Genomic DNA, 72089 nt, shown 5'->3' on the forward strand with positions numbered 1-72089 from the left:
AAGATCAGTAAAATATGCTGTGTACGTGGGAAGGTATGAGAGTCACCTTGGCTGGAGAAGCAGCAGCTCTCCCATTGGCTGGCTCTAAACTCTGAGGATATAGGTAACCTAAGTTACAGCATTCAGATTTACATTACCTTCCTCCTTAGAGACCACAGACAAGGGCTCTGCCTAGCTACAAACTGCTCTGGCTAGGCCACCAATGGCCTCCCAAGCTAAACAAAGCTCAGGTTTTATTCTTTATCTTAACTAATCTACCAGCCGCATTTGACATGGTTCACAAAGCCGCCTTGAAAGACTTCTTTACCTGGCCTCCACGTCTGCATACTCTCCTGACTTTTTTTTTTTTTTCGAGACAGGGTTTCTCTGTAGCTTTGGTGCCTCTCCCGGAACTAGCTCTTGTAGACCAGGCTGGCCTCGAACTCCCAGAGATCCGCCTGCCTCTGCCTCCCAAGTGCTGGGATTAAAGGCGTGCGCCACCACCGTCCGGCTCATGACTTTTATTCTATTTTTCCTACCCTAGTTCCCATTCCTCCTCCTTAAATACATGTGTGCGTGCATTTTATGTATGTATGTATGCATGCATGTATGCATAAAATCTAGCCCTTGCCTGGTGGTAAAGGTGCAGCAATGTGATCCTGGATCATGGTGCTGCAAGTGGCATGTGGTGCTCATGGGACCCATTCTGCTGGTGGTGCATAAACTGACAATATGAATGGAGAGCAACAGAGAATGGGACATGGAACTGTGGGAATCAGCAACTATGCACGGGAAGCTTTGGGGAATTCTGATTGCTGAGGTCTACCTGAAGATAGGCCAATTTAAAGCAAGATGAACTGCAATGCTTTAAAGAGTGTGAAGGCCGCAGTGAACTCTACAATCCTGTAGGAGAGGCAACTGAAGTCAATGAGGCACTCTGCAGAAAACCCGAGCTCATCAACAAACAAATCCTCTTATGCAGATGGCTGGGTGATCATGACACTGAGCAACCCTTCAGAACTGAATGAACTAATGAGTGACGAAATGTATGATAAATATGTGAAACTCATTAAGGAATGAACATGGCACACACACAGAGAGAGAGAGAGAGAGAGAGAGAGAGAGAGAGAGAGAGAGAGAGAGAGAGAGAGAGAGAACAAATAAAACAGTGTGACATCACTGGCCTCAGCACAGTTGTCTTAAATTAGTGCTGTATAAAAGACTTGAAATAGTTTGTAGCAAAAACTATGGAAAAGAAACTATTCTCAACAGTGCTATTAAAGAATCCAACTTCCTAATGTGTGCAGATAAACACAACGTTCACTGCATCTTTTTATAATGCCCTAGCCTATGTATTTAGACTAGGGGATAAAATCTGGGGTTTAGAATTCATGAGATTATCTATATTAAATAATAGTTATGAAGCTGGGTGTAGTGGTGCACCAACCTTTAATTTTAACACTCAGCAGGCAGATCTCTGTGAGTTCGAGACCAACCTAGTCTACATAGCAAGTACCAGGCCAGTCAAGATACATGGTGAGCCCCTACCTCTCTAGGCTAGGATTTGGACTGCTGTGACAAAACACCATGACCATAAACAACTTTCGTAGGACAGGGTTTATTTCACTTATATTTCCATATCACAGTCTATCACCAAAGAAGTCAGGGCAGGAACTGATGCAGAGGCCATGGAGGGGAGCTGCTTATGGGCTTGCTCCTCATGGTTTGCTCAGCCTGCTTTCTTATAGCACCCAGGACCACCAGTCCAGAGGTGGCACTACCCCAAAATAAGCTGAGCCCTCCCACATCAATTATCAGTCATGAAAATTCCCCACAGGCCAATCTGGGAGGTGGGGAATTTTGTCAGTTGATGTTCCCTCTTCCCAACTGATGCTAGCTCGTGTCAAGTGAACATAAAACAGCCAGCATACTACCGGGGTGAAAGGGTGGTTATAAAAATTCCATACTTCAGGACTTTGGTGAATTGGAAAGCCCTGGGAGCACAGAAAGTGTATGTTACACAGCGTCAGACGAAGGGCAGTCTGCCTTAACTTTACCATGTGCTGCACTGGCTGCTGCTGCTTTTACAAAGGGAAGCAGCGGCTCTGCAGCACAGCGGAAACAAATGAAACATTCATCCTCTTCAAAAGAAAATATCGTCTATACAACGGCTGTTCTCCCGCTTGTTTAGGACTGGCTTCTGAACTCCAAACTCCTGGGCAGAACTAAGTTTCTGAGAGTTAACATGCCCTAAAGTGAAACCCTAATATTCTCCCTCTGAAACCCCTCCTTGCAATTCCCCTGCATCCGGTGACTATGAACCTCCTGCAACTCCAAGAGCCCAGGGATCATCTGCCTCTCTGGCCTCCACTCTCATACACATGGCATTCCCTCACACAAACATACACACTACAGAAATAAAAGTGAGAAAAGTAAGCTGAGTGTGGTAACACCAGCCACGAATCCTAGCTCTCGGAGACAGAAGCTAGACTGGTCTACAGAGAGTCTCAGGTCATCGTAATAATTCTTAAAGGGCAGAGAAAGAGAGAGCATAGCATCAGAGCAGGCGCAGAAAAATAAACTACAGCAACAAGATCCAGTGTTGGAATAAATGTCAGAGGGTAGCATGAAGTAAGTGTGGCACTATTATCAGGAGGGGGATGAATGCAGGAAAATTGACACGTTGTATGGAAAAGAAACTGGATCACAACCGGTGACATACAAAAGAGCAGAGAATGGGGATCCTGAGGATCTATAAATTTAAAAGAAAACTATGAAATCAGTAAAGCGTAACAATGGAGTAATAATATTCGAGAAAAACTTCAGAAATGAAACTATAACCACAAACTAAACGCAGGGGAGAATCTATTCTGTTGAAATTGGAAGTGTCTGTTCAGCGAAGTGCATCACAGGAAAGGTTACTAACGAATGGCATATTGGGAAGAGATACGTTTGCAACACTTATAGGACTGGTGTCTAGGAAACACCAGTCATGTTCACAGATCGACCACACACATCTGTGCTAGGATCTGGATACAGAGTAGATCTACCAAGGTTTAGTGCTGAAACTTAATCCCCATTGTAAGACAATGGAAACTAATCCATGCTATTTAGAGGTGAGGCCCCTGGGAAATGATTGTGATTGGCTGATTGGCTGATGTCCTCAGAATGAAACCCGTTAACTAAACATGGGTAGTTTTATAAAAGCAGGGAGGCCAGAAGATACACAGCGCACACACACACACAGGCACACACATATGCATTTCCTGTCTCTGGCTGGATGATGCATGTGCTGTCTCCACACCTATGCACACATACGTGCACTTCTGTCTCTGGCTAGATGATACATGTGCCTCCTCCACACATATGTACACACGCGTGCACTTCCTATTTTCGGCTGGACGATGCATGTGCTGTCTCCACACATATGCACATACATGTGCATTCCCTGTCTGACTAGTTGATACATGTGCTACCTCAGTACCAGCTAAGAAGGCTGTTATCGCAAAAGGCCCCTCAAAAGTTGGACCTCCAGGACACCCACCGAGCAAAAATAACCCACTTCATAATAAGGGGGGGGAAATCCGTGAAGTTGTGTTACTGGCAACAGACTAAGACAGAAACTACAAAATAAAAATGGATGAACAGATGAATAGGCAAGTTTACAGAAAGGAAAACCAAAAGACGATAAAAAGCTTATCAGAAAATGCTCAATTTCAGGGTTGGGAATACAGCATGTGGCAGAGTACTTGCCCAGCATATTTGAGAGCCTGAGTTCAATCCCAGTACCACAAAGAAAAAAAGTAAAGCTCAAATTCATTGTAAATTGACATTTAATTTTATATTTAATCGTCTGGAAAAAGAGATGGGGTTCTGAGTATCTCTAAGCACAGTGCAGGGACAGGATATGGGAACCCCAAGAACTACCTTACAGGAGCATAGACCTCTCCAGCTTATCCTACAACATAATCTGACAGAGCATCAATAACCATATGAATGCTGCATAATCAGGAAACGTGTCTTTTACATGTCTCACAGACAACTAAAAGGCGTGTTGGAATACTATAGTGTTAGAAAAATTAAGATGCTGTGGATAGCCACAAATGAAGCAGACAGATGAACCACAGCAAATGTACACTTTAAAACACCGCAGGGCGAGAGGCTAGTTTAAGAGCACTTGCTGTTCTTCCAACAACCAGAATTCAGTTCCCAGCATCTATATCAACTTCAACTCCAGGAGATCTAATACTCACTCCTGGCCTCAGCAGGCTTGCATACACACATGGCATATAGGCAAACAAATAAAAATAAATCTTTTGAAGCCGGGCGGTGGTGGCTCACGCCTTTAATCCCAGCACTAGGGAGGCAGAGGCAGGCGGATCTCTGTGAGTTCGAGGCCAGCCTGGTCTACAAGAGCTAGTTCCGGGAGAGGCACCAAAGCTACAGAGAAACCCTGTCTCGAAAAACCAAAAAAAAAAAAAAAAATAAAAAAAAAATAAATCTTTTGGGGGGGGTTCAAGACAAAAGATTCTCTGTGCAGCCCTGGTTGTCCTGGAACTGGCTTTGTAGTTTCAAGGCTGGCCTTGAACTCAAGGATCTGCCTGCCTCTGCTTCCCAGGTGCTGGGATTAAAGGTGTGCCCCACCACCACCCAGCAAAAGTAATCTTTTTAAAGTAAAATAAAGAAATAAAGTAGCTTTCAGAAATTAGAAGCAATAGTCAATTTAGGGGGGGGGAAAAGAAACAACGCATAGCATGATATAAGCTGTGGGAATTAAAAATTTAGGCGCTCCCAACAGTATGCATGTAGTAACACAGACGAAAGGAGGTACCTTGCATGCATTATACTGGGTGTCACTGGGTGAATAAGCAGGAAAATGGGAGTAAGAGTTGGAATAATAGGACAGAATATGAACGAGAATACAGAGCCGCCACAGTGATGAGCACTGGACTCAGCCATCTCTACCTGATGTTCAAAATAAACTTTAAAGGTTCACCTCTTAACAGACAGCACACTACTAAAGCCCAGGGCCTGCCTACTTCTCTTGAGGTTAAGTTCCTTGAGGTTTGGAGATAGACACAGAAATAGCTCACTTTTTTTTTTTTTTTTTTTTTTTTTAAAGACAGGGTCTATCTGTAGTCTGGGATCTCCTGGAATTCAGGTTGGCCTCCATCTCAGAGACCCATCAGCCTCTGCCCCTCCCTCTCGAGCGGTAGGACTAAAGGTGTGAGTCACCAAACCCTGCCTAACTCCCTTACTTAATGCTGAACTCTCACATGGAAAAACTGAAATCACGATACAAGAAAATGTCCAGATTATAAGGCTTTGTACCCCAAATTTTAAGTTCCCCTGGGTAGGACTAAGTCTCTGATTCATCCAGTCCCCCAAAGATTTTGTCCTTCTAGGAAAGTAGAGTTCTGGAGAATTTCTAAATAGAAATTTTGACAAATTAACTTCCCTACATAAATTTTCATTAACATTTGACAATAAGGCATTTCTTTGTAGTGATGCGAGTTTGTCTCTTGACTTGAAGCACCAAAGATCTATCTATTGTTTTGAGTAAAAAACAAAGTAGATTTTCATTCTTTATAATAAAGACAATTTTGATGCAAGATTTTCATTTCAGATCTGCCAACTACCTCCATATAGTCATAGGTTGCTTATAAAATGAAAAGCTAAAACAAACTAGAAATTTTATGCAACAAAATAGCAACAACTCGGTTTCTTTCATATAACATTTGATGGCTACAATCTTGTGAAGAAAGCCCTAAGAAATAAAAGTCATTGAAAAGAATCATAGCCACGCATGGTGGTGTATGTCTTTAGTCTCAGCACTCAGGAAGCAGATCTCAGGCCGATCTCTGAGACTTTGAGACCAGCCTGTATTATAGTGAGTTCTAGGACAACCAAAGGTATACAAGGAGAGACTTCCTCTCAAAAAAAAAAAAATAAGTAAATAAAAAAAGAAAAGTTGGGTGATGGTAGCACACACCCTTAAGCCCAGCACTCAGGAGGCAGAGGTAGGTAGATCTCTGCAAATTCAAGTCCAGCCTGGTCTACAGCCCTAGTTCCAGGGCAACCAAGGTTGCTCAGGAAAAACCCTGTCACAAGAAAAAAAGAAAGGAAGGAAGGAAGAAAGAAAATAAATTTAAAAAGTAGTCTACCTTTTTTGTCCCAGGATAAATATTACAAGGTAAGGAGTATATAGCTGGTACTGAGTACTAAAGTCAGCCACATGAACACACGCATATATCCTGCGACGAACCTGAACCTGCAAGAGTTGCAGGGAATTCTGCATAGAACTTAAGGTGCAGCCATTGAAGGTGGATCAAAATATCATTTTAAAATCAAAGGCAGGGTAGCTCTGGTTGAGAGCATAGCTTCAGAATGACAGGGTCGACCAATAAGAAAAATAGCAAACATCCTGTCAAAGCAAGTCCTTAAAAAAGAGCAATAAAGCGCCAGCTCCAAGATGTGCCTCTTACAGGCGTTGTTGCCCTTAGCCAATAATGCCAACTGAAGAGTAGTACCAACAGGGAAAGGTAGATTCGAACATAGGCATCCCAAAGCAAGAACGCTGCCCCCAAAACACTGCCAATAAACACCCACAAGCATCGCAAGTCACCCGACCCAGTTCAGAGTATCCCTGGGAGCCAAGCAGTCCACCTCAAGACTAGGGCCACTCTCACAGGCAATAAATGTCACCATGCTAGGGGCCCTAAAGACACCCTGATGAGCTCTAACGCTCCTGAGAAAAGGCTCCTGCAGGTGACCTGAAGCACCACACAGAGCAATCAACCATAACAATCTGACAGCAGGAACGGTGCCCAGCCAGGCAGGGCTCGTGACACTTGACCTCTGACCCCTGCCTTCCAAGGCTAAGTTCTAGAGCTGGGCTTTCATCGAGAGGCTTCAGAGCTCCTACCTGTCAAAGCTTCACTTCAGGCGATAACCATGTCTGTTGGAGATGCTATGGGTGCCTCCGCAAAGATGGCAAAGGCGGGGGCTTACGCGAGGAAAACCAGGCGGCCGTGAGTCCGGGTGGGCGAACCCGGGGAACCGCACGCCCAGGCAGCCACCGTCACCCTGCCTGGGTTGCAAGGTGCCGCCGCCGCCGCTGCCGCCGCTGCCGCTGCTGTTGCTGCAGTAAATCAGCTGACACCGGCCTCACTTGCCGTAAATCAGCAGACACCGGCCTCGACTGCTGTGACGTGCGCTGCAACTGTCGCAAAAACGAGGCGGGGTGGAAAGGGTTCACGGTTTCTCAGCACGCCCAGCCTAAGTAGGCGTAGTCTGGTTACTATAGCGACTGGAACCCCTGTAAGTGCGCCTCCGCCATGTTGGTTACTGCGCGTCTAGTCTGAGGTCCCTTCTCACTTTCAAATCCTTTGTAAGGTGACGGAATATCACACGAGAATGGAATGGTCAGTCTAGGAAATCAGGTCTTACCTGGACCAGGACACAGACACGCTCTACCCTGGGAAAACATCCAGGTCTTCTTAACTAAGTGCTGTGATGTCTCTAGCCAGCCCACCAAGCTTACCTCTTATTTCTTGCCCTCATATCTCTAGCATTTTTTTGTCAGTTATTTTTGACATTTTGGACTGAGGTAAGATGAAATCTCAAAGTTTTGATTTGCATTTCCTTAATTGCTGAGGACAATGAACATTTTTTAGCTGTTTCTTCACTGTGTGTTTTTTTTTAGGTTAAGTACAGTACAGAAGCTGGCTGCTATAGCTTATGAGGAAACATCGGGATACTGGTGCTTCTCGTATATTTCTGGAGTGAAGATGTCCAGACTTGGAATAAAGTAAAGAAAAAGTTTGTAATTATCAGAAATAACAATTTTTTTGATAGGAAGACTTTTACCCACACCAAACTTAAGCATGCTTTTGGACAAATTAGTGAGGGAATTATACTGTCTGAAAGAAGTGATTCTGCTCTGCTCAAGAATCTTAAGGTCCCATGATCTAGGTTAAGACCAATTTGCTACTCATTGTGTTCCTTGAGGTCACATCCCCAAAAGCCAAAGTTTACCTCAGACCTATTGATTCTGAAACTTAATAAGAAAATTCTCAAGTGCATACTTTATGCAGTAGCTTTCCAGGACTGCAAAGTTCTCACCTACCTGGAAATCTACAGAGCTTATAAAGATGAAAAAAATACAAAACATGAAAAGAATATGTTTCCTATCTTTTTAACAAAACCAGTCAGTTGCAACAAAAGCATTAATCTCCTTGGCTTCCTTCCATTCATTCATTCGTAATAACCAACATTGGGGAGGAAGACGGACAAACCTAAGTTATTGGTTGAGCTTGTTTTAATTTCCAAGACATCAAAGAGGTTATACTCATAACCGAGAGGAGAGAACAGAAGCAGCACTGAGGTGGAGGAAGTCTGGCCAGTGTTCTTCCCTTCCCGCACTGAGGACTTATCCGTTCTCTCTTCTCCATAGGAGCATTGCACAAAAGCAGACTTCCTCTATTCATGGAGTTCAGTAATTTCTCTGTCTAGTTCTGTGTTGTGGGTAAGAAATTACTCCAGTCACTCTGGAAATCAGTGTTGAGAATTCTCAAAAAGAAAAAAGTAAATCTACCATATGAGCCAGCTGTACCACGCTTTGACACATGCCCAAAGACTTGAAAACCTACTCCAGTGTTATTTTTCTCATTCATGTCCTTTACTTCTCTGTCCACAATTGCAGGGAAATGCAAACCAAAATGGTTCATTCAACCAATGAATTTAAACTGATGAATGAATAATGAAAATGTGGTACATATACAGCTATTTTTAAAAAGTGAAATTTTCAGGTAAATGGATGGAACTATAAAAGGTCGTATTGAGTGAGGGTGGATGTGAGAAGTTTCAGTTGAGGGTACTGCTGACTGTAGAGCCCACAGAAAAGTAACTCTCAACACCCATAATGAAATGAGGAAGGAATGGGAACTGGGCGTGGTATGCATCATGCTAGAAATCTCTGAAAATGTTTCCCTGAGGAGTGGTGAGACTAATCCACATCCATTTGATAGATACAATCTTTTTTAATATTTATTTATTATTTTATTTATCATGTATACAATATTCTGTCTGTGTGTATGCCTGCAGGCCTGAAGAGGGCACCAGACCTCATTACAGGTGGTTGTGAGCCACCATGTGGTTGCTGGGAATTGAACTCAGGACCTTTGGAAGAGCAGGCAATGCTCTTAACCGCTGAGCCAACCCTCCAGTCCCGAGAATACAGTCTTATATTATCCTCATGTGGGGTTTGAGTCTAGTGGATTCTTCTCAAATTTTCTTGGAAATTCTAGAAAATATGAAACCAAAAGGCTTATGTAAATTGATAGAAAAATGATGACATGTTTTTGAAAAGTTCACCCATCAAAGCTTATTCTGCTTAGATAAATGGTGGATTATTTGATACAGAAAGCCTAATTACTTGTTAATATAATCTTTGTTTCAGCTGTCTGGATTACTTTTTATAATTATGCATGTCTTGGTTTGCATATTTATTATTGTATATAATACTTGTAGTTATGAAGACATTCAGAAAATACAGGCAAGAAAGGGGTAAGTTAGAAAAGCTAAGGTTCCATGAATGTTATATTGGTTTCTGTGTAACTCAGAGTGTAGCCCATAGAGAAATACACAGATGCAAGTTATCAGGGTTTTTTTCACCAGTAAAATAAATAGACATAACAACCATTCTGCTTGCCTTTGTGGGTTGTTGTAAGGGGTGCTCACAATAGTTCACCTTCTCTAAGATAGGAACATGCAATGAACTTTTACTTCGGAAACTTCAAGCTCTAACGAATTCACTTTGGATGGTAAGCTGATTCTACTTATAATTCATTGAATTGCATTGATTGTTTGCATGACAGTCTATTAAAACCTCACTACTTTCAAGGGTGTTTCTCAGTCTTCATATTTTTGGTCTCTGGCCCTTGACTTTTATCATGTTCCAATTTCCTCTTTCTTTCTTAATGCCCCTTGTTTTTATGCCATGTATAATTGTCCTTAACTTCCCATTATAACCTTTTCTAGTTATTGATTAGACCATCAACATTCATAATTTCAACTGTGACCTCTATCCTGGAAATTTTCATATATCTTTATCTGCAAAATTCTTTCTAATCTTCCAGACTCCAAATAGTATTTACACATTTAATTTTTTTAATGGAAGGTATAGTTGAAAAATAAAACAAAAAACATCAAAAATGAGTGACTGTGCATGGAAAGATGGATCAATGGATGGGGTGCTTGCCTCCAAGCTTGCTGGTCTGAGTTTAATCCCTGGAACTTGTCCATATGGAGGAAGGAGAGAGTTGACTTCCACTATATGTCCTCTGGACTTTATAGACACGCTGTGGAACATGGGCTTCCATGTATACACACAAAATTAATAAATAAATATGATTTTTAAAAACCCAAGTGGGTCAGACAGTGGTGGCTCTTGCTTTTAATCTCAGTACTCAGGAAGCAAAGGCAGGCAGATCTCTGAGTGGGAGGTCAGCCTGGTCTACAAGAGTGAGCTTCAGGACAGCCAGGGCTATGGAGAAAACCCCTGTCTCAAAACTTTCAAAGGGATTCGCGGTAGCACACTTCTGGTCTCTGTGGGAGTTATAATGGGGAAAAGAAAAGTAGCCCTGTTTTTTAAAACTAAACACCTCTACTTGTAGTAGGAAAGTGAGTCTTTGAGCTCACTAGCTAGCTATAGTATTTGTGCTTACCAGTTGTGTTAGTGCTAAGCAGTTCAGTGGTTCATTGTAGAGGCATAACGGGCCTCTTAAGGAATCATACTGTCCAAGTCCCCCTCTCCGAATAGGTATGTGTTGACACTTTACTGAGCAGGGAGTCTCTAATGTGAATATGAGATGCCCAATTCAGTATTCTCTCATCTAGATACATTGCACTTCTACCAGCTAGCCACGTGTCCAGGCCAGTGTTCTCACAGTGTTCCCAGTACTGTTGACAGCCAGGAGTTAGAACTATTCCTAGTTAGGAAAAGGCAAAGGGCTGGCTGATAACAGCACTTGCCTTTAATCCCAGCACTCAGAGAGGCAGAGTCAGGCAGACCTCTGTGAGTTCAAGGCTACCCTGGACTACAGAGGGAGTTCCAAGATAGCCAAAGATTCACAGAGAAACCCTGTCTCAAAAAAAAAAAAAAAAAAGTCAAAAAAGAAAGAAGAAAAGGCAAGGGAAAAGAAGGACATGAATTAGAAAATGGCATAACATAAGTTGTTTGGAGGTCACAGAACCTGTGGCCGCACAGCAAGAAGGGATCAAGTATCTAGATCTCATTATTTTCTGTCATCCAATGAGCTCTATTGAGAGTATGATGCAGTCTATGAACATCATCTTCCTGCGACAAAGATCAAGACAGAAAAGCATTGAGAGTATCTATGGAGGGACACAAAAAGTGGGCATTAAAAATGCTACTGTTGGCCGGGCGATGGTGGCGCACGCCTTTAATCCCAGTACTCGGGAGGCAGAGGCAGGCGGATCTCTGTGAGTTCGAGACCAGCCTGGTCTACAGAGCTAGTTCCAGGACAGGCTCCAAAGCTACAGAGAAACCCTGTCTCGAAAAACAAAAAAAAAAAAAGAAAAAAAAATGCTACTGTTGGATCTTTTGTAATTCTTTTCATTGTGCTTTTCAGAAATCTGTGTGCCTGTCTTGTTTTAGATGTTTTCTGCATTCTTAGGAAAAACTGGAGGGACAATTGAAGGGTGTATGTGTGTGTGTGTGTGTGTGTGTGTGTGTGTGTCCATAGGGCTTAAGCTCAAATTCAGAGCTTCATTTCTAACCCCGGTGGAAGTATTCTGAACTGAATTCCCCTGACCGCAAAACAGAATTCATTAGTTGAAGCCCTGATTCCTAGTATGGTGTCACTGTTTCTGGCAGTGAGAGTTAAGACTCATTAAAGACCCTTACCTTAAGTGAGGTCATCTTGTCATTGGCAGCATAAACTACAGCTCAGTGAAGAATGAGACTTAAGATTCCTTCTTAAAGCCTCAGGAAGCCTCTACTCAGGTGTACCCCAGCCTTCAAGGAGGACACAAAAATGATGTAAGGATAATTTTATTGATTAAATGAAAAGATACACTTGAAAAGAACCCAATTTGGGTATTAAAAGAGGAACAGAGCCCAGTGTCCAGTAGTGGCTGCATATGCAATTATAGGGCTATGAAGCTACTTAACCTGTAACTAAAGTTAGATCCCAGGGAAGGTATGTGCTGATACATTCCCTTTTCAAATCCAAAGGTGAGTTTTTTGCTTGTTTTGGCACAATACAGGTTGAAGAAGGGAGCACTACTTAGAGAACAAGAATTTAGCAAACGGATCTTCACTCCTAGACATGGCACAGGAGGTTGGGCATAAGGTATAGTTCATTACACAGTTTATTAATCATGCAAGATGCTTGGCATTTCTAAACATTTAAAATGTTTTTATTGAAATAGAATTACATCTCTTACCTGGCACTTTCCTCCCTCTGCCCCTCTCAGTTAACCCCCGTCAAATTTTTCCCTTATACCCTCAGTCTCAAATTGGTAGCCTCATTTTTTTTCTTTGATTATATTTATTATGTACTCATATGTGTGTGAGCGCACAAATACATCATATTTATTTATTTGCAACTTGTTGCGTCCATGTTTGTTTTTTGTGTGGTTATGATTTCAAGACTGATGACTCAGCATCATACAACCAAGGGTCATCTCTGGGAAGAGGCTAAGTCTCCTCCCAGTTAGCAATAGCTGCCTGTAGTTCTTTGCCTAGGAGCTGGACCCTGCAAAATTCAATTTTTTTTCCTTCTACATTAACAGGTCCATTGATTTTGATATTGTTCCTGTGTTGTTTATTCAGCCAATTCTAAGAGACTGTTTTACAGCAGACTTCTGGTGCTCTTGCCCTTAGACTCTTTCTGCCCTCCTCTTTCACAGTGTTCCCTTAGCCAGAGATGCAGGAGCCGTGATGTAAACATATCCACTGGAGTGGCTCCCCATGATCCATTGATCTCTGCATTGTGTTCAGTTGTGGTTTTCTGTTAAGGTATTCATTTTCTGTAAGGTAAAGCATTGATGAGGTGTGGTAGTTGCACATATCTGAGGATGTAAGGATAAGATTTAGAACGTGGGAAGGGATTATGCAGGTCTAGCAAAGTGTTGATAGTAAATTCTTTTCTAAAAATCTATGACCTCACTCGCCCTTGGAAACTGCCTGGGTTTCTAGTACCAGACATGATTTTTCTACTTTAGAGTGGGCTTTGCATACAGGTAGATAACTGTTGGGTACCACCAACATTTGAATGCCATTTTTTATACCTTTATGCCTATATTGCCACGATGGTAATTGTTGTATTTAATAGTTGTGGAAGGTGAGTAGGACTGTTTAATTGCTTCTCTCCCTTAATAGTTTTTATAGTATTTTCTTGAATCATGAAAGCTAGACCATAGGAAAACTTTTCAGGTCAAATCCAGCTTAAGGTCATCCAAGTCATGTGTCCTTGATGTTTGGTTTCTTCAGCAATAGGGCCCCACTCTCAACTCCTGAGAGGCAACCAAGAACTACAATGATAATCCATATTCCTTTTGCAGTCATTTGGACTACCTTGATTAAACCTTCAAAGGTTTCTGGTATCTGATACTGGGGGTTTTGTCGGTATATGGTTCTTGTGGGGAGCATTGCCAGAACAAGTAGCTTAACTTTCTTTAAGATGTGTGCATGTATGTGTGTGTGCATACATTTATATGTATTGTGTATAATTTTAGGCAAATATAAATTAATATGATTCCTTGATACTTTATAAACTATTTTGGTATTATTTGTCCCTTCTTCTGTACTGACTTCCATCTTCCTTCCCATGTGGAGCCCTCTCCTTGCTGTTCCCTTTCCCACATCGTGTTACTGTATCCCGTGATTCTCCTCCCAAGTTCCTTCCTTTATACTTTCCTTGAACTGTGTGTGACTTCTCCATTTTGAGTTAGAAACTGAAGATGAAAATAAACATTTGGCGTTTATCGTTCTGGGACTGGGTTACCTCACTCAGTAGAATTGTTTTTCTAGGTCCATCCATTTATCTGTAAATTTCATGATTTCATTTTTTTTATAAGGAGTAAGCTTCCATTGTGTATATGTACCACATTTTCATCATCCATTCATTTGTTGAAGGAAATTTAGCTTGTTTCCATTTCCTGGAATTCCAGTTCCTACTTTTATGAATAAGACAACTATGGACGTGACTGAGGAAGTGTATGGAGTAGGCTGTTGAGTCTTTCCAGTGTGTACCAAGAAGTGGTATGGCTGGATCATGTTGTCAATTTGTTTTTAGTTTTTTTGTTTTTGTTTTTTTTGAGGATTCTTCATATTAATTTCCAGAGTGGCAGCACAAATTTGCAGTTATACCCACAATGAATGAGGGATCCTCTCTCTTCACAACCTCATTACCATTTGTTATCAGTTTTGATGTTGCTCTTTTTTTTTTAAAATTTATTTCTTAAAGATTTCTGCCTCTTCCCTGCCACTGCCTCCCACCCCCCCCCCCATCAAGTCTCCCTCCCTCGTCAGCCCAAAGAGCAATCAGGGTTTGATGTTGCTCTTTGACATTCTGCCTGGAGTGGGACGGAATCTCAAAATTGTTTAATTTGAGTTTTCCTGACCGCTAAGGATGGTGTACACTTTTTTTTTTTAAATTTTATTATTATTTTTTTTATTTTTCGAGACAGGGTTTCTCCGTAGCTTTTGGTTCCTGTCCTGGAACTAGCACTTGTAGACCAGGCTGGCCTCGAACTCACAGAGATCCACCTGCCTCTGCCTCCCGAGTGCTGGGATTAAAGGCGTGCGCCACCACCGCCCGGCTGGTGTACACTTTTTGAGGCAATTTCTTAGCCATTTATATTTCTTTTATTGAGCACTCTCTGTTTCTCCTATTAAGAACTCCATGTTTAGATCTCTCTAGCCCATTCTATAATTGGGTCATTGATTTCCTTGCATTGTGTTTTGAGCTTTGTGTGTATCTGGATATTGATCTTCTGATTGATGTATAAACCAGAAAATTCTGTAGATTTCTTCATTCGATTGGTTGTTTCTTTTGATGTACAGAAACTTTTTAGTGTTGAGCCCCCAGTTTCTGATTGTTGACCTTAATTCCTTAGCAAATGGTACCCAATTCAGAATGTCCTTTCCTCCACCTTTATCTCAGGGAAGACCTGTCTGTCTTCTTTTAACACTTTTAGTGTTTCAAGTTTTGAATTGAAAGTCTTTGACTAATTTGGGATAATTTTTATGTAGGAAAGTCAATTGTGCATGGGTCTACTTTCATTCTTCTTCAGATGAATATTCCCTTTTCCTATCAGCATTTGTTAAAGATGCGTCTTATCTTCAGTGTATACCTTTTGCCTCCAATGACTGTAGTTATGAGTGCCCATGCTTGAGTCTTGAATTTTGTTTCTTTGGTGTACATGTATATTTTTGTGCCAATATCATATTGTTTTTGATTATATATCTTGACATCTGGAAATCCTCTAGTATTCTTCTTTTTGCTCAGTTTGCTCCATCTGTGGTGTTTTTTGACTTTATATGAATTTTACAATTTTTTCAGATTTCTGTGAAGAATGTTGTGGATATTTTGATTCGGATTGCATTGGGCCTGTAAATTGTAGGGTGGTCATTTTTATGTATTAATTCCTCTGATCCATGAACCCAGAATATCTTCCCACATTTTAGTGTATTTTTCAATATCTTTTCTCAGAGATTTTTAGTTTTTATTGTAGAGGTCTTTCACCTTCTTAGCTATGTTTACATAAAGATATTTTGCTGTCTAAAATGCTATTGAAAATGGGAGTGTGCCCATGATGTCTTCTCCGTGTGTTTGTTGTTGGTGTCATTGCATGGCTTTAACAATCTGGTTTGTGGGGCTGGAGAGATGGCTCAGTGGTTAAGAGCACTGTCTGCTCTTCCAGAGGTCCTGAGTTCAATTCCCAGCAACCACATGGTGGCTCCAAACCATCTGTAATGAGATTTGGCGCCCCCTTCTGGCGTGTGGGTATACATGGAGGCAGAAAGTTGTATACAAAGGGGGTCGTTATTTGATCTGTGGCCTAGTTACTTATTTCAAAAACACCTGGGTATTAGCTAGTGATAGACTCAGGACAAAAGAAGGGAGGGTTTTCCTTCTCATACCCCTCCTTTCATAATTAGCCATCCTGTCTTAACTTAATAAAACTGGTATCTTTCTAAGGAACAGATGAGCCTGTATTGTGCATATGTGAGGAAGTCACATAAAAATAAACAGGACCCCAGGAAATTAATTCTTGCTGTCCCCCCCCCCTTCTGTCACATTGGTTTCTACCAGTTCCCTCTCTTCTGGACCCATGAGAATTGTACGTTGTGTAAGCCACTTGTTTTGTGGCATTTTGTTAACACAGCTCCAGCTGACTGTATTTACTAGGTATTGTATAATGGGCTTGAACATCCCTCCCACTCCAAACCCTCTGGCATCCTCCTCCCACTTCCCCTCTCCACTTCATACCCCCCCCCTTTTTAAACCCACTGACTCTACAAGATTGAATTCTTAAGTGACATCTCATCCTTTTTGTCACAAGTTCATCTTGTTTCCAACTTTCCTATTTAAATTCATCTATGCTGTTTGTCACTAGACTCCAGCTTCCTGAAGAAATGCCAATGTCTCGTTTTTGTCATATTTGGATACATAATACTTTCTGAATGACCGCTCAGAGAGCACCCCTATGTAATGAAATCCGTAAAGAAGCGTTTCTAACATCAATTTTGTGCGTGGGGCCTTGGCCAGAATACAAGACAGGATCACTGTCAAAATTCTTGCAAAAGGTTGCCTTCCGGGCCCACATGGAAAAAAGGGGAGGGAGTCCCTTCGCCGCCCAGTCTCCCCGAGTCCATCCTCAGTAAAATAAATTATAATATTATTAATAATAATAACAATAACAACAACAAAAATAATAATAAAAACAAACATCAGGTCAGCAAAGCTAGGGAAATCAATTTCAAAACGCCAGCGGCACCGCGCACTCCCAGAGCCTGTGCTTGTGTCTGCGCCCGCGCCATTCCCATAGCGCAAGGCTCAGGTGAGCAAGCAAACCGGAAGGCGCGGAAATGACGTCGAACGCTCCAGCGCCTAGGCTCCCTCCGCGCGGTGGCTGCTGGGTGCTGAGCGCCTTGTCCCTCTCGCTCCCCTCCCAGCCCGTCTCCTCCCCCTCGGCTCGTCTGCTCCCTGGCGTGACTCGGCACTCCGAGCTCGGGGGACGACACGTCGTGGTCGCCGCTCGGTCCAGGCCCCGGCCTCCCGCAGCCCCTCCCGGGCCTCTCTCGGCCTTTCTTTTTAAGTTTTGAAGCCGGAAGCGTCGCGGCCGCCCTGCCGGGTTCTCTGTGAGGATGGTGGGAGTGAAGCCGGTCGGCAGCGATCCGGATTTCCAGCCGGAGCTGAGCGGGGCGGGCTCCCGACTTGCTGTGGTCAAGTTCACCATGAGAGGGTGAGGCCGAGTCTGGGCCGTGTTGGCATTCCTCTGTGGGTCCCTTTCCTCCACCCCCGCCCCGTTTTCCGGGTCCCGGTTCTCCTGTCGGCTTCTGCTCTGGAATGTCCGGCGGTGACCACAGGCCAGGCCGCTGCCGGGATTAGGCCTCGGCTCTAGGGAGCGGGTCTCAGATGTGCATCCGGGGCGTCCGGGCGGGCGCAGGGACCATTCTGCTGCGTCTCGCCCGCTCAGGACATGCCACCCCGCCGACTTGAAATTCGCAGATGTGCTCTGCTCTTGGGGGCGGCCCGCGACTTCTTCCAGCTTGTGGGAGTCCCAGCCTCTGCTGCCTGCGCCGGTTCCTGTCTTTCGGAAAAGCCGGCGATCGCTTGCATTTTCGTATCTCTCAAGGCTTAATTTTCCAAACGCTTTGCTTTCTCTTCGCCTGCGTTTCGGCAAAGCCTTTGGAAGATGCAGCGGTGGCTGCCCATCTAGTCCGAATAACGTAGTCTTAAGGCGTAGTTGGTGCCTTTTGAATTAAGTTAATGGGACATAATGTTTTTTTCATGTGCATAACATATTTGTACCATGCTTGGTATTGTCTTAGGCTCATTTGTTTATGCAGATTACAGACACAAATACAGTGTGTACATGTCCCCGGTTGAACAGGCCTCTGTGGTGACCAAATTACCTTTTTTTTCCCTTTGGTTTTTCGAGACAGGGTTTCACTGCAGCTTTGGAGCCTGTCCTGGAACTAGCCCTTGTAGGCCAGGCTGGCCTCGAACTCACAGAGATCCATCTGCCTCGGCCTCCCAAGTACTGGAATTAAAGGCGTGCGCCATCACCTCCCGACCCAAATTACCTTTTTAACTTAATGATTTTAGATGATAGAGATCTGAAAAGATGTTAATTGTCTTTGGATAAAGTCACAGTGTAAAGGACACAAAACTGGTGGATTGCTTATTGGGTGTATAATAATGTTCTTATATGTACATAGGAAGTAGGCCTTAAGAGCCAAAATTCAGCGTGTATTTACAGAGCTCTTGTATGTAAGCGGTACGTAGTTAGGAGGTTTAGAGATCTTTGTTTGAGCACCTGGCAGTTTTTACGCGTATACCAACTTGAAGTAATCCAGTCCAGTACTACTGTTTATGTAACAGGTTTTCTTGTGCGTGTTGTTAGTTGTGTTGTTTTTTTAATCCCAGAGGAAACATACAAACGTAGATAGTGTCAGGCGATTGGGGTACAAATAGACATGAAAACAGCTTAGAGGGGTTCTTTTGGTGTTTGTTTTGGGCCGGTCTTCCCGAGAACTGGAGAGGGGCAGTAAATTAATAGAGGGAAATCGAGTACCCACATGACATGATACTTTTACATTTACAAAATGGAAGAGCTTGGGCCATGGCATACGTGTATATATATATATACAAGTCTCAAGGGAATGTTGGAACTCTAGAAACGTGTCTGAGCTTTAGCGATGTTGTCGTGTTTTTTAGCTTCTGTACTAGGAGAGTACCTGCACATTTGTTGGCTAGACTACAGCAGAGGAGAGGGCGATGGCTTCAAGGCCTCTCATTTTTAGTTCGTCCTTCTAATCTTGGTCAGTTGGAGCTTTTGCGCTTTTGTCGTTCAGTGATTTGTCCCCCTCACCGCACCAGGGGCAGAGTAATGAGCAGCTAGATTGACGTGAGGAAGGTGGGGACATGGCTGCTTCTGAAACTCCTGTTAGCGGGCTGCAGCGTGGTTAACACACGCGTGGGGATTGCGGTAAAGAGCTAGATTACACTTACAGTTCAGTGACTCAGTGCAATGAAAGTAACAGTTTTGTGAAAACTGAAGGCAAGTAAGTGCTTACATTTAAATCGCATTTTTAGTTTAAAGGAGTATTTAAGTAACATTTATGAATCTAGTAAGGTTGTATTTACATTCTTTCTTACTTTTGAAATATCAAGTATCCTTCACATTTTTAAAACATGGGCAGCCCTAGCATTCATTCCACCCTGAGCTCATTGGCAGCATAACTGGCTTTATTTATACTGGACTTGCAAATAACCATGTCAGAACTGCTCAGGGAAAGCTAATGTTACCTCATTTTAGGTTAAGGGCATAATTTTTTCTAATATCGGATTTTTCACTTCAGTGATGTACTTTAAGCTAAATTGCACATGGCTTATCAACCATTGGTCTAAATTAATTTTCCACAAGCAGTGTATAGATTACTTTGTTCAAGAAATCTTCAAGAACTCTTCAGTGTTTGTGCAGGGCCTTTGAACATACTAGGCAGGCACTCTACCACTGAGTTACACCCCAAGTCCCATTTTTCTTTTTAGAGTGAAATGTATAGGGCATAACATTGATTTTACTTTTTTTTTTCTTTCTGAGGCTCAGACTAGCCTCTTGTGATCCTCCTGCTGTAGCCTTCTGAATGCTGGAATTACGGGTGTTCACCTCCATATGCAGTCACTTTAGCAGTTTGAAAGAATGTAACGTAGTGGTATTATGTACATTCTCAGTAGTACGTCGTCATCACCATTATTTCCTAAAATAAAATGACTTTATCATCCCAAGTAGAAACCAAACCTGTTAAGTAGTAACTCCCCATCCTCACTTCTCCACAAGAGCAAACCTGTGAGACTTCACCTTCCCCAGACTCACCTACTTCCCTGGTAGCCTTCACTGCACTTTCTGTCTCTGGGAATTGACCGATTTAGCCATCTTATGTGAGTGCAACCATAACAATGTATGCTTCTTGGTCATTTCACTTAGCATGTGTTCAAGGTGCGTCTGTAGCATAGCATGCATCAGGATTGCAAATCTATCCCATTGTGTGTATGTACCATTTTATCAATTTGTCTGTGGGTGGACACTTGTGCTTGCTTATTAAAAATAATGGAAACTACTGTGGGCATTGGCATATTACATCTTTTTCAATCTCTGCTTTAATTCATTTTTAATACAGATTGCTCTGAACAAATTAACTACAATTCTGTCTGCATTATAATCTTAACATTATAACTCAACAACAATCCAGTTTACTCTCTTATATTTTCCTGACAAGATGAGACTAAATTGACCTATTTGTACTGTTAAGAGAATTAATTCTATATGTTAATATCTATTCTGGGGACTGGAAAAATGGCTTAGCAGTTAAGAGCATGGTCTGTTCTTCCAGAGGACCCTGGTTCCGTTCCCAGCTCCCACATTGGTAACTACAACCACCTATAACTCCAGCTCCAGGGGATATGATGCTGTCTTCTGGCCTCCAAGTCCATCACACATCAGTGTGGTATATATACATACATGCAGGCAAAACACACAAAATAAATCTTTTAAAAGGCGTTTTAAAAAATACCTATTCTGGTAAGATTTTTAAAATACTGTCTCTAAATAGCTTCTTCTTAAATATGGCCGGAGTAATTATCAACAGTGTGTTCTATTGTTTTGGTTACTAACCTAAAAAAACGTATGGTTTCTCCCCCGTTTGTATAATAGGAATGATTTTTATCTCAAAATTGTGAGTATATCACTTTTTCCCCCAGTAAGTCAGATCTTCCTGTTATAGACAGTTTACCCTGTATTTTGTTTTCTTATAGCAGGCCTTATTTTGTAACTGGTTAGGTATCAGTTACCATTCAGGAAGGATGCAAGTGACCTCATATATATAACCAACACTAAGTATAAGAAGTACATCATCATTAACAGTCCCAGGTTCTTGCATCCTTGGGCTCCTTCCCATCACTTTTGGATTCTAACACTGTTAGTTTTGCCTTAAACTATATGAAAATCAAATTGTATTTTGTAGTCTTACTCTTTTCAAGAGTATATGGTTTCTTGAAGAGCATGTAGTAGAGCCATTGCTTTATAAAGAACAGCAACTAAACACAGGAGATCTGTTGTGGACTTTTGAAAATGGTTAAAGAGTTAAGAGTCTAGGACGTTATTCTTTGGAGTTTTTATTTTTTGGCTGGGGATTGACCCAGGGCCTCACACATGCTAGGCAAACGATCTGCTGCTGAGCTTTCCCCTAGCCTTGTTCTTGGCAGGTGTAAAATGTTAAATGGGGTGACCAGATTTAACGTTTTTGTGAATTGTGAAATGTCACAAGTGGCCAAAGTATATTATCTTATTAATAACGTTTATTAAAATAAATATTTTATGTGATTTACAGAACCAGTTATGGACATAGCTGTGTTTTAGTAACAACAATACATTCAGAAATGGCTTGTATGAAAGTTATCCTCTCTGGAAAAACAAGCCCTCCGAAATGAGACTTTACAGGGTACATTCATTTTCTTTATCCATGTTTGTATATATGTTTACACAAGCTTTACTGAAGATAAGAGCAGTGGCTGTTGTAAAAGGCAGGGAAGAAGTTAACAGGTTTATGAATATCATTTAATATTAGAGCTGCAAGGAAATTTTTATTAATAAAAACTCAGTAACTCTTTTAAAAGAACTGGGATTGGATTGGATTTATAAATTGCCCTACCTGTAGCCGGCCCTTTTGCTAACTAGAATGTTGGATTTTGAACAGCGTACTTAACTTTTGACCTTCAGTTCTATTTGTATGTTTTTTGAGATGGGTCTCTCTGTTATGTAGCTGAAGATGCCCTAGAACTTGCTTTGTAGACCACGCTGCCTTCCAGTTTGCAGAGATCAGCCTCCCTCTGCCTCCCCAGTGCTGGAATGGAAAGTGTGCACCACCACACTTAGTCATAATTTGTTTTTTATTTTCTTTTTTAAAAAAGTTATTCATGTATTTTATGTACATGAGTGCTCTGTCCTCATGTACACTAGAAGAGGGCAGCAGATTGCATTACATATGGTGGTGGGTTTTTGTGTGTGTGTGTGTGTGTGTGTGTGTGTGATTTTTCGAGACAAGGTTTCTTTGTAGCTTTGGAACCTGTCCTAGAACTAGTTCTAGTAGACCAGGCTGGCCTTGAACTCACAGAGATCCGCCTGCCTCTGCCTCCCGAGAGTGCTGGGATTAAAGATGTACGCCACTGCCTGGCCTGCATTACATATGGTTGTGAGCCATCATGTGGGTGCTGGGAATTGAATTCAGGACCTCTGGAAGAGCAGCCAGTGCTCTCTTAACCATTGTACCGTCTCTCCAGCCCAGGTTTTTTTTGGGGGAGGGGGGGTGGTTCAAGATCACTTTTATTTGCAGAGCCTGCTACAGTTGGTTAACAATGTTAGCTATGCTGGCACAATCAAAAAAGCTATTCTCCTTTGTAGCATTCAGCTAACAGAATCTCTACAAACCAGACCAGAGACCGGCTGGGACATATTTCAACACCAGGGCAGAGGCTGCTCATTCCCTGTTTCCATATATTTTCCAACAAGATTTGTTTTATAGCCAAATGAGACTCAAACTCATAACAAAGCTACCAGCCATCTTCAGTATCACTGATTCCCTCCCCACCCCCAGAATAGAAAGCAGAAGGGGGACTTTCCCTAAGAAAAACCTGTTCAACCAGTTTTCTTAAGTTATTTACTTATAATGTTATTGTTATAACATTTACTTATAATGTTAACTCTAATGTTATAATTAGAGTTGCTCTGTCTGCTGTTTTCTTCATTGCCCCATTTTTTTTTCTTTTGCTCAATCTTTGATTATACTTATTTTATAATTTTTATGAAATTTGAGATTATTTTACATAGTGTTTCAAATATTTTTATTTTCAGTAGTTTCATATATATATTAGAGTGCTTAAAATTGCTTCATATGTTAATGATGCCTGAGTTTCTGTGTAGACAAAATCTGGTCTTGAATTCACCTACCTCTGCCTCCCAAGTGCTGGGATTAATGGTGTGCACTTGCACACTGAGCTTTGTTTTTTAGTTCTTAGATGGTGATTGATTGTGTTAGGTTACAAGCTGTGTATTCGTTACCTGACATGTGTGAGTTTACAGTGTTTCACCTTTTAGGGTTTGTTGGGGTTTGGAATAGTTAACATACATAGACTTTACCAGGAAAATGTCTCAAATCTGAACATTTGAAATTTTTTTAAAAATATTTATTTGTTTGTTTATTATGTATACAGTATTCTTCCTGCAGGCCTCATTCCAGATGGTTGTGAGCCACCATGTGGTTGCTGGGAATTGAACTCAGGACCTTTGGAAGAGCAGGCAATGCTCTTAACCACTGAGCCCTTGAATGTTCTGTTATCCACTCTTTTTGAGGGCTGATAGAATATCCACTTTTGGGGTTTAGGGTCATTTTGAATTCTAAAAGTTTTCAAATAACATGTTCAACCTAATTCATTGTGTGCTGTTATTTATTAAAGCTTTATGATAGGTCTTTCTTATTTTTTTTTTGTTTGTTCTTTTGTTTTTCGAGACAGGGTTTCTCTGTGGTTTTGGAACCTGTCCTGGAACTAGCTCTTGTAGACCAGGCTGGTCTCGAACTCACAGAGATCCGCCTGACTCTACCTCCCAAGTGCTGGGATTAAAGGCGTGCGCCACCACCACCCGACTGTCTTTCTTAATTTTTAAAAATTTTTTAAAGCTTTTAACCTCAGCTTAGGTTGTCCTTGATGTTCCCCATAAATGTTAGAGTATAAATTTGTTAGTTTCATTTTAAAAATTTTGGGAATGTATATTAATCCTAGTCAAGGAGGATTGATTTGACAACACTATTTTTTTTCAGTTTATAGATATGTCTCTTTATTTTTCTTTGTATTCTTTTATTGTTGTTTATTAGTTTTGGTTTTTCGAGACAGGGTTTCTGTGTGTAACAGCCCTAGCTGTCCTGGAACTCGCTCTGTACACAGGCTGGCCTGGAACTCACAGAGATCCACCAGCCTCTGCCTCCCGAGTGCTGGGACTAAAGCTGTACACCACTACCCAGCTCTCTCTCTCTCGCTCTCTCTCTCTCTCTCTCTCTCGCTCTCTGTATATATATATATATATATATAGTCTTTAATTTTATTTATTTTCCATTTATTTAATTTTAATTAAAAATTTCCACCTCCTCCCATTTCCCTCCCCCTCCCTCCATCCCTTCCCCCTCCCTCTCCAGTCCAAAGAACAGTCAGGGTTCCCTGCCCTGTGGGAAGTCAAAGGTCCTCCCCACCTCCATCCAGGTCTAGAAGGTGAGCATCCAAACAGACTAGGCTCCCACAAAGCCAGTACATGCAGTAGAATCAAAACCCAGTGCCATTGTCCTTGGCTTCTCAGTCAGCCCTCCTTGTCTGCCACGTTCAGAGAGTCTGGTTTGATCACATGCTCCATCATTCCCAGTCCAGCTGGCCTTAGTGAGCTCCCATTAGATCAGCCCCACTGTCTCAGTGGGTGGGTGCACCCCTCGCGATCCTGACTTCCTTGCTCGTGTTCTCCCTCTTTCTGCTCCTCATTTGGACCTTGGGAGCTCAGTCCTGTGCTCCAATGTGGGTCTCTGTCTCTAGCTTCATCCATTGCCAGATGAAGGTTCTATGGTGATATGCAAGATATTAATCAGTATGGCTATAGGATAGAGCCATTTCAGGCTCCCTCTCCTCAGCTGCCCAAGGATCTCCCAGCTATATTCTTTCAATGAGAACAAAACAGAAAGATTTTATAGTCTTAAGCCTGAGACATAATATTGTTTCTGTATTCATTAAAGCGATATTGGCGTTTATACAGTATTATAAATGACCCAGATGGATATATTAGAGTGCCTGAAGCCAAGAATATCAATTTGCTTTATTTTATTTAACCTGATAAATGAATGCTTTTATAGCATACATTAGTACAGTGTTTATATTATTTTTCTGAATATAGCTCTGTCTTTCTCACAGGTGTGGACCGTGTTTGAGGATTGCTCCAGCATTCAGTTCTATGAGTAATAAGTATCCACAGGCAGTTTTCTTGGAAGTAGATGTACATCAGTGCCAGGTAAGGCAGAAGAGCCTTTTGTCACTCTATTTTTCATGAAATAGATCGGAATCCAACATGAAAGTGTTTTATTTCAAGTTTTTTTTTAAAATATGAGGTGAAATTAATGCAGTGTTGTTAAAGTAGCAGGTTACCTGGCAGTTCTATATCTGCTGAGGCATTGGCTTATTGATCATAAAGTTTTAGTGGAGAATTTTTGATAATAGTTAGATTTAATTTCATCACTTATAATCTTACCTTCAAACTTCAAAGTATGTCCCTACCCTCTCCTCAAAGTGGTTATACTCTGCATTGTTGAGAACAGTATATGATAGAAAGCTCAGTTCCTCCTCATCCTAAATACTGTTTTTGGTTTACCTGTTGTAGTAAAAGTAGCTTCAATTTGCATTCCCTTGTTTTCCCTATTAACTAATTTTCATCTTAAGAACCTCATTTGTCAAGTTACCTATTCCAAGAGTTTTTCTTTTGGATGTCTTACTTTTTTTGGTAAGTGTTTGCTGTGTGTTAGAGGTAAAAGTACTTTGTTTAGTATATTTTGCAAATATTTTTGCGCAATCTGAATTGTCTTAAACTTTTCTAAAGGTAGGGGAAACTTGTTTAAGTCTGACATTGCACACTTTAGTTTTGTTTTCCTACGTTAAATGTTAATAGGTAGTATCACTGTCCTTATTTTAGGAATATTAGTTTACGAAAGAAAATTTTTTCATTATCTTTATAGTTAATATGTTAAAAATGTACATATTGACTTCACTAAAATATATTGACTTTATTTACTATAGTTTTTTTATTATTATACATACCAGGAAATTTACGATCACACGTATGGCTTATATTTCTGTCTCTTACTTTTTTTTAAGGTAGCACTGTTCTAGTAGGTTACCTGTGATATTTGGAGAAGATATCCCTTGGTTACCTTTATGCTTTTTTTCTTTGACTGATGTATATTCTGTACCTCTTCATACAGTCTGCATATGTGAGAGGACAGACTTGCTTTGCTGGTTTTTAAGTCTTATTTATGAAAAGTTTAAATAGGGTGCTCTGGTTATTATTAATTTCCATTCAGTATTAAAGGGTAGAACTAGAGCAAAACTTAAAAAGATAGCTATTATTTTAATGATGACCCGAAATCAGTTCTGTAAGAGTAGAAAATGGATGAGCGCGTCCCTTTTCCAAGACAGAAAACATTGCCCTGTCCCTTTCTTTGACAGGTGGTATAGACTGGCTCTTCTGTTGTAGGTGATACTTTTTCTTAGCAGCAGTGGTTTGTTTTGACTCATCATTACCTTCCTTATTTTTGTTTGTTTTCTTTTGAGAAAGTCTTATTTAGCCTTGGCTGACCTGAATTCTCTGTGTAGGACCAGAGGACTCAAACTCAAGAGATCTGCCTGCCTCTGTCTCCCAAGTGCTGGGGTTAAAGGCCTTTGGTTATTTCTTTTTGAAAAATTCATACTGTGAAATTATAAGAAAGCTGCTTACCTTAAAGCGTAATTTCTGCTATTATTAGAAGGTAGCTCTTCTGTGGGTAAAGTATATGACAGTAGAACTAATGTCTGAAGAGACAGGCAGCTGTTTTCTATGTGGGTGTATGGGTAATGTAGCTGTGTCTCTGTAGAAACTCTCTTATAGGGCTGCCTTTAAATTTTCTTTTTTTTCATTTGTCTTGCCTGACTGAGTACCACATGTGTGCCTGGGTCCTACAGAGTCCAGAAGAGGAAATTGAATCTCCTGGAACTGGAGTCATATAGGTGGTTGTGAGCTGCCATATAGATGCTAGAAATTGAACTCCCATCCTCTGGAAGAACCACCTTCTCTGCAGCCCAGTCTGTTCTTTCTTAAATAATAATTAGGAGCACATTTACATTTCTCGTTAGGACTTGTGAGTGCTATTTTAATTTGCTTAAAGTTGTAGAATGAAAAATCAAAATGGTATAAGATTTGTTTTAATTTTATCACTCTTAATTTTCCTATTGTAGGGAACAGCTGCCACGAACAATATCTCAGCAACACCTACATTTTTGTTTTTTCGAAACAAAGTGAGAATTGATCAGTATCAAGGAGCAGATGCTGTGGGACTAGAAGAGAAAATCAAGCAGCATCTAGAAAATGATCCTGGAAGCAACGAGGACACGGACATTCCTAAGGGCTATGTATGTCATCAGAAGAGCAAGATCAGTATCTTAAATTCGGTGTTATTTGGTTGAATTGAAATTTACTGTTTTTTTATTAATTCAAAATTATTTCAAACTAAAGTGGGCTATTGAGTTTTGTCGGTCTGTTATAACCATAAGTCTACATTGTAAATCACATTCCGCTAAATTCTTTGTCACTCGAAATTGATTTCTAAACTATTAAATAATTCTAGTGCGTGCCTCCCTTCCGTGAGTGGAGAACATGGCATTGAAAACACTTCTCATTTTTATAGTTATGTAAAATGTCCCTTATACTTAACCTCCTATAGTCTATTTTGTTTGGCTTAGAATCAAATGTAACTTTAGTATTAAATGTATTTTAACAATAGGGTACTAGTTTTTTAAATGGATATGGAGGCTGAAGAACTCAAAGGATAATATTTCTAATCTACATAGTATAAATAGTTTTAATGGAGTTTTGCATGGTTTGAAATTATTTGGGGAGGAAGCAGAGTCTAGAAATAGTATTTTATGGCCTGCATTTGTTTCTCAAGTTGAAGTTACTACATTAAAATATTTAGGGCGAATGGGATTAGGTTGCTGATGCTTGCTAGCTTGTCCTTGTCGGTTAGGATTTGCCCTCTCATGAAGTCCTGGAGACTGAGATCATCTTTTGATGATTGGATCTGTTGGTGTTGTTAGTTTCTTTTGGTTTGGTAGGGTTTTTTGTTGTTGTTGTTGGTGGTGGTGGTGTACATTTAATTTTGCTGTGTATGGTTTGGTTTTGTTTGAGATGGGGATCTCATGTAGGTTGGCCTCAGACTCACTGTGTACCCAAGGTGGAGCCTCAGCCCTGTGCTTCTTACAGCTGCTTCCCAAGTGCTTGGTTACAACTGTCCTGGGTCCCCTTGAGAGGCCTCTGGGATACACAAAATACAATTCATAAGCTCCTTGCAGTAAGTGTCCTGGGGAATACTGAGACCTAAAAGTTGGATTTCTAATACTTTACCATATAGGGTAAGCCTAGATTTTGCTTTAATAATTAATGATAGATTTCAGTCAGAAATTCAAAGGAAAAGACCATTATAAAAATTCCAGTAACTGTTTTAAAAGAGACATTTTCTTCAAAATTGCTGAATCTAGAAAGAATCATAGATCTGAGTCTTTATAATTTTTGTGCTAAAGCTAAGTGCTTTGCCTAAGTTTTTTATTTCTTTTGTTTCAGATGGATTTAATGCCTTTTATTAACAAAGCTGGTTGTGAATGTCTTAATGAAAGTGATGAGCATGGCTTTGACAACTGTTTACGAAAAGACATGTCCTTCTTGGAATCTGACTGTGATGAGCAGGTAATTGGGTGCCTATGTTAAAGCTGTTAGGCACTGTCATTCTCCGTGCTCTTGTTTCTCTGTAGTGTTCTCCTAATGACTGTATCCCTCTGACTCCTATCCCGTCACTGTCCAGATCCGTCTCCTGTCTGTGTGAGGTCCTTTGTGCTCTGAAGAACATTGAGCGCTCATGGTTGGCCCCACTGCTGCTTAGATTACCACCATCACTTGATCGTTTTTTAAGAACTGCTTTCTGTATTTTTCCTAACCAGATAGTTTGTGTCTGAGCAGTAGCGGTTGGCTAGATAAGCCTTCCCGTAGAAGACTGTCTGCTTAGTCCCAGATAAAAACACTGTTTTCTTCTTTCCCCTGTGTTGCTTTTGCCACACAGAAAGAAGGGTAACCACCTATCACGTCATCTTTATCTTCTGGGTGTTGCTTTCCTTAATTTACTCCCTATTCCACTGTGTCGGAAGTTTTTCTCTTCTACTCGGACACCAAAGTTTGTAAAGTCTTAAGTCTGCATGTTTGTTGCATCTTCTTGTAAGAGTTAATGACTCTTTGCTGGCATCTTTTGGATGTCTTGCTGACCTATTCTTTCTAGCTTTCCCTCTCACCTGCTTTTTCCCAGCATTTCAGCTCCTTGCACATGTCATGCTTGCTGTTTGGACACATTATTAATAAGTCAAGTATAAAAAGTAAGTTGTGTAACCAGAGGAAGTAGTCTAGCTGTTTTCTTAGACCTTAATATAGTTTTGAAATAAGTCTAAACCCTTTCTTCTATCTAGGGTTACTTTTATTACAGCTTCAGAACTATGATTCATACCGTATTCCTGTGTATAGTGGCCTAAAAACATGATAGTGTAGAATGTAGCATTGTCTTACAGCTTTGCTGAAATCTTATGTTAAGGGAAGTCTTTCTTACAAGTAGGAGTTTAGCAGTAAACAGTTTTGGATGAAAAGAAACTTTATGGACAACTTAGAGCTTCTGAGAGAATCTAGACAGCATTGGTGTCTTAGTTCCTTATGTGGCCTTCTAGAGAAATTTAGGATGAAGTTTGTGGAGGCCTTTCTTCCCTCCACCACTTCAGAGCATTGTGTACACTGAGCCACATTCCTGGTCCCAAGAGTCCTGCTTTGTGAATTTTAGATCATAGTCCATGTGAGGGTCCATCTTTCTGCATGACTGCATTACCTTTCAGTAGTCACGTGATATGACTAAGTATTTGACACACTAGAAAAAAAATGTGTTACATATTAAAATTTAAGAACTACGTTTATTTTATTTGTGAACTTTGTTTCATTTGTGGGAATGTACGTTACTTGCCAGTTTGTAGGTCACAAGATCTTAGGGTTTTTTTTTTTAAATACTTATCTTATGCAAATGGGTGTCTTATCTGCATTCATGTCTTTGCATCACATTATGCCTGGTGCCCTTGGAGGTGCAAGAAGAGGGTGTTGGATCCCTGGGACTGGAGTTACAGATGCCTGTGAGCAACTGTGTGGGTGTGAGACTTGAATGTCGGTCCTCTGGAGAAGCAGTCAGTGCTCTCTCCAGCCCCAGATCTAGATCTTAGGTTCCTTTACCTAAATTATTTTTTTTCTGCCATTCTTTACATAAGTAATTGATAGTGGCTGTTCTTAACTGTCAAACTAATGAAGTTAATTTCAGCATACAGAATCTCTTTATTGCAATGGTTTTGTTAGATGAACTAGATTTGTGCCACCTTTATTTTAGCTCCCCTTAGCCTTTTTTTTTATTATTCATGGTGTTGACAAGTTATTTTGTGCTGAAACTGTTTCCCTCACAGCTACTTATTACTGTGGCATTCAACCAACCTGTTAAGCTGTATTCCATGAAATTTCAAGGACCAGATAATGGTGAGTAAAGGACTGTTAATTAAAAACTGACTTTCTATCTTGTTAAGCCTGTAAGCTTACATTTAAAACTTTTTTAAAATAGAGGTCGTTCTTCCATGTGCTCATTGAAGATTATAAATGGCCAAGTAATGTGGAATTATTTTTTTTTTATTCTTTTTACTTAAAATTTCCAACTGCTCCCCGTTTCCCATTTCCCTCCCCCTCCTCCCACATATTGCCCCCTCCCCCCAGTAATGTGGAATTATTAAGAATTAAAGTAAAAATGTTTTTTCCCCTTAATTTACAGAGTACTGGTTCTTCCTCTCATTTCTAGATATTTGACAGTAATTTTTTTAGAATCAAAAATAATGATTGGCCAGGCCTTTTGAGTGCTGGGATTAAAGGCATATGCCTCCATGCCTGGCCAAGGCTTTGTTTAATAATGTCTACTTGTTTGTTTTTATATACTTTCTTATGTTAATAAGTTTTCAATAATAAAATTTTATGAAGTACTTGGTAGATAAATTCTATGGAAATTAGTATGATAAAATCAGCCACATATCTGAGTTTTAAGTCATATACTGGCAGTGAAGGAGTTAAGTGGTCTAAAATGGGCATATTCCTTATCTAATATCTAAGAAAAGTAAGATATGCTAATTTATGATAAATTTCTTTTTGGATCAGTGTTAATGCTAATGATATTTTCCTCGTGGGTAACAAAATATGCCAGTTGTTGGCAACCATAAAACTTAGTATGTTGTTTATTTTATAAAAGGTTGTTCACCTGCATATACTATCAAAATGCATTGCCACCTTCCATATAGCTCCTCACTGATAATGTTGTATTTATTATAGTATAACTTTTCTTTCTGTTTTAAGACAGAATCTCACCATGTAGCCCTAGCTGACCTGGAGCTTGCTATGTACATCTGCCTGCCTATGCCTCCGAAGTGCAGGGATTAAAGGCATGCCCCACCACATCCAGCTCATAGTGTGGTTTTTGGCACTGAGGGCAGAAACTTGTTTATGTATGAACACATGTGTATACTTGTGTGTGTGTGTGTGTGTGTGTGTGTGTGTGTTTATTCCTAATATTTAGCAGATATTCCTAATGTAGAATGAAACTGGGCTAAGAAGATACCAGCAAATGAGTATTAGAGGAAAAAGATTGACTGTCAATATTCAGATTTTTAGAACTTTTAGTAGAGGGTTTTGAAGTTGTGTATGTTGTTGTGTGTCAATATATATGTGGCCCTACACAGGTTCTGTATAAGATGCATTGATGATACAGGAAAATATAGTGTGTTTGTAGTTTTAGCACTTCAGTTCTTTCTTTAAACCTTTTTATAGGTCAAGGTCCTAAATACGTAAAAATTTTTATCAACCTACCCCGATCTATGGATTTTGAGGAGGCAGAAAGGAGTGAGCCAACTCAAGCTCTGGAACTGACAGAAGATGACATTAAAGAAGATGGCATTGTTCCTCTTCGTTATGTTAAATTTCAGAATGTTAACAGTGTAACTGTGAGTGTATTTCATTAATATATCTTCCTCTAGTTGGTGAACAGCAGGGCTGTCTTCTGTGTCCTATGTGATTCTAAATGATCATTTAAAGTAAGTTTGTCCAGTAAATTTGAGGAATGGAGGATGATTCATGGAATTTGTCTGTTTGTTTAAGCTGGAGATATTTATGATTACTTTATCTCAATTGGTGATAAGTGTTAGTACCTGTGTAAAAATTCTGTTTAATTTTTCAAATTGTAGTCTTTCAGTGTAGTTACTATAGTATTACTAAAGCTGGCTTTTAAAAAAGGATTTGTTGTTGTTGTTGTTTTGGTTTGGGTTTTTTTGTTTGTTTTTCTTTTTGAGACAGAATCTCACTCTAGCCCACTTTGGCCTGAAATGTACTATAAAGCCTGCGCTGGCTTGGAACTCACAACAGTTCTTCTGTCTCAGCCTTCCAAATTCTGAAATTGTAGGCATGAGCCACTATGTCCAGCTAAAAATGACCTTTTGCAAAGATGGTCTTACATTTTAAGACACAGCTAAGGTGTATCTGGATGTTGGACACTGCCAGAGATGGTTTTAAGTGGAATGAAAAGAGAGCTCAGCCAGAGAGCTCTGACTCAAGCGGTGCCAGACTGATGTGATGCCTTTGTATCGAGGGATAATCAGAGAATACTAACTTCTTTTCAGGAGGGTTTCAATGGACATGGGCGGTTTCTGTGATCGTATAAAGCTGTGTGAACAAGCTGAGCTTTAATTACCTGAGACATTTTGTCTAAATGAAGTTTTAAAGGTCACATAATAGTAGAACACTGTTGCTCAAGACACTGCATTCTATCCAGACATCTAGTCAGTGATCTAAGTAAAGACACATAAGACATACCTATCACTTTTGTGATGATGAACATTGAGTTAAAGTAATAGTTTTGATCAGTTTAATCAAAATAGATTTTAAAAATAATAAGTATAAACAAAATAAACAGGAATGTTTGTGTTTAAAAAGCAAATATAAGTAAACTGGGGACTGATTTTAATATTGTACTTACTATATTTAAATTGATTAGATAAACTCTTTGAAAGGAGTCTAGGGTTGCCTATGAAAACAATAAAATTGATAAGTAATGTTTTAGAAGTAATAACATTGGTTATCCAAGTGAAGAGAGACAACATTTTTTCCTGTTATTGAAGATATTTTTTTTCCTTATACAATATATCCCGATTACAGTTTCCCCTCCCTCTACTCCTCACAATTCCTTCCCATCTCCCTTCTTACCTGGATCCTCCCTCTTTCTGTCCCTCATTAGAAAAGAACACGCTTCTAAGAGATAACAACAAAACATAACAAAATAGAATATAATAAGGTGAAACAAAACCCATCATGTCTAAGTTGTTCAGGCACCAGGCAGTGCCTTTAATCCCAGCACTTGGGAGGCAGAGGTAGGCAGATCTCTGTGAGTTCAAGGTGAGCCTTGTCTACAAAGCGAGTTTTAGGACACTTAGGGCTACACAGAGAAACCCTGTCTCAAAAAAAACCAAACAAACAGAAAGAGCAAACCAAGTTGAACAGGAAAAATCAACAGAAGGAAAAGAACCCAAGAAAAGGCATAAGTATTAGACCTACTTGTTCACTCACTCATCCATAAAAACACTAAACCTCAGCTATGATACATAATGCAGAGGACCTAGTGCAGATTCATGCAGGCCCTGTGCTTGCTGTCCAGTGAGAGACAATATTTTTAAACAGAGAACATTTTTACATTATTGTATTTTTGTAATGGAGGATTGTTTTTCAAAATCCAATATAAATAATGTTTCTATTCTTTATATACTGAGGGAAATTTTAAAATAAAAGAATTTAGAGTCAGGCTTTCAAACACATCAAAGGGCAGAGCATAGCCTTACAAACAGATTTCCACTATCATTTCTTCTTGTGTTCAAGGAAATAGAATGGGTGCATGAATATTAGAAAGAATACAACTACAGAGATTTTCCATAGTTGAAAGACTCTGATTTTAATAAATTATCAACAGCAGTCTACCCATTGTAATCATGCATTTCACACTTTTTTCAGTGTTCTCTGTAAAGGATTTAATTATGACTTCTCTATACCATCACATTAAATTGCTGTGAACTTCCGTATGTGGGCGTCTTGCCAGGGCATTTCTAGAAAAGGTGAGATTTGCAGTATAGACAGGGAATGGGCAGTTTTTTTAGGAACACTAGTGTAAGTGTTATGAAGTTTTGATTAATCCTTACAGAGGTGGAAGGTACTTTTATTAAGAAAGCAAATTAAATCTAAAGCATGCTCATTAAAAATAGATTGTAATTAAAAATTATAAATGTGATTTGTTTTTTTGTAGCTATTCGTTCAGTCTAATCAAGGTGAAGAAGAGACAACGAGAATTTCATATTTTACTTTCATTGGTACTCCAGTGCAGGCAACAAATATGAATGACTTCAAACGAGTAAGTTTGTTCAAATGATACTTAAGGAAAATACAAATACAGTTTCAAAGGAATAATTTCTTATATTTTATTTGTCATTGCTTTTAAACATAAAGATTCAAAACTCTCATGGAAGGTTAAGTGAATGCTACATGTTGAAATATTTAACTAAAAGAAATCTTCAGTAAATATAACTCTAAATTGATAGAATGTTAATGAATGATATCTGAGTAAAATTAATAGTCTGATTACAATCATGCTTAGGAATAATAGGGAAATTATAATTAAATTATTGCTTGAAAGGCATAGTAAGATGTTTAAGAATTCAGCTGACAAAAAATGAAAATGTATTTACAATGACTTGAATAATTTTAACATATGGATATGTTATAATTTTCCAAGCATTGTATGTGTCTTGAAATGACACATTACAGACAGGCAGTGGTGGCACTTGCCTTTAATCCCAGCACTTGGGAGGCAGAGGCAGGCAGATCTGAGTGAATTGGAGGCCAACCTGGTCTACGTAGTGAGTTCCAGGACAGCTAAGACAATTACACAGAGAAACCTTGTCTTGAAAACAAAACAAAACAAAGGACACATTTAAGCAAATACATTTAAAGTGATTATGTAACATGCAGCCCTGAAGGTTTCCATGGAACTTACCAGGTATCCAGGACTTTGGGGAGCAAGGTCGGCCTGTTCTCATGCTTTCTGGGGCAGCTTCTTACTAGTAGCAGTTGTGTGGGTGGCTCTTAAATACACAAAACAAGATCATGAGGTGCTCCTAAAAGCTGTCTTCATGCCAACCTACAGCAGTATACAACCTACAGCAGTATACAACCTACAGCTGTATACAACCTACAGCTGTATACAACCTACAGCAGTATACAACCTACAGCAGTATACAACCTACAGCAGTATACAACCTACAGCAGTATACAACCTACAGCTGTATACAACCTACAGCTGTATACAACCTACAGCTGTATATAACCTACAGCTGTATACGAGGAAATGTGTGACCGCACAGGAAACATTGTCCACAATGAGAATGGCTGACTGCACTTGGCCAGTGGTTTAGGACTTGAGCTGATTACCAGGGATGAGTTTCCTTAGGACTGCCGGTTCATGGAGGAGGAAGTTCCCAGCATACAAGGAATTGTTTTATGGAATTAGAAGATCCTAAAAACTCTTTCTTTTTTTGATGGTATCTGCAGACCTGATTTAATTATAGAAAATTAGTTAAATTGTTTAATAGTGGTTGGTTCTGTGAGATACATGTTGGGTTAACAAAAAAAAAGGAAAGCTTGGATAATACATATTTTTGCTGGTTAGTTTTCAGTCACTCTTACTATCTCATAGCATAATTAAGTTCTGGGAGCTGTAGGAATGATGATGTACCCAGGTGTTTAGTATGTGCATAATGCTTGGTCAGAAGAAGCAGGTATCAAGCAGCCTTATTTTTACCCTATAGGATTTATTTTCCAGTGAAAATGTGTGGGCAGCAGAGATGGTTTGGCTGTCTGCTTTTCTGGCTTGAATCAAATTCCATTGGCATTGGTTTTAACTGTTTGTTACAGTTTGTTACCAGCTTAATTCTTTTGTAAGATTTGTTACTGTAAGCCAGGTTAATGTCTTCCTGTCATTAAGTTTTGTGTCAGTATCCTATTGTACTTTCAGCTTATGTTTACTCAACTTGTTTTAACAGAAGTAACATTCGCTTCTGCATTGTTACCAGTCAGCTATTCAGTTGTAATCTTTCTGGTTTGCCTTATTAACTGTCACTTGGTCTGTTCTCATTGACTACCAAAGCTGCTTTTAGGAGGTGCACTTGCTTAGGAGTATTTGTTTTATATTATTTGTTTACTTTACCTTTTCCACCTTATTTAAATCATGAAAAAGTAGCAGTTCTTTTTTAATTTATTTTTTAAATTCATTTTACATTAAAAGTAGAAGTTCTTAAACGTTTCAGTATTAGGTATCATTTAAAATATGAGAGGTGATTGAGGATCAAGAAGAGTTTTATTAACATTTATTTAATTGAAATTGACCTGAGAATCTTGGTAGAGTTGATCATAATTGTTATTTCAGCTCTTGGAAAGTTGAGGTACTATGGTTGCTATCAAGTTTGAGGCCTCCTAGGTTTCAGAGTGAGATTCAGAAAGAAAAAGTGAAATTGGAAAAACTTTAAATTATAGTTAATAAGTCCATTATATATTAACAATATTTTTAATGTTTTTAAGTAAAAGAGAATTATATCACTTTCCTCCTTGACTCCTTCAGGCCCCTCCTATTTTTAAGTCTATTGGCAAAAAACCCTCCCTCAGGCTTCTCTTACAAACACTCAATCTCAATTTGATAGCCTCTTTTATTATTATTTATTATTACATACTCATGTATTATTACTATTTTTTTTTTTACAACCAGCTGTACCATTTTTGTTCTTTGCGTGTATGTGGTTTTAAACCTGACCACTCAGCATGCAACAGCCAACTCATCTGTGGGAGAAGCCAAGTTTTCTTCTGCGAGAAGTCAATAGTTCCCTGTAGTGCTTTGTCTGTGAGTTGGATCCATCGACATTAAAAGGCCCATTGATTTTTGCTATTGTTCCCGTGTTGTTTATATAGCATTTTTTAGGATACCATTTGTTTATATAGCATTTTTTAGGATACCATTTTATCCAACTTGCAACAGTGTCTCTTAGAATCTTTCTTTCCCCCCTCTTCCACATTGTTCCCTCAACTAGAGATTCAGGAGCTCTGATGTAGACATATCCACTGGAGCAGGCTCCCCATGATCCCTTGATCTCTGCATTGTGTTCGTTTTCTTTTTATGTAAGAAAAAACTTTAGTGAGATGTGGTGGCCACACTTACATGAGGATATAAGGATAAGGTTTGGAATGTGGGTAGGATTATGCTGATCTAACAAATGTCAGTAATAGATTTGTTTTTCTAAGATCCGTGACCTCACAGCCCTGGGAAGCTGACAGTTCTTGGTTGCAACCAACATGTGAATGCCACTTCTTGCACTTGTATGCATTTCTTGCCATGTGGTACTTGTTGTGGTTCATAGGTGTTGCAGCTATATAGGGCTAATTAATTGCTTCCTTCCTCTGATAGTTTTCATAGTATTTTCTGGAATCATGAATGTTAGACCACAGGAAGAGGCTTTCAGGTCAGATCCAGCTCAAGTCATTTGAGTCATGTATCCTCAATGTGTAGTTTTCAGCAATAGGGTCTGACCTTCAACCCCAGAGAGATATCCAAGGGCCACATTGGTAATCTGTTTGGTTTTGGTAGTCATTTGGACTAGACTGACGAAGCCTTCAAAGGTTTCTTGAGTCTGGTACTGAGATTTTTGTTAGTCTGTGGTTCTTGTTGGGAGCATTGTTAGTGCAAGTAGCTTAACTTCTTTTAAGATGTGTGTGTATGCTAAGATACATTTTGTATAATTTTAGGCAAATATAAAATATGATTCCTTGATTATCAAACCACGTTGGAATTGGTCTCCCGCCTCCCTGTTTGGAGCGCCTTCCCATTTCCCACTTCATATCACCTTCCCCCTCAGGCCCCACCTCCACCCCATGGTCCCTTTATACTTGTTTCTGTGACACTCCATGTTGTACACTCACATCTGAAGATTGGTGTAGGAACCACAGGTGAGAGAGAACAGGCAGCACAGTGTGTGTCTTTCTGGATCTGGGTTACTTCACTCAGAATCTTTTCTAGGTCCAACCGCTTTCCTGCAAGTTTGGTTGAGAGAGTGTGATTTCTACCAGTATGGGACCTTAACAAAAATAGACTGGGAATTTAACAAAAACTATAATTAATAAATTCATTATAAATTAGGAGTGATATTTCTAATGAAATGCACACTCTCCATGACACAGAAAGGCAGTTTAGTAGTTAAGAGTGCTTGTTGCTCTCATAAAGGATTCGATTTGGTGGCTCACCTGTCTAGAACTCAGTTCCAGGGCTTCAGACATCCTCTTCTGATCTCTGCTGACTTCAGGCACACACACCTTCCACCTATATACATACAGGCAAAACGCTTATACACTTAAAATAAAATTTAAAAACTCAAACCCCTTTTCGAAATGAAAAACCACTTAATAAGAGAAGTACAGCTTTATGTTTTTATGAATTTCTTTACTAGCCTAATAGAGTTCTTATGGTAATATCTGTTTTTGTACTCAGCCCATGTTTCCATTGAAAACAAAATATGTATTTGAAAGAGAAAGAGAATTTAACAAGTAAATAAATGCTTAGTATTATTCCGTAGGTGGTTTTGACTTCACAGATGTCCTCAAAGAACAGCTTTAGGGTCCTTAGCAGCACTGTTGGAACTGCTATAAGAATTTAAGAACAGGACTCTTGAGTCCTTTGATTTCAAAATTGAAATTTTAATTAGTTGAATGCTTTTCTTGGTTCTATTAAGCATTTTAATATTACATTGCTTCTTTAATTGCTTCTGGGTAAGACTTACTCTGCTTGCAGTCACTCATTTTCTTTTAGGGTTATTTTTATATTTAAGAAACAATAATTTGAATGCAGAAAAGCAAAGGAGGATTTATGTGAGATTGGCTCATTTGGTCCTTTTACAGAGTTTGTTATTAACTTTCGGTGAGTTTTGGATTCTAACTTTGGAATAGTAATGCATTTGACTTTCCTGCTCCTGTATTACCATGTCACGGCAGTCATTCTCCCTGTTTGTAACTGGATTGTGTTTTTTCAAGGCAATATAAGTGTAACAGACAGTTACAGTGGCCTCATGTTTCCAGCCAGTGATGTTTTTTCCTTCACAACCATCTTTCCTTTGACAATTTAATCTGATATTAAAAGGATCTATGTTATGATTTTTAAAGTTTCAAAGTATAAATGGTGTGTATCCTATATTCAGTGAAGATAGGTTTGATAACTTTTCTACAGTGAGGAGAGAGATCTATGTAAAATGATTTAATGAATTATGCAATAGAAAGTTTTAAGTATTTTCAGTGTATATCTTCTGTGTGAGTTCTTTGTAGATGATTTTAGTTTTCAGCATGTCTCTGACCTCCCTTTACGTCACTAAGTTGACAGAAGCGAAGGTAATATGGATAAATCTTGGTTGTGGATAGCTACGTTAGATGACTTTGCATGTTGTTACAGCTTTGTAAGTTCACTTTAGATTTGCTAGAATAGAATACACCCTCTATTTGTCTGTTTTGGCCCTCAAAGGCATCATGCATACTTGGCTATTTGCTGTAAATGTATTTTTCATGGTACAGCATGAAAAGCTTGCAATTTTAATTAAGAGTAAATATTTTCTTTGCTAAAGTAGACTTTTTACATAGATTGCTTTATATTAAAATATAAAGTTTTGCACAGTTGTGCAAAAGTGACAAAATTGGGGCTTTTGCTTCTTAGGTAACAAGGTGCATGTGAAAAGTAGACCATGTTTTTATCACTTTTTATAAAGTAGACTTTTCTAAACTGGCCATTTACCACATACGCTATTTTTATAACATTTCTATTTGTTTATTTTTCAGCTTTTTTAATACAACTCAATGAACTAAAACTGGAAGATTTTCTTTTTTAATGAAGTAATATAGAGATAGACTTTGTCTCATTGTACCCCTTCCTTGCTTCATTACTCGTCTGTCACCTACTCTCACCCTCCCCATGTCCTCAATTGTTGCTGCGAGATTTCTTCAGCTTCAGCATCTGGATCAGCCTTCTTGTTACCTAGATTGCCTCAACCACCTCTTCCTTCAGATTTCATCCCACTCATGACTCTCAGTTGGCCCTTTATTTTGCTTGCAAATATAATAGGTGCCTTAATTTTCTTACCATATTATGTTGCTCACAAGGCAGTTTTATTTTTGTTTTTTTTTTTTACCTTCTGCTGTTTTCTATTTAATTTTGTTCAATATTTTAAGAAATAATTTTGGAGTAAAACTTATGTTTAAAATGCTTTCAAGCTTAATTAGTTGAGTAATATTTTTATCCATTTTCAAGTTTTATATTTTAGGAATAGGAGAATTATTTTGGAAAGTAAATATAACTTTTTTTTTCCTAACTAGAGCAGTGTTACATACTCCTTGGGTTTTAGTTGCAAGTTGTGAATTTTCTTATTGGAACATTTGCCACAAAATCTTTTTGTGGTTGTATTCTCTCATGCTTACCCATGTGAGCTCAAGTCCAGTTGAAGAATGTATGGACTGAACAGGCTGGGTTAAAACTCTAATGCGGAAGACCAATGGATTCTTTACTGAATGAAAGTTTTTAACATCTAATTTTGATGTATCTAGACTTTGGTTTATCTGAGATGTAACATAAAGACTTAAGACAGAATGAAAGAGCTTTATGTTTGGGGTAAGAATCCGCATGGAATGCTGAATTTCTTCTTTTTTTACAGAGAATACATATTGGCAAGTTGAGAGTTGTCACCCTGTGAAACAGTATGCAGATTTGCATCTTCTGCTGTATCACATCTTCTAAAATTTTGTTATGATATTAATTGTTTTCTTTTGCTTAATCTAATAGCTCTATGTTTTGCATTTCTTAAGTAATATAGTGGTCAATAATGCTGTTATTGTCTGTCAGCTAAAATTCACTTATGGTACAGGTGGTACCATCTCCCCTGCATTCTGGTGTATTTTAAAGCCCCGTTTTTCTTACTCTTGTCCACTTTTCTCTTTGACACTATTGTCCCTTGGACTTCTGAACTAGTCTACCATAGTTTTCATGGACCAAAGAGGAATTCCTTGAAACATTTTTCCTGGTTGGGGGGAATAAACAAACTACAACAAAAATTAAAAACATTACTTTCTGTGGTTAATAATTCTCAATGGAAATAGTTTTTTAAATATTTTTTTCATGAATGGCATTGATCTAGCTATTTTCTGTTATAGACCAGACATGTATTAGTGACCTGTAGACATTACCATTAAGAACAGAATCACTTTTAGTAATGCATGTGTATGAATGTGTGTATGTATGTATATATATATATACATATATATATATATGTACTACATGTATGTATGTAGTACATTATAGAGGGATTTTTTGAGATATTTATGCTGTGAAAATATATTAACTAATGATAAACTCTGTTCTTTAGATAAATTACTCTAGACCACAGAACCAACAGAGAACCTGTTTTCATGACTTACTAGTAGACACCAGGTTCTTTTTGCTTTGTTGTTCATTTATTTATTTTTGGGCACTACATTTATAGGAATCAGGTATTTTTACAGACTTCAGGACTAGATAGATTTTTTTTTTTAATCACTCAGATGCACGGTTTATTTTTTTTACATTTCTTACAGTCTATTTCTAGCAACCAGGCTTTTTTAAAAGCTGGAAAAGAATTCATCATTTTCAGTCTGTTTTTATTTCATGTTTACACATTGAAGGAAATGCCTAGAAACCCATCAGTTGACATGAAGACATGAATTTAATGTATTCTTTTAAATACAGATTTTGTAATTGACGTTTGATTTCTAATTGCTTAAAACTAGTACACTAAGAATGTTTTGCTCATAGCATCTTTTTTATTATTATTAACTTCTCTAAACTGTCAACCTGGTTTGGAAAAATTATATTACTTAAAACAGAATGGGAAACCGGAAATAGCTTGCATGTGTTTAATTCCTTGTGTTTAGGGGGAGGGGGCGTCACAGTTTGCTGCCACAATACAAGCACAGTGCATGCAGAAAAGGTTCAAGGATTAAAAAGTAATACCAGGACTAAAGTCATTTGAAATCATTACCATGTTAGTATTATTTTAAAACATAATTTAGAATCATTAAAAATTGTACATAATTTTTTTTTAATTTTGTTTTTCTAGGTAGTTGGCAAAAAAGGAGAAAGTCATTAGGGTACAAAAGACACTGGAAGACTTAACTGCAGTCAGATTTGCAGCTCCTGGATAATTGCTTGATTCTCTTCAGAAACTGTTAATCTTTTATTTGTTGCCATTACCAATAAATCATTGCTTTTGTTCAGATGGTATCACTAGTGTTTCTATTGTAAACTTGATACATGCAGTTGTAAATAATAAAAGTCAGTACTTTTGCCAAGCTTAAATTTTGTCATTCTATATAAATGCATTCTCTCTCTTGTTTTTATTTGAATATTGACTTTTTGTTTTAGAAGAGCTGTGTCTGAAATCCCATTGGCTACAACCTAGTCTGTCTCTAGAAGAATAGAATGTTAGAGGAATTAAGAGTACTGTCTGCACATGTAGAGTGTTTTGATACATGGATTTGAAATGTGTCTACACATGTGGAATGTTTTGATGCATGGATTTGGAATAACTAACCATGTTCGAGTGAGTATTGACTTTGTATTTTATCAAAAGATATTTGGGTATATCTAGGCTTTATAAATTTCCTCAAATTATAAACAGCCGCTAATCTTAGCTATCACTGGTAGTTAACAGGTCTACAAATGTTCTGTTTTTGGGGGAGAGTCTTGCTATATAGCATAGGCTAGCCTCATCATTTATACCCTTTTGTGCCTACCTCCCAAAGGCTGGGATCGTAGGCATGTACCACCAAACCTGGTCTCATGTCAAGATTTTAATCTTTTTGTATAAACCTAAAAGTTAGAGTCAGATATTTTCTTTAATAATGAAGGTATTAATATTGAATTCAGACAGTTGGCAAAATATAATACAGTTTATGGAAAATGGGAATTTAGTATCTAATCTAATATTTATTAATTAAATTCACCAAACATTCACTATAAATGCATAGATACAGAATACGATTTAAGGTTGAAAGTGAGTCGTCCTAACTGGTTTTTAAGATCTTTTTACAAAAAACTGGCTAAACAAAATATTTGTTCTTATGTGTTTTTTTAACCTTACAATTGAACATTAGACTAAAATATTGGAAAATTTAATGTTTTTTTATTTTATGTGTGCAAAATGTATTTGGCCTCCTCTATGTGTATATTCTCGTATATGTAGACTGGAAGAGCATCAAAACCTCAAGAATAGGAGTGACAGATGCTTGGGAACTGAGTGTAGGCCTCTACAGGGCTGCTGCTCCAGCCCTATGAATTTATCTTTTAATTCAGTATTTTAAAAGATTATAACTTGTAATTCAGTTAATGCATTTGAGGACATTCTTATCTAGAAATAGTGCCGAGATTTGCCCTTTCAGTACTAATGTATTTATACACGGTTATTGTAAAGCTGTGGAAGTTTTAGTGCTGAAGTAGCCCTCTTCTGAAACTTGTGTTGTCGGGTAATGTTCAGTTCATTTGTGAGCACAGTAACCGATCTGTGATGTTTGTATTCTATGTATTTCAGTCTTGTTGACTTAGAACAAAAGGAAGACAAAAAATAAAAGTTTATAATGCAAACCATCTGAAGTTAATCACACCTGAATGAAGAACAAGATTAACATCAAGAGTTTTAGTTTATACTTGCCCTTTTTGGGTAGTCATTGAAGTGCCTCATCTCAAGTGTAAATGAAAACCAAGTAGAAGTAGTTTCACATTTGCAAAGGTTCAGACATCAGATTTTTGTCGCTATATGACTTCTGTAACTTTATTGCAGCATACAGATATTCTGTCATTTGAGTTGTAAATTGTGAGGAATGCTAGTAGGAAGCCTATATGTGTCACAAATTTTCTTAGTGAAAAAAATAAATAAATAAAGACACGTAGTTGACATGTAAAACATCAAGCTAAAATGCTATTTTCTGTTAAACAGTACATATATAGTTACCTGTAAATATATGTATACACACATAAAATATTTACATGTAACAGTTTTCCAGAAAAGAACATGAGGAATATGTAACCTTGGTTATTTTAACATTAGTGTTTTCTAGAAAACAAATATTAGTTTGTTTTGTCAAGCTATATTTTGTCAAACTATATTTGTCTAAAAACAATCTATTTGTATGCATCTTGTTTTTCTTATCAAGACATATAGTGAAATACTCTTTCAGCAGAAACAGTGCCATAGGAAGGTTTTGTCAGAGGAAACCTAAGAATAAGACTAACACTTGTTACTGTGTTCGTATTGGCCCTTTATAAAAGTGCTTTGACTGTCTGGCTGTCAGGGACCAAATGCCCCCTCTTGTATATGAATGTATTGGATGGAGGTAGTCACTTAGCTGTCTACCAGCCATGTTTGTCTAAATGATTAAAGATGTATAAGGCTTTTTTTGTGGTATTCATAGTTTTTGCTATGAGTGTACATTTAATCCAAACATTTCATTCATGGCTATCATTAGTTCTTATGTTTATATTGAGAGTCTGGGGACCACAATGTAGGCCAGGAGATGCAGTCGTCTATATATGACAGATTTACACCCATCAGATCTTAACAATATGGTAACATGAACAAGACCTGTACCAGTTGGCATGCCAAAAGGAGGTGAGGAAATTTTGTAAGGCCCCATATCTAAAAGAAAAGCTACTAAGAATCAGTCTTATTCAGGGAAAAGCTTTTTTTGTGTGTTTATATGTGTTTAGGATTGACCACTTAGGATTGGTCAAGCCCAATAACACAATCCCAAGTGGTCAATCCTTAAATACATAATCTGAGCAACACTAAATGGGCTTGGCAGGTTGTATTTTATATATACATACAAGTATATGTGTATTCGTCTTAGTTACCTATCTTTTGCTGTGAATATCCCTGGTCAAGGGTGTTATAGAAGAGTTCATTGGGGCTTAACAGTTTCAGAGGATGAGTCTGCGACCCTTATGTTGGAGAGCAAGCAAGCATGTTCTGGAGCAGTAGTGGAATGCCTGGTTACCTCTGATCTGGAAGTAAGAGGTACAGACAGCTAACTGGAACTGGTGTGGGCTTTTGAGATTGTATGAATTTTCACCAGGAAGAACAAAGGGTTACATCACTTTAGTTTTATCTAATAATTTAATTATAAGGTTCCTGGTATGTACCTTATTTGAATCAATATCAGTCAATACCTTTGGTTTCTTTATTACACCAAAGAAAATTACTCTGTTGTCTGTGGTTTCTTAAGTCCTTACATATGAACATTTCAATGTCTTAATTGTCTCTTCGCCTCATTTGGTTAGCATGTTTGAGAAATACTGAACCAGGGGGATTGGAATTCCTCTGGACGTTTTTAGTGTCATTAATAAAATACATTTTTAATATTTATATTTGTTTGTTTATTTATTTGAGACAGGGTCTCACTAAGTAAGGCTGTCCTGGAACTTAACTATGTAAACCAGGCTGGCCTCAAACTCAAAGAGATCCTCCTGCTTCTGCCTCCCGAGTGCTGGGATTAAAGGCGTGCACAAACACCCCTGGCATAAAATACATTTTGTAAAGGAAGTAAAAGTTGATTTTGGAGATACTTCTTTAGTGACCATGGCCTAGGAACACATTTAAGTTTCCTCAAACTCTGTTTCTATGCAGATGCTTTTTTAATGTTTCATGAAGTTTTACAGAGCAAAGTCATAAATCATGGCAAGTTTGAAATATATTGGTGGTTTCATTAACAAGAGAATTTAAGAATGGCCTCAGCCGGGCGGTGGTGGCGCACGCCTTTAATCCCAGCACTTGGGAGGCAGAGGCAGGCGGATCTTTGTGAGTTCGAGACCAGCCTGGTCTACAAGAGCTAGTTCCAGGACAGGCTCCAAAACCACAGAGAAACCCTGTCTTGAAAAACCAAAAAAAAAAAAAAAAAAAAAAAAAGAATGGCCTCAATTTTATGCTCAAGGACAATTTTATTAGAATTTAGAACAAGCCCAGGACAGTGAACTCACTAACTACTAGAGAGTAGAGCATTAGAAAAGCTGTGCAGGATGACGTGGAGGTCAGACACAAGCAGCTGTGTGTGTGTTGGGTGGGGGGGGGCTTTAGAGAAAGTAAGGGTGCCAGAAATCTTTGGGGACACAAAGTATTAAAGCATGCTTAGAAAGGATACAGAAAGAAGAAAAAAAAATTTTCTCCCCAAGACAGGGTTTCTCTGGCTGTCCTGGAGGTCTTGGAGACCAGGTTGGCCTCGAACTCACAGAGATCTGCCTTCCTCTGCCTCCCAAGTACTGGGATTTAAGACGTGCGCCCCCACCGTTCAGGCAAAAGTTCACTTTCTGAATGATTCAGAAGCATTAGACTAAAATGGAAAATGTCAGTGCTCACTAGGTGACACCATTTATTCCTTTTATCTTCAGAGTTTTTGTCTATGCCCTTCCTAGGTGGGATGCCTGAGTGAGCTTGGCACCCACAGGCTCGTGCATTTGAATGCTTCCTCCCCAGCTGGTGAACTGTTTGGGAAGTATTAGGAGGTGTGGCCTTATTGGAGGAGGAATGTCTCTGGGGTTGGGTTTTCAAGAGCACTTGCCTCTGGCTTGTGGGACAGAAGCTCTTAGCTGCTGCTCCAATACCATGCCTGCCTGCCTTTCGCATGCTCCCCACCTTAATATTCATGGATTCACTCCCTGAAACTGAGCAAGTCCCCAGTTAAATGGTTTCTCTTAAGTTGTTTTGGTCATGTTATCTTTTACAACAATAGAAAAGCTAACTATTGCGCAATGACAGCACGGATGCACAAAGGTGTGTTGTGTAGTGGGGAAAGGCACATGCGTGTCACCAGGTAGCATCTCTGGGATGTGTCAGTCACAAAGTGTGCATCTGTGCCATCACAGGGCAGCACTACATGGCAGATAAGCGAACAGGAGTGTCATGCCCCAGGGCTGGTACGTTGCAAGAATGGGAACATGCAACCATATGGCAACATTGGTGTATGGCAGGCACATGAATAAGTGCCCATACCATCACACTGTGGTGCTGGGACATGAGCAGGGATGCTGAACCATGGTGTGGTGGTTCTGGGACATATCAAGTACTCAGACATGCATGCCTGCACCTTCACATATGTGGATAGCAGATGTGTCAACAGACATGGCCATCCTACCATTTGATAACACTGACATGGCAAGCACTAGGACAGGCCTAACCCAAGCTGCCTGCTTGCTCTGGGACATGACAAGCATGCAAACAGAACCTGTGCTACCTCATGCTGACAGACATGGCATGCATGTCACAGGCATGCAAACAGGCATGTCTATGGCAGTGTTGAACATGGTAGTTGTCAAAAAATTGCTATACTAGTCGGGCGGTGGTGGCACATGCCTTTAATTCCAGCACTCGGGAGGCAGAGGCAGGCAGATCTCTGTGAGTTCGAGGCCATCCTGGTCTACAAGAGCTAGTTCCAGGACAGGATCCAAAGCTACAGAGAAACCCTGTCTCCAAAAAACAAACAAACAAAATTGCTATACTACCATGTGATGCTACTTGGACATTGTATATACATGGGCAGGTGTGCCTAAGCTGCCCCGTGCAGCCCTGGGACCTTGCAAGGGTACAAACAAATGTGCCCATGCCACCAGGGCCAGGCCAGTGAGACCACAGTGTAGTGATAATTCATTTGTAGTTTAATAAATAAAGCTTGCCTGAAGGTCAGTGCAAAGCAGTCACACTAGTCAGCCACACAGGCCAGGCAGTGGTGGCACACACCTTTAATCCCAGCAGCCACACTAGTTACCCAGAGAGGCCGGGTGGTGGTGGTGCACACCTTTAATCCAAGCACTAGAGAGGACTATAAGGCGGAGTGAGACAGGAATTTGCTCTCTTTTAGTCTGAAGATTTCGAAGAGGTAAGAGCTCTTTAGTGGCTTGGCTGCTTTTACTTTTCTGATCTTCAGGTTGAACCCCAGTATCTGTCTCTGGGTTTTTACTATTTGTGCTACACCACAGGATTCCCAGAAGGAAAGCCAGCACTACCATGTGGTGGCACTGGAAGACTGCATGGGTACAAGCCGGTGTGGGTGCACCATGTGCCACTCCAGACTTCACACCCACGTAGACAGGTCTGCCCATGTGTTGGTGCTGGAACACGGTGGGTGCAAAAGTAGGCATACTGTGCCATTGGGTGGTGGCACTGGGGTGCAGCAGCTACTAGCGAGCATTCAGGCCACCGTGTGACGACCCTCGGACGCAGTAGGCACACAATGCCACTTGGCAGGCTCGGCAGCCTGTGAAATGGCAGGCACAGAAGCAGGAGTGTCCTGCCACCACATGTTGACATTGGACCACGGCATGTGCTTGAATGTGGATGCTCACACTACTACATGGTGGGATGTAGCAGATGTGCAAACGTGTTCCAGCATCACAGCATGGCAGCAGTGGAACATGGTGTGTTTGCTAACGGGCATTCCTACCCCGCTATGTGGTAGCTCTACGGAATGGGAAACACGTAACATTCGTTATCTGGCCAGAGACTCAGGGGCGTAGATAGCAAGGAAACAGGTGCACTGTGCTGCCATACAGTGGCACTGTGACCCTGCAGACATGCAAACAGATGTGCCTCTGCCACCAGGGTGGCCTGGACATGACAGGTGAGCTGCACTCCTGCACCATGGTGCTGGGACTAGCAGGCCTGGGAACACGGGTATCCACACGGCTGCCTGCAGGCACTGGATGCATCTGTCATGCATGGGAACCGGCATGGCCATGCTGTTGCATGGCAGCACTGGGACACAGCAGGTCCACAAAGAGTTGTGCCTGCATTGCCACAGTATGGGACACAGTGTGGGTAAGGGCAGGTAGGGGTTCCTGTGTCATCAGAAGGCAGTACTGTGGAGTCGAAGGCTTTGTGACAGGTGAGTAGTCCTCGCCCCATGGCAGCACTGACTGAGAGATGGAACCAATGTGAACATGTGTGGTTTTGCTGGCACACGGCAGCTCCAGATTGGCAGAAGTGTAACCAGGCCTGCTGGTGACACCATAAGTCATCACTGGGACTCGGCATGTGCATGAACAAGCATCCTGTGCCACCAGGTGGAGACACAGCAGGCACAAACACCAGCTTTTATGCTGTCAGACAGCTTTGCCAGGACATGGCAGGTTCAGTACCTTCAAGCCTGCACAGTCACGGGACATAGCAATAATGCCTCATTTCAGCTCTGGGACACAGCAGGTGTGCAAAGAGATGTGATGCACTGCCAAGCAGCAGCGCAGGGATATGGCAGTCATGAACATACACGCGCAGCCTGCAATTTGGTGGCTCTAGGTCTGGGGAGGTATGTAAGCATGTATGCTCGGACCACCACACAGGGCCACTGGGACATGGCAGATGCATGAACAGGAGAGCCTTGCCGCCATGTGGTGACCTGGGACCTGGCAGGTATGGGAACAGGATTATCTGAATTGTCACATGGCAAACGTGTGAATGGATGTGCCCACTCCAGCACTTGACTGTCCTAGAACCAGAAGACATGCACACGTTCACGAATGTGTTATGATGCAGAGGTACTGGAGTACCATAGGTGTGTTAAATTGCATGCATGTGCCACTGTGTGTGAGCCCCTGGACACAGTGTGGGTGTGAACAAGTGTCCCTGTGCAGCCAGGGCCAGTGGTAGCACCGGCGGGCACAGACATGCATACCTATGCCGCCATGTTATGATGTTGAGACACAGCAGGTATGTAAATAGGTGTGCCCACACTACCACATGGCAGCCTTGGGAAACAACAGGCTAACAGAACGTAGTGCCATGCAGCCATGTGGTGGCGCTTGGACATCACTGTTGTGGCAACAGGCTTGCCGGTGCTGCTGTATGTCAGAGCTGTTACATGGCAGGGTCATCAACAGGTGTGCCTGCACCAGAGTGTGGTGGTACTGGTGCAGATAGGGCGCCCCATGCCGCCAGGTGACAGCATTGGCACATAGAATGCGTAGGAACAATCCTGGAACATGGCAGGCACGAGAACAGTTCTGCCTGTGCCACCAGGTGGCGGTGCTGGCACACAGAATGCCTAAAAGCAGGTGTGCCCATGCAGTCAGGAGTGGGGGCTCAGAAACAGCAGGTGTGTGTGAACAGGAATGCCGTGCCGTCAGAAGGTGGCACTGGGGACGTGGCATGCTTGTAAACAGAGGTGCACACGCCCTCATGTTGTGATGCTGGCACATGGTAGGTAGCCTTGAACACACACGCCCATGCTGACGTGTGTTGATGGGACAGAGCAGGGATGAGAACAGGTGGACACGTGTCAGGTGTGCCAAGCTGCCACATGGTGGTACTGGGGCATGACAGGTAAGGAAACAGCATAGCCCATGTCACCAGGTGGAGCTGGGAAGTGGCAGGTGAGAGAACAGGCCTGCAGGTGAGGCCAGTGCTGGTACTAGACCACAACTGGCACATGAACAAACAGGCATGCCCATGCCACCACATACCAATATTAGGACACACCAGGTTCATGATCCAGGCCTCCACATTTCAAGTCATCCTTAGCACCACTGTCTTCCATGTTCCTATGAGAATGGTCCATTAAGCCCCGATTAAAGCATTCCACTGTTTTCATAATCCAAAGTCCCCAAATCCATAGCGCTCCAAACAAAGGCATGGGCAGGCATATCACAGCAATACCCCATCCCTTAGTCTTAGTCATGGTTTCTATTGCTGTGAAGAGACACCATAATCACAGCAACTCTTATAAAGGAAAACATTTAATTGGGGCTGGTGCATGCAGGCATGTGAAGATGGGTTGCTTTGGGTAATATAACCCATCTTAACAATATTGATTCTTGTAGGGATAAGTCCCGCCCCTTAGGGGGCATGTTCGCCTGGGGCTAATGTTTACCTATAAATCTGGTGAGCGTGCTCGCAGCGGCTTGCTTCATTGCGTCTGGCTCTGGAGCACAGCGGCACTGCATCTGGCCCAGAGAGGAGAGCTATCGAGTATGAGCTCACTTCCTCTTCCTCCCAGCATTCTGTTCTGTTTACTCCACCCACCTAAAGGCTGGCCAATCAAATGGGCCAAGGCAGTTTCTTTATTAGCCAATGACCTTCCTCTATCAGATTCTCAACCGGGTGGTGGTGGCACACGCCTTTAAACCCAGCACTCAGGAGGCAGAGACAGTCAGATTTCTGTGAATTCCAGGACAGACAGAGAAACCTTGTCTCAAAAAACCAAAAACTCAAACAAACCTTAAACAAACAAAAACAATATTGATTCTGCCAATCCATGAGGGTGGGAATTTACTGTCTTCCATTCTCTTGTAATAAACCTTTCTTCAGAGCTTTAAATCTTCTCATTTTAGAAGGCTGTCTAGTTATGGAAATTAGACAAGAAATTGAACTAAAATGTTCGATTAGAATGTTTAAAAAACTATATTTACAAATTATATTGTCTGTCTACTTCTCTCCATACCTACATCTATCTACAAAAAAGCTTAAAGAATCAACAACCATTCAAACTCATCTTCTCCAGTGTCAGCTGGTGCTGCATAACTTTCCCCAGTGTACACAAAACAAAGTTATACACTAAAAGATTTGATGGACAGCTGGAAGACACTCCCACTTTCCTCCCAGATGAACCCTGCAAAGATCTCTCATCAAATTCAGTAATCGATGTTTCCATCTGCTGCCTGGTTTGTGGATAAGAAACCCAAGCCCCTAAGACACAAAGGGCTCAATAAGGACAAGTTCCCCTGCGATGTCACAGAGGGGAACAGACTGGTGTCCACCAGTTGTCAACAACACAAAAAGAGTTGGAAGGTTGTACAATTTACAGTAAAATAAAGATGTTCTCAAATATACAGCCTGGATAATTTATGCACTTGGGTTGTCCTGGGTAGCGATCCCCATTCCACCCCCAGTTCATAAATCTCAGTGGGCAGTTAGACTCACCTTTCATCTCTTGCACATGAATGAATGCTTACCTTCTTCAGTCCTGGCACTTACCAACACTAAAGTACCAGCGTGTTTGTAGTGCCTTCATTTAGACTGAATTTAAATCCTTCTTGTAAATGGCTAATGCATAAAGGGATAAGAAAAGGAGACGGCAGAAGAAGATTCCTCTCTCTGGGTCACTTGGAAGTAAATGTGGTGGTCAGATTTGTGTTGAATCTGAATTTCTAAGGAGAAGGACCGACAGGAAGACAAGTTCGCGGCTTCTGAGTCTCTGAAAGGCTGATGCCTGAACAAAAGCTTAGTAAGACACAAGTGATAAGGTACTTCAGGTGAAAAAGAACGCATTTGTCATGGAGTGAGTAGTTTATCCCCTAGAGTAAAACTGTGTACATCTCGATGTAGAGGTAGCCCCAGCCAATCACCTTGCTTGTAGGGCGGGGCCACCTGAGAATATTTTTTACTAATATTGCTGGTGTGCTCTCCCCTGGCCCTTCTGCTTTCCTGTTCTCCGCTGGAACCACGCGTTCTATGAGTTTTTCCCTAATTAAAACTGAAAATATTCTTATAATTTCTGTCTGCCTTCATTTACGCCGATACACTTGGCGCCCAGAAAGAACCGAGTCAGACAGTCACCATGATTTTCTCACTCCAGACAGACGCAGGTTAAGATCTTTCCTGGTAAGCCAGCTCATGGTGCTACATAAAATATTAGAAATGGGTTAGATCAATATGTAAGAGCTAGCCAATAAGAGGTTAAAACTAATGGGCCAAACAGTGTGTAAAAAAATAGTTTCTGTGTAATTATTCCGGGTAAAGCTAACCGGGTGGCGGACGCAGCCCTGCCGCTCCATCAACATCTCTCTTTTTCATTGCAGGGTATTGTGGGTAGAAATGTTGTTTACCCAACCCAGGACTCTCTGAGTACCCAGGTGTGGTCAATGGAGGCACCAGCAAGACTCAGCTTGTGCGCAGAAACTGTTGGATTCAGGAAGACTTGCACTTACAGAGGTCATGCTGTCCCTTGGCCCTAACTCTGAGTGGGGAAAGGCAGCTCTGACCCCACGGAACCCAACGGAAGTGGGGATAGGAATGGCGGGTCCTGTGTGCTGTTCTTTTGGAGAAGGAGGTGAGTGGCTCGTGGGGAGTCACTGAGGACTGTGCCTGTCTATGTTGCTCAACTACTATTGATCTTATGAAGAAGTAATTGTTACAAATGAGATTCTTTTCGTTCGTATTGGGCCGTGTCAGCAGTTTTCTTTAGTATCCACTTAGAAAACAACTCTTGAGATAAACTAGCCCTTGGCTGGTGTCGGGGACCCGGCAAACCTCACAGCAGGGGAAAGACCTTCTGTGTGAAGGGCAGAGTGAAATGAGTCCAGCACCCATCTTTGCGGGCACTGAGTCAAGACTTCCAGAGTCTGACCTCGTGGTTTATTCTTCTTACACATTGAGGCATAGTAGTTCCACATGGTAATTATGACAACGCTTTAGACATAGCTACATAGAAACTCCCTGCAAGGCAGCAAAGCACCTGTGACCTCTGCAATAAGATGAGTTCTATTGGCTGATAATCAGAGCTCTGACTAGGGCCCAGAGGAAGGAAGAGTGAGAAGCATAAGGATGGATTCTATTAGTGTGGGATACAAAGTACATGGGATCTCTTTCACAAGGATATGTTCTATTCACTGAGACACAAAGCTCAGGACTGGGCCTAAACAATGCTGAGGATATGGAGGCAGGGATCCAGGTGGAGGCTGACTCCTGATAGAATAGCCAAGGATCACGAGGTTGTCAGACCCCTTTCACTCTGTCATTTCAGGTGACCAGGCTTCATTCATTTTCTTCTTTTTAAGAAAATAGGCCCACAGCTGGGTGGTGGTGGCGCACGCCGTTAAACCCAGCACTTGGGAGGCAGAGGCAGGCGGATCTCTGTGAGTTCGAGACCAGCCTGGTCTACAAGAGCTAGTTCCAGGACAGGCTCCAAAACCACAGAGAAACCCTGTCTCGAAAAACCAAAAAAAAAAAAAAAAAAAAAAAAAAAAAAAAAAAAAAAAGAAAATAGGCCCACGTGATTATTAGTCCTGGTTTTCTCCAATGCTTACTCTAAGCTGTGCTTCCTGCAGATTGGGATGGTCAAGTTTGGACTTTTAATGATCCTTGTTACCTTGGCAAAGATTTCTTTTCATATATTTAAATTGATTTTCTTTTGGGGTGGTTCGCAAGAGAGTTTCTCTGTATAGCTTTGGAGCCTGTCCTAGAATTCGCCCAGTAGACCAGGCTGGCTTCGAGTGCTGGGATCAAAGGTGTGTGCCACCACTGCCGAGCTTTAAAATGATTTTTTAACATGTCCATGTTGCCAGGTAAGGCTCCATCCTGTCCCTCCCTGTCACTAAGTGGCCAACCCTCTCCCGAGTCTTTCTTAGGGCTGATGTTGCCAGTGGGTAGGACTCTTTCCTTCCTCCTACCTTTCTTGGGATCCGGCACAGAGAGTACTGCTGTATGGCACTCTCCTTTCTCCCCTCTTGTCTGCCTCAAATCTGCTTGCCTTCACCAGGACCCCATTATCTTCACCAGGATGCAGTACCAAATGTACAATAAGGGTACGTATCCAAGTGGGTACTGATCCCAGGAGACAGAGATCTGATCCAGATTCACACATAGGTCTGTTCTCTCCTACCCAGACTCCTTTTAGATTACCAACCAATGTTTCTGTCCTCATCCAGAGATCCGCTTCCCTCAGTCCTGACTCTCAGACTCCCTTTAGGCTACTCAGTTCACCATTACACCTCAGAATAGTCCTCAGCTGCCTATGTCACCCAATAAGTTGCCTGCTTCCCTTAGCTCAGTCCCTTTGGGATTCTTGCTGGTCTACTACTTCACCTTGGGAATTCCTCTAGCACCCATGCACCCTGGTAAGAGATCCACTCCTCTCAGCTGTCTCTGCTTAGGACTTTCCCAAACCATCCAGCTGCCTTCCCACTTAGGGACTGTAACATTGTTGGCTAACATTCACACAATCAACAACTTAACTCCAATTGCCCAGGTCCCATTGTAAGCAAACAAAATGAAAAACTATGATAATCTGTTCATTTTCTAAACAACTATTTCCATAATAATTGTTCCCAACAAGAACAATTTAGACAAAACTCATGATACAGAATTCAAACGAACAACTATAAACACATTCAAAGAGTTTAAAGAGTTAAAAAGAGCATGAATAAACAACTATGCGAACTTGAAGAGGACCCAAATAAACTCCCACTTGAAGTACAAGAACAAAAGAATAACTGGCTGAATGAAATAACAAGGAAAATTCAGGACATGAAAATTAAATTCAATAAAGAGATAAAAATACTAAGGAAAATCCAAGCTGCAATGAAACTAGAATGAAAAATTCAGTAAGTGTCATAAAATGGTAACAAAACACAGTGGAAGCTTTTCCAAGCAATCATGTAGAAAACAGAAATATCATGGCTTAAAGACAAGGTATAGGAATTGGATCAGCCAATCAAAGTAAATAATACATCAAAAACTTCATGAATGGAATGTATTGAAGCTCTGGGCAATCTATGAATTATAGGTGCAGAAGGAGAAAATTTTTCTGTCAAAGGCATGGAACATATTTTCAATAAAACTATAGAATAAAATTTTCCGAATCTATGGAAAGAGATATCTATTTAAGTAGAAGAGGCACACAAAATATCAACTGTCCAGCCAGGAAAGGAAATGCCTCATGTTTACTATATTTAAAACACTAAATATGCAGGACAAAGGGAGGTATTGAAAGCTGCAAGCGAGAAGCATCAAGTGGCATAAAGAGTAACAGTTTCTCAATGGAAACCTTAAAAGCCAGTAGAGGTTCAACAGTGTGCCTCAGATTCTGAAAGGACACAGTTGCCAGACCAAGGCTACTGTACCCAGCAAAAGTATCCCTCATACCTGAAGGAAAAAGAAACACTTCCCACAATAAAAACAAACTAAAGCATTTGATGATCGCCAACCTATCTTACAGAGACTGAAAGGATACTTCAGACTGAAAAAAAGGATAAGTATACCCACAAGCTATGGCGGAAAATAAATGGTGCTGCTAGGATAGTGGTGCATTGTTGGACTAAGAAAACATATCTGTCTATCTATCTATCTATCTATCTATCTATCTATCTATCTATCTATCATCTATCTATCTATCATCTATCTATCTATCTATCTATCTATCTATCTATCTATCATCTATCTATCTATCTTCTATGTATGTATGTATGTATGTATGTATCTATCTATCTATCATCTATCTATCTATCTATCTATCTATCTATCTATCTATCTATCTATCTATCTTCTATGTATGTATCTATCTATCTATCTATCTATCATCTATCTATCTATCTATCTATCATCTATCTATCTGTCTATCTATCTATCTTCTATGTATGTATGTATGTATGTATGTATGTATGTATGTATCTATCTATCTATCTATCTATCTATCTATCTATCTATCTCTCATCATGTATACAGTGTTCTGCCTGCATGTATTCCTGCACGCCAGAAGAGGGCACCAAGATCTAATTATAGATGGTTGTGAGCCACCATATGATTGCTGAGAACTGAACTTAGGACCTCTGGAAGAGCAGCCAGTGCTCTTAACCTCTGAGTCATCTCTCCACTCCCAAAACACAGTTATTTAGAATACATCTCATTGGCTCCCAAGCTATATTTAGTGGAATTATTTCTTTGGTTTGCTGTTGGTTCCCTATCTGGGGTAAACAGATAGTTGTCAACTTTTTTTTTTGTTGTTGTTTTTTTTTTTTGTTTTTTCGAGACAGGGTTTCTCTGTGGTTTTGGAGCCTGTCCTGGAACTAGCTCTTGTAGACCAGGCTGGTCTCGTACTCACAGAGATCCGCCTACCTCTGCCTCCCAAGTGCTGGGATTAAAGGCGTGCGCCACCACCGCCCGGCTTTAGTTGTCAACTTTCTAATACCTCATTCTAACACATGGTTTCCCTTTTACCTTTATAAACTGACATTTGCCTATGGGTTATGTCTGTCTCCTCTCTATCCAGAGACAGTTCCTAGTCCCTCCTGGGACAAATGTCCTCCCACTTCCCTACTCTTCCTTGTTCCTTTCCCCCTTCTTCCTGTCCTCTATCTTCCGTCTTTGGCTCTTATTCCCTGCCTTCTGCCTCTTTGGGACAAATAAACCTTCTTTGTGCTTAGAGCTTGACCTTGGGGTGTCTTGTGCTGATACTGGTCCCTTCACAATCTGTGGTGACTTCTGATCATGACAATAAATTGTTCTTCCAAAAGAGTTTTATACATTTTTTTTTTCTTGCTAGGGATCTGAAAATTATCACCCAAACTTCTATTTCCAATGAAATGGGATGTAAGACAGAAAACAATAACTTTTATGATATGGGACATAGAAAGCTTTGAGTTTAAGGCTGATAATTAATTGCAAAGAACTTTTGTTTTCTTTTTCGAGACAGGGTTTCTTTGTATAGCCCTGGTTGTTCTGGAACTCGCCTTGTAAACCAGGCTGGCCTCAAACTCACAGAGATTCACCTGCCTCTGTCCTGAGTGCTGAGATTAAAGGCGTGAGCTACCACATACCAGTTCACAGAGAATTCTTAGAACAAGTAAGCAGCGACAGTATAAGCCACCAGTTCCTGTCCACTAGACCATTTCCAGATCACTAGTTTAACGAAAGCACTGGATAAATTGGGTTAAACACAGTACTTCATTATCCACACACACAATAAAAACCCCACAAACCACCTCCAGCTTTGTAAATCCCAGGTTACTCTTTGTTCCAATGAAAATTATGCTTTGGTTGGGAGTCAAGTGCTCATCCCTAGCTATTAAGCACTGAGGAAAGAGGCTGCCAGGCACCTATTACTGATAGGAGCATTCAATTAAGAGCTTTTGGAAAAACCAAATTCTTTTTATAAGAGTATGAGTCAAACCACCTCTCTTTAAGGCATTGGTGGTTTGATCGATGATTAATTACAGGACTTGTATCTTGTTCCAGAAAAAAAAAAAAGAATACCTTAAATTTATGGATCTCTGTGTTCTCCATGCTGTGAGAATCCATGCAGAAGTTCCTCTCACTGCTAAGAGTTCAGAGTGATGTCAGTGTGAGAGCAGAGGATGGAGCAGCAAGCCAAGGAGCCATGGTCTCAGCTTTTTGAGGGCATCAAATTTATTAATCCTTGCCTAGTGTTGGTGGCCCATGTCTTTAATCCCATCACTTAGAAGGCTTTGGCAGGCAGATAACTGTGAGTTAGGGCCTGTTCTACAGAGTGAGTTCCAGGATATCAGGATATCCAGGACTATGTGGAGAAATCCTGTCTTAAAAAAACAGAGAGAGAGAGACAGAGAGACACACCCAGAGAGAGACAGAGACAGAGAGATACAGAGACACAGAGATAGAGACACAGAGAGGGTGTTGAAGGTCAGTAATCATTGAGAGGGTTCTTTAGGCTGGCATATCCCAGTGTCCTAAGCCAAGTCCAAGCTAATTACAAGGTCATCTCATGGCCTATGGGTAGCTTACTGTCCAGCAGTCTCTTGAACATTCAGAAAAAAGTATCTTTCCCCTCCAAACTTCTCATTAAAAGTTATTGTCCTCTGCCTCAACTTCTCTGTTAGGTATCCCTACTGTTGGCCACTGAGGTTCATAGCATTGGGAAGTTTGAGAATCACTGGTCTAGAAGATGGGACATAGTGTGTGGTCTTACACCACTGGAGATATTCTGACAAGGGTGTGGAATATTCCCTTATACTGTGCAAATATATACCACTGTGATTGGTTTAATAAAGAAGCTGACTGAGCAAATAGCTGAACAGGATCATGTTAGGCAGGGGAATCAGACTAAAGACACTGGGAAGAAGGAGAGCAGAGTTAGAGGAGTCACCAGCCAGATGGAAAGGAAGCAGGGCATGCAGGGGAGGCAAAAGCCATGAGCCATGGGGCAGTACATAGATGAATAGAAATGGGTTGATTTAAGTTGTAAGAGCTAGTTAGTAGTAGACCTGAGCTATCGGTCAAGCATTCATAACTAATAATAAGTCTCTGAGTGGTTATTTGGGAAGCGGCTGGTGGAGCAGAGCTCATCATTGTCTTTCTACAAAAGGAATATTGAGAACCAGCCCCTTCTGCTTCATTAATGTTAAGTATCTTGCCACCAGGTGAATGGTTTTACTGCATGCTGCCACCATGATCTTCCTTGGTACATATTTGAGAGCAATGCAGTTTATGAAATATGAACCTGAAATGTAGACACTCCAAAACTGTGAGTTTTGTTTCTGTTTATATTTTGTTTATCACAGGCACAAGTTACCATCATAGAAGTCTGACTAACAATTAGTAGGCCAGCATAGCTTTGCTTGGGTCATAGTCAAAGGAAGACAGCCACCTCCCAAGGGCCACAAGTCATACTATCCCTAAAATGGGCCTCTGGTCCCTACATGACTGTATCATTTTGGTTTCTACTGCTGTAATAAAAAATACCATGACCAAGCCAATTTACTGAGAGAAGGGTTTATTTGGGCTTACAGTTCCAGAGGAATAATATTCAGTCACCATCCTGGGGGAGAAGTATGCCAGTAGGCAGGCATGGCACCCGAAGCAGTAAACTGGGAGCTCACATCTTAATCCACAAAGGTGGAGCAAAGAGAGAACACAAAATGGCTTGAAACTCTCAAGAATTGTCTCTAGTTACACACTTCCTCTAATAAGCCACATCTTCTAAGCTTTCCCAAACCGAACCACCAACTTAGGACCAAGCATTCAAATCCAAGCCTTTGGGGGTGTATTCCTCATACAAACCACCACAGTGGCTCTTGGTAAGTCCCCAAATCTTTGGTTGAAATGAATCATTTATGTTTCCTAAAATCCTGTCTCACTTATCACAGTCTCTGCTCAAGTTTCATAGAATGGGAGAGGCCCTCTACCAGGGACTTACAGCCTTCTACTGCAGTGTTTTAGGAGGAAGCACAACTTGAAGTCATGGTTCATGGTTGAAGTTTATAAAGTTAATAAAGAGAGATATCCATGCTTTCATATTACTTACTTGCTGTTGCAAAATATCCTGACAAGAGCCAGCAAAGGAAGGGAGGGTTTGTTTTGGTGCAGAGTTCTAGGGTACAATACATCATCTTTGAAAAGCATGGTGACAGGGCTTGAGGAAGTTGGTTACATTGCATCTATAGCCAAGAAGCAGAGAGAGAAAGAGGGAGAGAGACTGATAGTGCTCAACTAGCTTTCTCCTTTTAAATGTGTCTCAGGACAAAAGCCTAAGGAATGGTACCACCCACTATAGGATGAGTCTTCCCACCTCAGTTAAGCTAATCAAGATAATTCCTCACAGGTATGACCAGAGGTTTACCTTCCAGGTTATTCTAGATCCTGTTAACTTGATAATATTAACTATCATAGTTTGCTCACTACAAATACTAAGAAAAAAAATGCCTTTTCAAGGATGAATTGTGGGGTGTGTGTGTGTGTGTGTGTGTGTGTGTGTGTGTGTGAAGACGTAATGCTTTCTGGTCTAGGTAGATGCAGGATACATACTGATAGGAGTTTATGGCCCCCAGATAAGAGACAGGAATCTTTTTCATTCTCTTCTTATTGTCAAGTGTGACTCCAATCCCTCAAATAAATGTTAAAAAGAAAACAAAAGACAAAATGGATGTAGCAGCATGCTCCTGTAGTAGTTCCAGCACTGGGGAGATAGTGACAGGAAGTTCCCTGAGGCTCTCTGGCCAGCCTACTTGGTGAGCGCTATGCCAGTGAAAAAAATATATTAGTGACTTTTTTTGAGGTTGCAACAAAATACCATGACCAGGACAACTTACAGAAGGAAAAGCTGATCTGAGATTTTCATTCCAGAGGGAAAAGAGTCCATGTGGGAAGGTGGGGCAGCAAGCAGGCGTGGCAACTGGAGCAAGAAGCTGAAAGATCATGATCTCAGCCACAAACACAAAATAGAGAGAATGAGCACGGGATATGGAAAGACTATAATCTCAAAGCCTGCTTCCAATGACATACTTTCTTCAGCAAGACAGTACTACCAAAGCCTTCCCACCAACTGAGAATCAAATGTTCAACTATCAGAGCCTGCAGGGATATTTCTCATTCAAAATACCGCATAGACTCTGTCTCAAATACAAGGTGACGGTGCTTGAGGAATGACACCTGAGGTCAACTTCTTGTTTCATTATGTACATGTGCACACACATCCACATGAGCATACAATACATGTGCACTCACATGAAAACACACACACATAATTTAGATGCTTGCATGGTAGTCATGTAGCTTCGTTTATAGTGATCCCATTGTGGCGAAAGAGAGCTTCCCCATGATAAAACTTTAAAATGAGCCTGCATGGAATCCTAAGAGTGCAGTAGATTGCCTCGTTAGAAAAGGAGGATTTGCTAAGCCAAAAGTATCTAAATGTGACCAAATGCAACAGAGAAAACCACTTGGACTTGGTTCCTTCTAAAGCCCGTTCTTCCTTTGTGGGATGGAACCAGCCCAGCCGTCGTCTAGAATGTAATAAAGCCTGGAAGGTGTTCTGGCATGACAAGCCCTTTAGAGAATGTATTTTGGTGCCAGTCCTCGGATGGCTATGTGATAGTTAAAGTTCTACAATCTTGGTCATTTTTCTGAGATGGGAACGCTGGTAAAGGATACTACTTTGGTCGTGGACTTACCCAGTGTGCATCTGGGCGTCTTCACCACCACCATCCAGTGAGAATTGGTTCAAGCTGTGGTTACTCCACTGACTGCCTTCCCTGTCATTAGCTTCAATGTGATACAGAGTGAGGCAAAGTAATGAGAATCTGTCATATACATCCTGTCAGTCTGTCAGTCTGTCTGTCAGTCTCTCTGCCCTGATTGTTATTATTTCTTTATGTCTAATGCTTTTAGGTTTGGATTGTTCTGGATTTTCTAAGATCTTGAGGTGTATCCAGTTATTTGTCCGAGATCCATCCTTCCTTTCTTCCTTCCTCCCTCCCTCCTGAGTGCTGGAATTAAAGGCGGGCACCACCACTTACTTCCTAGTCTGTCTGACTTTTATAATGCACACACCCATGGCTGTGAATTTTTCTTTCAGAACTGCCTTTGCTGTATTTCCAAAGTTATGATACATTGGGCTATCATTTTTACTTGTTTTTAAGAAGTTTTAAATTTATTTAATCATTTTATTGATAATCCGTTGGCCAAAGTTTTGTTAGTCGATCTCCAAGTAACTGTGTAGTTTCTATGGCTTCTTTTGATGTTGATTTCTACGGCCTGATGAGACTAAAGAAATTTTCTAAGTTCTTTTCTATTTGCTAAGACTAGCTTTATGACTTAGGATGTGATCTATTTTAGATAAAGTTTCATGGGTGTCTGAGAAGAATGTGCATTCCAAAGCTGTTGGACTCAGTAAATGTCTGTTAGATTCATGTATTCTATAGTGATTTACTCTGAAGTTTCTTTATTGATTTTCAGTCCTGGAGATCTATCTATTAATGTGAATATGGCACTAAGGTCACCAAATATTATTGTGTCAGGAGACAGTTGTTATTTTATGTTAATATGTGTTCTATGAAATGAAGAACCCTATAACTCAGTGTATGTTCAATTTCCAGCAACCAAAAAATGTTTCTAGGCCAGGATGTCCAACAACAGAGGAATGAATAAAACATAATGGAATTTTATTCAGATGTATAAAAATGAAATAATGAACATCTTAGGAAAATGAATGAAATGGAAAACACATTGAACAAGGCAACTCTAGGTCAGAGAGACAAATACTGAACATTTTATCTCATATACAGATTCTGCTCTGTGTGTCCAGGTAGAAAGAAATATGGGCAAATCCTAAGAAACTTGAAAGGGCCCATGAGTCTGGAAAGAGGGGCTTTAGGAGAAGGACATGGGAAAGACATTGGAACAAAGCAGAAGAAAGCTAGGATAAAGAGGATGTGGGGAACTGGGGGGCAGGGAGGCAAGGAAAGAGACACTTGGGGTGGGGGACCAGTCCCAAATCAAATACATATGAAATTCTCATAATTTATTTTGTAAACTAATTAAAAACTAAAAACTAATCTCTAAAACAACAACAACAGTTTTTAAAGTTCAATTTTGCTACAGTATTCAGCTCACCAAGCATCAACTCATGGTAGCTTAAGGCTTCCTGGGAGGTGAACAGAGAAACATATCAAACCAGGACCGATGCTCTTCCGTGCTATATCACTCCTGAAAACTCAGAGTTTTCATTATTGGCCATATCATAACTTCTACTGACAAAAATATAGGAATTGACGGTAGAAATATAGAAATTGAAAGGGGGAAAGCTAGAGTTTATTCTTCAGATCTCTGTACAGATTTGTGTGAGAAACCAGCTTGACTCCATTTTGTAATCAGGAACCATTTTCATGCTCCAGTTCAGTAAGGTTTCTGTCCACTTGTAAAACATAATTTTCTGTTTCTCAGAACTGGGCTTTGCCCCACCACTATAACCATTGAATGTTCTGTAACAAATGTTTCAGGAAGATTTCCTTGACTTCTGGCCTCTCCTCTGTAACCACGCTTGGTCACAAAATCCCCTCCTCTATGTTTTTGCCCTTTAAAGGGGCTTGAGAAATTAGCTTGGGTTGTTCTCCTGAACCCTGCATTGGGTGAGACAGCCGGTCAGCACTCTGGTATGTACAGTAAAGCTTGCTTTGATTTGGTCATAATTTGTGGTCAGTGGCCTTTATCCTCATTTGGTGTGATTGACATGTGCTTACAGGTTACTTTGAGGATGCGATTCAACTCTATGGTCACAAGCTGACCATTCTTTCTGAACTCTGTAGAAGTTTTGCCAAAAACAAAACAAAACAAACAAAACAAAGAGCTTGATTAGTTTTTGTCTAAAGGGACATGATTTTTCATATTTGCTAGAGGGCCAAGAGATTAACTATTAAAATGTTTTCCTGTTTCAGAGAATAGCACAGATCTGCTCTTCCGCTTTTAGGAAAAGCAGGACCTGAGTCCTTACCTAGACATTTAACAGTGTCCTTAAAATCTTAGTTTGACCCGTAATCAAGTGACACCAATCAAATAAGAGAGGAAATTTTAACGTAGATCTAGGAGTACGCCTGAAAAGAGGGCTCTACATTTTTGCCATTTTCTCTGCTCTGCTTCAGGACTGCTAGTATGCTTGGAAGCTTTGCATCTGTGCTGGTTAGGTTCTTTTTTTTTTTCTTTTTTTTTTTTTTTTGTCAGTTTGACACAATTTAGCATCATCTGGGAAGATGAGATTTTAATTGAAAAGACTTCGCATGGGCCTACAGATAAGCCTTGGAATATTTTCTTGATAGATGATTGATGTGAGAGGTCCTGTCTCTCTATGGGCCATCTTGGAGTATGAATGAGAGAAAACTGAGTAAACCCATGGAGAGCATGACAATAAACAGTGCTCCTCTATGCTGCGGGTTCTCAACCTATGGCTCGTGACCCCTATGTGAGTTACTTGACCCTTTTACAGGGGTCACTCAAGACCAACTGAAAACACGGGTATTTACATTATGATTCATAACAGTAACACAAAATTAAAGTTATGAAGTAGTAAAGAAAACAATTTTATGATTGGGAGTTGCCACAACATGAGGAACTGTATTAAATAGTCACAGCAGAAGGCTGAGAACCGCTGTTCTATGCCATAGTCTGTGACCTCTGCTTCACTTCCTGTCCCCAGGTTCCTGCCCTGCTTGAGTTCCTGCATTGGCATCCCTCAATGAATGATTGTGATTGGGACGTGTAAGCCAAGCGAACTTTATCCTCCTCAAGTTGCTCTTGGTTGTGGTGCTTTATCCTAACAACAGAAAGCAAACTAAACTCCATGCTTGTGACCAAATACCCAAGATAACCACTTAAAGCAGAACAATTGTATTGGGGCTCCTGGCTTAGGAGATTTTAGTCCATGGCCACCTGGCTTTACAGTTCCTGACCAGGGAGGCTGAAGATCCTTGCAGAAATGTGTAGTGGAGCAGAGCTGCTCATAGCCAAAAAGCAGACAGGGCGTAGGGCAAGGCCTGGAAACTATGAAGCACTACTAGGAAACACCCCGAGACTCTTACTTGCTTCAACTAGGCCCTCAATTCAAAAGTCTCAATTGCCTCCTATTAATTACACCAGGTTATTAATCCATTAAGACAGGCATGGCAGAACTCACCTGCAATCCCAGCACTTAGGTACAGGCAGATGGAGTGTGAGTTCAAGGCCAGCCTAGGCTTAATATTGAGATTCTCTGTCAAAAGAAAGTAATTGTGGCTATATTACTGGATCAACCCATTGTATTAGTGATAGCCTTGTGATCTAATCCCATCTTAATCTGGTAACCAAGCTTTCAATATATGAACCTTTGTGGGGGGGAAATGATATAAATTTAATTTCCAGAATTATAATTGCTTTTTGGTACTTTCAGGACCAAGTTGATGTTGAGTTATTTTATGAACAACACACTGGGCACAGTGGGGTCTAAATGAGCTGTTCCTACAGTGACATCAGAATAAAAGCAACCCAAGGAGTGTAGTTCATATTGCTTCTCTGGCAAATGCAGACATCAGTTTGTAGCAAGGAACATGGTTACAACTCTGTTACACCCAGGGTGAGCATTAAATCCAAAACTGTGCCTCCAACATGGTCACTTGTTTCTCAGGTCTGTGATTACTATAAAATGAATTCATCTATCATAGGTTTAGTCTTCTCGCCCTTCTACTGGTTTAATCTATACACGAAGAGCAGATACTGTGTGAAGTGAATTCTGCAAACACAAGATCAAATTATTTAACTAGGCTAGAGCGAGTTAGTTGCGTGTCCGAGTCAGGTTGAGAAAATAGTCTTTTTTCTTTTTCTTTTTTACTGTGTTGTTCTGTTGTTATGCCTTTATATTCTTTCAAATTAGCTCAGATCTCGTTTTCTGGAGTATGGACATGGTTTTCTGAGCACTGGGTATCCCTTTGACCCAGAGACAGACATTTCTTTTTCTTTTAAATATTTATTTATTTATTATGTATACAATATTCTGTCTGTATGTATGCCTGCAGACCAGAAGAGGGCACCAGACCTTATTAAAGATGGTTGTAAGCCACCATGTGGTTGCTGAGAATTGAACTCAGGACCTTTGTAAGAGCAGGCAATGCTCTTAACCTCCGAGCCATCTCTCCAGCCCGAGACAGACATTTCTAGTGTTTGTAGTTTTGAGGTTAACATTAAGAAGTCCCAGGCAGATGATTTTTGAAGCACAGCTGTCTTAGAGTTTCTCTTGCTGTGACAAAACACTAGGACCAAAAGCAAGTTGGGGAGAAGAGGGTTTTCACGTCAGCATTGCTGTGCATCCTTGAAGGAAGTCAGGACAGGAACTCAAGCAGGGCAGGAGCCTGGAGGCAGGAGCTGATGCAGAGGTTGTGGAGGGGTGCTGCTTACTGACTTACTTCCTACAGTTTGCTCAGCCCACCTTCTTATAGAACCCAGGACCACCTGCCCAGGGAGGATACCACCCACCATGGGCTGTGTTCTTCCCCATTGATCACTAATTGAGAAAATTCCTTACAGCTGAAGCTTATGAAGATATTCCCTCAGCTGATCTGAGGCTCCTTCCTTTCTGATGACTCCAGCTTGTGTCAAGTGGACACACAAAACCAACCAATACAATAGCCATTCTGAAAAATGACTATTATAATAAATAATAATAATGGACGTTATTGTTTAAAAAATTGGTACAGCTGGGTTTCCCCCATCTCCTCCTCTGCCTTCGTGAGTCATGCCTTTAGCAGATGGCTCTTCTGAGAGCTGGGGACTAGCTCAGGGTGGAGAAGGGATTGGATGAGAGCTCCTCAACCTTCCTGCTCAGGTTCCAGCTGGAAAATTCCGGGTGAGGAAAAGAGACCCCAGTCACCAGAGAAGAGAGGCAAGGATGTGAGCACCTGCAAGGAGTGTCCTGGGGTTCCTAAAGGTCCCCCAAAGGCTCCTGTGGAATCCACAGGCTCCAACTCAGCTATGCAGATGAATCATAGTTTGTTCAAGGAGGAACAGCCCGAGACTGAAGCCCTAGACACTCTGGCAGCCAGACTACATTATGTTTCCAGTCGTTGTTAGGTACTGGTGTGGGTCAGTTTGTGCTCTTCATTCCCCCCTGGTGTGTGTGTTGGGGGTGGGTTTCTCGTGGTTCTGAGGTAAATAACACACAGGGGCGTTTCTCATCACAGTCTCTACAGTCTTCCTGGTAACATCACCTCCCCTTTCCAGGTAACATCTACATTTTGGCCAAATATTAGGAATTTAATATTTAATGTTAAAAGAGAAACTGTTTAGAAAGTATAGGATGCACTCATGTGCCTTGTGGCAACTATGATGTCCCTGGGCCCCTTTAAACAAAGAGCTTTGTTCTTTTAAAGCGGTTACCAGAAGTAAAAAAAAATACAATAATGCCAGGAAACTTTGTGGAGGCACATCTACAGGTTACGACTGCATAACCCAGGAACCTGGCCATCTACGGTGCAAGCCCCTTGTCTCTGTGGTCCTTCCTCCTGTGATGCCCAGTGGAGGTCGGCTCGGATTTGCCCTTGGTAGACGCTCTTACGTGGTTGGATAGAAAGCATGATACTGTGGGTCCAGAACATCCTCCCAGATGCAGGAGTTTGGCTCCCAGTTTGCTGGCATTAGTAGCAAGCTGTAATTAGATTAGCCAAGTGAGGAGATCAATAAAAATGATTTAAGATTTTCAGAAGCTTATCCAAGTTCCCCTTCCTTGATGGGAAAGAAAGCTCACTTCCTGGCATCGACACACAGGCCATCGGCTCCACTCTGCCTTCTGTTTCACCTATACCGGAGTCCTCAGTTCACTTGCATCTGCCAGCGCTCGCCCAGGAGTGCACAGCCTTCTCCTTCCTTGTCTTGCTCTGGGTGCTAGACTTGACTTTCCCAGATGGCTGTCATCTTTATGCCAGAGGCTATCAATTTGGTTCCCATTAAAGGCTGTAAAGATGGAGAAGGAAGGACCACAAAACTGGTCACTGTTGGCAGAAACCAAGTGCTAATTCTACCTCCGGACTTTTCTGGGATGTTTCCCTCCCAGCAGCAGATTCCCTCTTCCTCCTATTGCATGCTCCCTGCTAATGCCACATCGTTCTCCGGCAGTGTTCTGCACTTATGCAGTCCCTGCCCGGGACCCTGCAGAGAATGTCCTCAAATAACACAGAGAGCTGAACTTTCTCAAAGGTTGAGACCATGGAAAATGGCCTGGGTATGATGGGTAGACCAACTTTCTTGAAGTCAGATTTTTAATTCTCTCATTTATAAGTGGGCACAATAATGTGTATTTTATTTGGCTATTGTTTTAATTGAGAATCAAGGCTTAATTAGAACATACTGGTGCATGCCTGTAACTTCAGGCTAGTTTAGGCTGCATAGTGAGATCCTTTCTTAAAACACCACAAGCACTACCATCACCACCATTATCACCACTTCTACCACCACCACCAACAAAAACAAAAATAACACCACCACCACTACCACCACTTCTAACCACCACCACTACCAGCAATGCCATTACCACCATCACTACCTCCACCACCACCACCAACAAAACGAGATCTAGGCTTAAAAGTGTGCTTTAGCCAGGACAGACACTCAGCGAGTGTCCCTTATCATCAAATTAAGCCTCGGGGATTTCTCTATGTTCAAAGGCACCAGGAAGTGGTAAAGATGGTATGGCTGTGGGCACCTGCTATATTAGCACACTGTGCTTCCTCCCAGTAAATATGACCCAGAATTACTAAAGTGATAAATTTGTATAATTATCTACTGAGTAGAAAATCCCTATGCTCCTTTTTACTGTCTTGAAACCACTGTCTTGAAACCACTCATTAGGACTCTGAAGACAGAAATGCTTTGGTCAAACACTAGGTTGCTTGTAGGGAATGCCTCAGCAGGAGAAAGAGTCCTTCACAGGTGTGAGTCTCTGTGTTCCCATTCCCAGCCCTGGAGAAAGAAAAATTTCTTTAAAAAATATGCATCTCAAGAATATTTCTGAAGCAAATAAATGTTATATGTAAAATATACATTACTAAATGGGAAGAAATGGATGATTAAAAAATAACCTGACTTTGTTCAAAGAAATGTCATCCCAATTAAAACTCCCATAAGTTTCTATATTTTCATAGTCTTTGCTTTAATTTTGAAATTATAAAATCAGCACATTATAAATTACAAAATGACACATTTCAGTAAGTACAGAAGCCTCTGGCAATACCCTGATGTTATCCTTGCTTCTGTTCCCAGTCCCCAAGATGAATATGTTTGTATTCTTCTGTGTGTTCTTCCAGCTCAGAGGTCATCATAATTGTTTTACAAAAACTGTATATGTGTGTAATTTGCTTATTTGCATATTCTTTTTTATTAAAAATTTCCACTCCTCCCCTATTTCCCTCCCTCCCCTTAATAGTGTTATTTCAGTTTTTATTGAGTGGATTCCTACACATAGACTGAAGATGATTATATGTATTATTAACAAACTTGAATATTTTGCACACACACATACATACATATCATTAAAAAAATCACTAAAAAACTCCACTAAATCAATCCTCCAGCCATTGGCTTAGGAGCACAGATTATTGTTTTTTTTTATGACAGTGATTAGTGATGGAACAGGCTACTTGTTGAGTATAATTTTGATCAGCAGCTATGTACACTTTCTTACTCAGACTTGCCTCATATTATTTGATGTGCCCTTTCATGGTTTACTGCCCTTCATAGTTGTACCTGATGAGTAGGGAGAGGTGAAGGACCTTCTGGGGAAAGGTCTCTTCAATTGACCTTTGGTTTCACAGCTGTGTACATGTGAGGTGTCTGGACACAACAAGGGATAGAGAAAAAACACATAACCCCACATGCTCTTATGCTAACACAGAGCCTTGAAACAAGTTCTGTAGTTTTCTGAGTACAAGATTTTGAAAGTTTGGAGCATGTTGTACTAGTACAAAGTATTAGGCCCTTCAGTGTGTAAATGGAACTGGATTCACTATGCATTAACGAAAGTCCTAGCACTCCTCGATTTTCCAGTCTTGGAACCCATAGTGACTAGTGAGCACTGTGTTGGACTAGCCAACCCCCCCACCATGGAATTTCTTTTTGCAGACAGAATTCACGGGATTTGGGGTAAAGACTAGTCAGTGAGTCACAAAAAGGTTACAAAGAGCTTTGCTTGGAGTTGAATTTCTCACTAATAAGAATAATTCTATTATTTTCTGTTTCTTATCAAATAACCTTGCTCTTAAAAATATGCATGCACAAATACCAGAAGAATAAAATTTGCTTTCTTGGCATCAGATTTTCTCTTTGACTATCATCCTTAGAGAGCCAAGAAGCACCAATCAATGCTGATTTCACTGCATGTGCCATGGAAGGTTTTAATATTGGAGGGTTTGCCTTTATTTCTGAAGTTCATTTTCCAAAGCCAATATGGTGAAATTGAAGTTGTACATGTTACTTGTTCAGAAGGCACTGGAATAAATTTTGTAAAACACGGTTCTTGGCCTAACATCTTTGCATTTTAAGGGGCATCTTGGTTATTTCTGTGTTTTAGCATTAGGTGACTGACAGACCTTAGTAGGTCTTCAGGGCAAACCATGTACCAGGTATTGTTTTACATGCTCCCCAGGTGTGATCCCCCTCAAAGTGTAGAGGGATTGGTCGCTGTGCACTTACCCCATGTTGCAACCAAAGTAACGGAGGCTTCAGTCAGCCTTGGAACATGTTATGGTCACACAGCAGATGATCACTGGGGGTGGAAACATGAACACCCTGGCCTGAGAATTCACATTCCCTAGCACCATAGTGCCTTTATGCTTTATTCTTTATGCTGTATTCTTTATGCTCTGAGAACCACTAAAGACAACAATATACTTCTTAGAGTACCACCTTGCCTGCCATGAAATGGGTATATGTGTATCTAAGGTGTAAAACCAATAATGATAACACCAAGCTCTGAGAATGCAATGAAGCCCCACAGGCTACAAAGGACATCGGAGCTGATGCAGTGGTCCACGGTGGCTATTTTCCTTCATGGACAGCTCTCAGTGTGGGGATGATGATGGCGATGGCAGAGTGTTACTTTGTGCTCTTTCATGGCATGCTTTCTGAGGTGGCTTCTGTGTCAAGTGATTTCACTTGGCTGGAAAAGTTGGATGCTCTCCATTTTTTGAAAGTGTCTTCTTATATTTTCAACAAAAAGTATTTTCTTCTTTAAAAAAATGACCCTGAAGAAATACTCTGTTTTTGGAAGACTCAAACACTTATACGTGTTGCCCGATTTAAACACGAGAATCTATATACCAGCAAACAAATGTGTCATTCCTTTGTTTATTATGAGAACCTGGTGACCTGATCCCCTTGGAAAACACCTGAATGCCCACAGGCCTTCATTTGTTACCCTGGCAAAGTAACTGAACTCAAGTCTAGCGTCATGGCTTTCTTTGCTCTTCAGAGGATCAAGAGAGAGAGAGAGAGAGAGAGAGAGTTACTTGTTTTTAAAAACTGAAAAGTCAAAGTGACTAATCTATCCCTTTAAATTTAAGAGCAGAAACCCAATTCAACAAATTTATTGCCTGTTGCTAAGGATGGATGTGACAATGTGACCTTTTATTAGCTATTTGGCCAAGAATTTGAATCCCTGTAACCACTTGGTCTTTCCACTTTCAGGAGTGCTTCACACCAAGTCCCAAAGCAAGTAGCCCTCGGCGCAGCTGTGCCGTATATTCTTAGTGAGTTGTG

The 72089-nt window shown here is 40.5% G+C and overlaps 2 protein-coding genes across 7 annotated transcripts in view; one reads left to right on the top strand and one right to left on the bottom strand.

Moving 5' to 3' along the window:
• Wdr7 (WD repeat domain 7) overlaps positions 1–7140 on the bottom strand; it is a 273057-nt gene extending 265917 nt beyond the window's left edge. For both annotated transcript variants that reach the window (XM_057788617.1, XM_057788616.1), the window contains exon 1: positions 6905–7140. The gene's annotated coding sequence lies outside the window, so the exon portion shown is untranslated. The remainder of the gene's footprint in view (positions 1–6904) is intronic.
• A 10031-nt stretch (positions 7141–17171) lies between these two features.
• Positions 17172–45737, top strand: Txnl1 (thioredoxin like 1). Of its 5 annotated transcripts, XR_009058288.1 has the most exons (10): positions 17172–17478; positions 25242–25338; positions 27312–27485; positions 28693–28815; positions 30606–30675; positions 32005–32177; positions 34520–34624; positions 39628–39690; positions 40132–40957; positions 42438–45737. XR_009058288.1 is itself a non-coding variant. In XM_057788470.1 (8 exons), the coding sequence occupies exons 1-8, from the start codon at positions 17381–17383 to the stop codon at positions 41037–41039; spliced, it is 879 nt and encodes a 292-aa protein (XP_057644453.1). In that variant the 5' UTR covers positions 17172–17380; the 3' UTR covers positions 41040–42431. The 5 variants fall into 5 exon arrangements, 3 of the variants coding, with proteins under 3 accessions (XP_057644453.1, XP_057644451.1, XP_057644454.1); XR_009058289.1 differs by lacking the exon at positions 39628–39690 and having other exon boundaries at positions 17173–17478; XM_057788470.1 differs by lacking the exons at positions 39628–39690; positions 40132–40957; positions 42438–45737 and adding an exon at positions 41001–42431.
• The last annotated feature ends 26352 nt before the right edge of the window (positions 45738–72089 follow it).

Source organism: Chionomys nivalis, chromosome 14 (assembly GCF_950005125.1).
Source record: "Chionomys nivalis chromosome 14, mChiNiv1.1, whole genome shotgun sequence".
In the NCBI taxonomy this organism is placed as follows: Eukaryota; Metazoa; Chordata; class Mammalia; order Rodentia; family Cricetidae; genus Chionomys; species Chionomys nivalis.

Bases quoted from the DNA above. Each gene is read 5' to 3' on its own strand.
- Txnl1 (XM_057788468.1), top strand. From the start codon at position 17,381: ATGGTGGGAGTGAAGCCGGTCGGCAGCGATCCGGATTTCCAGCCGGAG. The intron at 25,339-27,311 runs GTAAGGCAGAAG...TTCCTATTGTAG, and splicing joins TAGATGTACATCAGTGCCAG to GGAACAGCTGCCACGAACAA. The intron at 30,676-32,004 runs GTGAGTAAAGGA...ACCTTTTTATAG, and splicing joins ATTTCAAGGACCAGATAATG to GTCAAGGTCCTAAATACGTA.